The following is a 72,089-nucleotide window of genomic DNA, read 5'->3' as shown; positions in this document are numbered from 1 at the left end:
TGATGAGAGCATCAGATACTCTTACACTATAGTACAACTTGAATGTCTGGTATTCTATGATGCATTAAATGCAGGAAATCATAGAATCTAAGTGTTCGACAACAAAATGCACTTTTGGACTCTGTTGAGGCTGAAACGTCTTTTCGGAGGATAAAAGTTGGAAATTCAACAAAAAGCAGTAAAATGTGATGAGAGCATCAGGAACTCTTACACTATAGTACAACTTGAATGTCTGGTATTCTATGATGCATTAAATGCAGGAAATCATAGAATCTAAGTGTTCGACAACAAAATGCACTTTTGGACTCTGTTGAGGCTGAAACGTCTTTTCGGAGCATAAAAGTTAGAAATGCAACAAAAAGCAGTAAAACACAATGAGAGTATCAGGTACTCTGACACTATAGTACAACTTGAATGTCTGGTATTCTATGATGCATTAAATGCAGGAAATCATAGAATCTAAGTGTTCGGCAACAAAATGCACTTTTGGACTCTGTTGAGGCTGAAACGTCTTTTCGGAGGATAAAAGTTGGAAATTCAACAAAAAGCAGTAAAACGTGATGAGAGCATCAGGAACTCTTACACTATAATACAACTTGAATGTTTGGTATTCTATGATGCATTAAATGCAGGAAATCATAGAATCTAAGTGTTCGACAACAAAATGCACTTTTGGACTCTGTTGATGCTGAAACGTCTTTTCGGGCCATAAAAGTTGGAAATGCAACTTATTGCAGTAAAACGTGATGAGAGCATCAGGTACTCTCATAATAGAATGAAACATGAATGTCTGGTATTCAATGATGCATTAAATGCAGGAAATCATAGAATCTAAGTGTTCGACAACAAAATGCACTTTTGGACTCTGTTGAGGCTGAAACGTCTTTTCGGGGCATAAAAGTTGGAAATTTAACTTAATGCAGTAAAACGTGATGAAAGCATCAGGAACTCTTACACTATAGTACAACTTGAATGTCTGGTATTCTATGATGCATTAAATGCAGGAAATCATAGAATCTAAGTGTTCGGCAACAAAATGCACTTTTGGACTCTGTTGAGGCTGAAACGTCTTTTCGGAGGATAAAAGTTGGAAATTCAACAAAAAGCAGTAAAACACAATGAGAGTATCAGGTACTCTGACACTATAGTACAACTTGGATGTCTGGTATTCTATGATGCATTAAATGCAGGAAATCATAGAATCTAAGTGTTCGGCAACAAAATGCACTTTTGGACTCTGTTGAGGCTGAAACGTCTTTTCGGAGGATAAAAGTTGGAAATTCAACAAAAAGCAGTAAAACGTGATGAGAGCATCAGGAACTCTTACACTATAATACAACTTGAATGTTTGGTATTCTATGATGCATTAAATGCAGGAAATCATAGAATCTAAGTGTTCGACAACAAAATGCACTTTTGGACTCTGTTGATGCTGAAACGTCTTTTCGGGCCATAAAAGTTGGAAATGCAACTTATTGCAGTAAAACGTGATGAGAGCATCAGGTACTCTCATAATAGAATGAAACATGAATGTCTGGTATTCAATGATGCATTAAATGCAGGAAATCATAGAATCTAAGTGTTCGACAACAAAATGCACTTTTGGACTCTGTTGAGGCTGAAACGTCTTTTCGGGGCATAAAAGTTGGAAATTTAACTTAATGCAGTAAAACGTGATGAAAGCATCAGGAACTCTTACACTATAGTACAACTTGAATGTCTGGTATTCTATGATGCATTAAATGCAGGAAATCATAGAATCTAAGTGTTCGGCAACAAAATGCACTTTTGGACTCTGTTGAGGCTGAAACGTCTTTTCGGAGGATAAAAGTTGGAAATTCAACAAAAAGCAGTAAAACACAATGAGAGTATCAGGTACTCTGACACTATAGTACAACTTGGATGTCTGGTATTCTATGATGCATTAAATGCAGGAAATCATAGAATCTAAGTGTTCGGCAACAAAATGCACTTTTGGACTCTGTTGAGGCTGAAACGTCTTTTCGGAGGATAAAAGTTGGAAATTCAACAAAAAGCAGTAAAACGTGATGAGAGCATCAGGAGCTCTTACACTATAATACAACTTGAATGTTTGGTATTCTATGATGCATTAAATGCAGGAAATCATAGAATCTAAGTGTTCGACAACAAAATGCACTTTTGGACTCTGTTGATGCTGAAACGTCTTTTCGGGGCATAAAAGTTGGAAATGCAACTTATTGCAGTAAAACGTGATGAGAGCATCAGGTACTCTCATAATATAATGAAACATGAATGTCTGGTATTCAATGATGCATTAAATGCAGGAAATCATAGAATCTAAGTGTTCGACAACAAAATGCACTTTTGGACTGTGCTGAGGCTAAAACGTCTTTTCGGAGGATAAAAGTTGGAAATTCAACAAAAAGCAGTAAAACGTGATGAGAGCATCAGGTACTCTTAAATTACAATGAAACATGAATGTCTGGTATTCTATGATGCATTAAATGCAGGAAATCATAGAATCTAAGTGTTCGACAACAAAATGCACTTTTGGACTGTGTTGAGGCTGAAACGTCTTTTCGGAGCATAAAAGTTAGAAATGCAACAAAAAGCAGTAAAACACAATGAGAGCATCAGATACTCTTACACTATAGTACAACTTGAATGTCTGGTATTCTATGATGCATTAAATGCAGGAAATCATAGAATCTAAGTGTTCGACAACAAAATGCACTTTTGGACTCTGTTGAGGCTGAAACGTCCTTTCGGAGGATAAAAGTTGGAAATTCAACAAAAAGCAGTAAAACGTGATGAGAGCATCAGGAACTCTTACACTATAGTACAACTTGAATGTCTGGTATTCTATGATGCATTAAATGCAGGAAATCATAGAATCTAAGTGTTCAACAACAAAATGCACTTTTGGACTCTGTTGAGCCTGAAACATCTTTTCGGGGCATAAAAGTTGGAAATGCAACTTAATGCAGTTAAACGTGATGAGAGCATCAGGTACTCTTATAATATAATGAAACATGAATGTCTGGTATTATATGATGCATTAAATGCAGGAAATCATAGAATCTAAGTGTTCGACAACAAAATGCACTTTTGGACTCTGTTGAGGCTGAAACGTCTTTTCGGGGCATAAAAGTTGGAAATGCAACTTAATGCAGTTAAACGTGATGAGAGCATCAGGTACTCTTAAGCTATAGTACAACTTGAATGTCTGGTATTCTATGATGCATTAAATGCAGGAAATCATAGAATCTAAGTGTTCGGCAACAAAATGCACTTTTGGACTCTGTTGAGGCTGACACGTCTTTTCGGGGCATAAAAGTTGGAAATTTAACTTAATGCATTAAAACGTGATGAGAGCATCAGGTACTCTTACACTATAGTACAACTTGAATGTCTGGTATTCTATGATGCATTAAATGCAGGAAATCATAGAATCTAAGTGTTCGACAACAAAATGCACTTTTGGACTCTGTTGAGGCTGAAACGTCTTTTCGGAGGATAAAAGTTGGAAATTCAACAAAAAGCAGTAAAACGTGATGAGAGCATCAGGTACTCTCATAATATAATGAAACATGAATGTCTGGTATTCAATGATGCATTAAATGCAGGAAATCATAGAATCTAAGTGTTCGACAACAAAATGCACTTTTGGACTGTGTTGAGGCTGAAACGTCTTTTCGGAGGATAAAAGTTGGAAATTCAACAAAAAGCAGTAAAACGTGATGAGAGCATCAGGTACTCTTAAATTACAATGAAACATGAATGTCTGGTATTCTATGATGCATTAAATGCAGGAAATCATAGAATCTAAGTGTTCGACAACAAAATGCACTTTTGGACTGTGTTGAGGCTGAAACGTCTTTTCGGAGCATAAAAGCATTAAATGCAACAAAAAGCAGTAAAACACAATGAGAGTATCAGGTACTCTGACACTATAGTACAACTTGAATGTCTGGTATTCTATGATGCATTAAATGCAGGAAATCATAGAATCTAAGTGTTCGGCAACAAAATGCACTTTTGGACTCTGTTGAGGCTGAAACGTCTTTTCGGAGGATAAAAGTTGGAAATTCAACAAAAAGCAGTAAAATGTGATGAGAGCATCAGGAACTCTTACACTATAGTACAACTTGAATGTCTGGTATTCTATGATGCATTAAATGCAGGAAATCATAGAATCTAAGTGTTCGACAACAAAATGCACTTTTGGACTCTGTTGAGGCTGAAACGTCTTTTCGGAGCATAAAAGTTAGAAATTCAACAAAAAGCAGTAAAACGTGATGAGAGCATCAGGTACTCTTAAATTACAATGAAACATGAATGTCTGGTATTCTATGATGCATTAAATGCAGGAAATCATAGAATCTAAGTGTTCGACAACAAAATGCACTTTTGGACTGTGTTGAGGCTGAAACGTCTTTTCGGAGCATAAAAGTTAGAAATGCAACAAAAAGCAGTAAAACACAATGAGAGCATCAGGTACTCTGACACTATAGTACAACTTGAATGTCTGGTATTCTATGATGCATTAAATGCAGGAAATCATAGAATCTAAGTGTTCGACAACAAAATGCACTTTTGGACTCTGTTGAGGCTGAAACGTCTTTTCGGAGCATAAAAGTTAGAAATGCAACAAAAAGCAGTAAAACACAATGAGAGTATCAGGTACTCTGACACTATAGTACAACTTGAATGTCTGGTATTCTATGATGCATTAAATGCAGGAAATCATAGAATCTAAGTGTTCGGCAACAAAATGCACTTTTGGACTCTGTTGAGGCTGAAACGTCTTTTCGGAGGATAAAAGTTGGAAATTCAACAAAAAGCAGTAAAACGTGATGAGAGCATCAGGTACTCTTAAATTACAATGAAACATGAATGTCTGGTATTCTATGATGCATTAAATGCAGGAAATCATAGAATCTAAGTGTTCGGCAACAAAATGCACTTTTGGACTCTGTTGAGGCTGAAACGTCTTTTCGGAGGATAAAAGTTGGAAATTCAACAAAAAGCAGTAAAACGTGATGAGAGCATCAGGAGCTCTTACACTATAATACAACTTGAATGTTTGGTATTCTATGATGCATTAAATGCAGGAAATCATAGAATCTAAGTGTTCGACAACAAAATGCACTTTTGGACTCTGTTGATGCTGAAGCGTCTTTTCGGGGCATAAAAGTTGGAAATGCAACTTATTGCAGTAAAACGTGATGAGAGCATCAGGTACTCTCATAATATAATGAAACATGAATGTCTGGTATTCAATGATGCATTAAATGCAGGAAATCATAGAATCTAAGTGTTCGACAACAAAATGCACTTTTGGACTCTGTTGAGGCTGAAACGTCTTTTCGGAGCATAAAAGTTAGAAATTCAACAAAAAGCAGTAAAACGTGATGAGAGCATCAGGTACTCTTAAATTACAATGAAACATGAATGTCTGGTATTCTATGATGCATTAAATGCAGGAAATCATAGAATCTAAGTGTTCGACAACAAAATGCACTTTTGGACTGTGTTGAGGCTGAAACGTCTTTTCGGAGCATAAAAGTTAGAAATGCAACAAAAAGCAGTAAAACACAATGAGAGCATCAGGTACTCTGACACTATAGTACAACTTGAATGTCTGGTATTCTATGATGCATTAAATGCAGGAAATCATAGAATCTAAGTGTTCGACAACAAAATGCACTTTTGGACTCTGTTGAGGCTGAAACGTCTTTTCGGAGCATAAAAGTTAGAAATGCAACAAAAAGCAGTAAAACACAATGAGAGTATCAGGTACTCTGACACTATAGTACAACTTGAATGTCTGGTATTCTATGATGCATTAAATGCAGGAAATCATAGAATCTAAGTGTTCGGCAACAAAATGCACTTTTGGACTCTGTTGAGGCTGAAACGTCTTTTCGGAGGATAAAAGTTGGAAATTCAACAAAAAGCAGTAAAACGTGATGAGAGCATCAGGTACTCTTAAATTACAATGAAACATGAATGTCTGGTATTCTATGATGCATTAAATGCAGGAAATCATAGAATCTAAGTGTTCGACAACAAAATGCACTTTTGGACTCTGTTGATGCTGAAACGTCTTTTCGGGCCATAAAAGTTGGAAATGCAACTTATTGCAGTAAAACGTGATGAGAGCATCAGGTACTCTCATAATAGAATGAAACATGAATGTCTGGTATTCAATGATGCATTAAATGCAGGAAATCATAGAATCTAAGTGTTCGACAACAAAATGCACTTTTGGACTGTGCTGAGGCTAAAACGTCTTTTCGGAGGATAAAAGTTGGAAATTCAACAAAAAGCAGTAAAACACAATGAGAGCATCAGGTACTCTGACACTATAGTACAACTTGGATGTCTGGTATTCTATGATGCATTAAATGCAGGAAATCATAGAATCTAAGTGTTCGGCAACAAAATGCACTTTTGGACTCTGTTGAGGCTGAAACGTCTTTTCGGAGGATAAAAGTTGGAAATTCAACAAAAAGCAGTAAAACGTGATGAGAGCATCAGGAGCTCTTACACTATAATACAACTTGAATGTTTGGTATTCTATGATGCATTAAATGCAGGAAATCATAGAATCTAAGTGTTCGGCAACAAAATGCACTTTTGGACTCTGTTGAGGCTGAAACGTCTTTTCGGAGGATAAAAGTTGGAAATTCAACAAAAAGCAGTAAAACGTGATGAGAGCATCAGGTACTCTTAAATTACAATGAAACATGAATGTCTGGTATTCTATGATGCATTAAATGCAGGAAATCATAGAATCTAAGTGTTCGACAACAAAATGCACTTTTGGACTCTGTTGATGCTGAAACGTCTTTTCGGGCCATAAAAGTTGGAAATGCAACTTATTGCAGTAAAACGTGATGAGAGCATCAGGTACTCTCATAATAGAATGAAACATGAATGTCTGGTATTCTATGATGCATTAAATGCAGGAAATCATAGAATCTAAGTGTTCGGCAACAAAATGCACTTTTGGACTCTGTTGAGGCTGAAACGTCTTTTCGGAGGATAAAAGTTGGAAATTCAACAAAAAGCAGTAAAACGTGATGAGAGCATCAGGAGCTCTTACACTATAATACAACTTGAATGTTTGGTATTCTATGATGCATTAAATGCAGGAAATCATAGAATCTAAGTGTTCGACAACAAAATGCACTTTTGGACTCTGTTGATGCTGAAACGTCTTTTCGGGGCATAAAAGTTGGAAATGCAACTTATTGCAGTAAAACGTGATGAGAGCATCAGGTACTCTCATAATATAATGAAACATGAATGTCTGGTATTCAATGATGCATTAAATGCAGGAAATCATAGAATCTAAGTGTTCGACAACAAAATGCACTTTTGGACTGTGCTGAGGCTAAAACGTCTTTTCGGAGGATAAAAGTTGGAAATTCAACAAAAAGCAGTAAAACGTGATGAGAGCATCAGGTACTCTTAAATTACAATGAAACATGAATGTCTGGTATTCTATGATGCATTAAATGCAGGAAATCATAGAATCTAAGTGTTCGACAACAAAATGCACTTTTGGACTGTGTTGAGGCTGAAACGTCTTTTCGGAGCATAAAAGTTAGAAATGCAACAAAAAGCAGTAAAACACAATGAGAGCATCAGATACTCTTACACTATAGTACAACTTGAATGTCTGGTATTCTATGATGCATTAAATGCAGGAAATCATAGAATCTAAGTGTTCGACACCAAAATGCACTTTTGGACTCTGTTGAGGCTGAAACGTCCTTTCGGAGGATAAAAGTTGGAAATTCAACAAAAAGCAGTAAAACGTGATGAGAGCATCAGGAACTCTTACACTATAGTACAACTTGAATGTCTGGTATTCTATGATGCATTAAATGCAGGAAATCATAGAATCTAAGTGTTCGACAACAAAATGCACTTTTGGACTCTGTTGAGGCTGAAACGTCTTTTCGGAGCATAAAAGTTAGAAATGCAACAAAGAGCAGTAAAACACAATGAGAGTATCAGGTACTCTGACACTATAGTACAACTTGAATGTCTGGTATTCTATGATGCATTAAATGCAGGAAATCATAGAATCTAAGTGTTCGACAACAAAATGCACTTTTGGACTCTGTGAGGCTGAAACGTCTTTTCGGGGCATAAAAGTTGGAAATTTAACTTAATGCAGTAAAACGTGATGAGAGCATCAGGAACTCTGACACTATAGTACAACTTGAATGTCTGGTATTCTATGATGCATTAAATGCAGGAAATCATAGAATCTAAGTGTTCGGCAACAAAATGCACTTTTGGACTCTGTTGAGGCTGAAACGTCTTTTCGGGGCATAAAAGTTGGAAATTTAACTTAATGCAGTAAAACGTGATGAGAGCATCAGGTACTCTTACACTATAGTACAACTTGAATGTCTGGTATTCTATGATGCATTAAATGCAGGAAATCATAGAATCTAAGTGTTCGACAACAAAATGCACTTTTGGACTCTGTTGAGGCTGAAACGTCTTTTCGGAGGATAAAAGTTGGAAATTCAACAAAAAGCAGTAAAACGTGATGAGAGCATCAGGAACTCTTACACTATAGTACAACTTGAATGTCTGGTATTCTATGATGCATTAAATGCAGGAAATCATAGAATCTAAGTGTTCGACAACAAAATGCACTTTTGGACTCTGTTGAGGCTGAAACGTCTTTTCGGAGCATAAAAGCTAGAAATGCAACTTAATGCAGTTAAACGTGATGAGAGCATCAGGTACTCTTATAATATAATGAAACATGAATGTCTGGTATTATATGATGCATTAAATGCAGGAAATCATAGAATCTAAGTGTTCGACAACAAAATGCACTTTTGGACTCTGTTGATGCTGAAACGTCTTTTCGGGGCATAAAAGTTGGAAATGCAACTTATTGCAGTAAAACGTGATGAGAGCATCAGGTACTCTCATAATATAATGAAACATGAATGTCTGGTATTCAATGATGCATTAAATGCAGGAAATCATAGAATCTAAGTGTTCGACAACAAAATGCACTTTTGGACTGTGCTGAGGCTAAAACGTCTTTTCGGAGGATAAAAGTTGGAAATTCAACAAAAAGCAGTAAAACGTGATGAGAGCATCAGGTACTCTTAAATTACAATGAAACATGAATGTCTGGTATTCTATGATGCATTAAATGCAGGAAATCATAGAATCTAAGTGTTCGACAACAAAATGCACTTTTGGACTGTGTTGAGGCTGAAACGTCTTTTCGGAGCATAAAAGTTAGAAATGCAACAAAAAGCAGTAAAACACAATGAGAGCATCAGATACTCTTACACTATAGTACAACTTGAATGTCTGGTATTCTATGATGCATTAAATGCAGGAAATCATAGAATCTAAGTGTTCGACAACAAAATGCACTTTTGGACTCTGTTGAGGCTGAAACGTCCTTTCGGAGGATAAAAGTTGGAAATTCAACAAAAAGCAGTAAAACGTGATGAGAGCATCAGGAACTCTTACACTATAGTACAACTTGAATGTCTGGTATTCTATGATGCATTAAATGCAGGAAATCATAGAATCTAAGTGTTCAACAACAAAATGCACTTTTGGACTCTGTTGAGGCTGAAACATCTTTTCGGGGCATAAAAGTTGGAAATGCAACTTAATGCAGTTAAACGTGATGAGAGCATCAGGTACTCTTATAATATAATGAAACATGAATGTCTGGTATTATATGATGCATTAAATGCAGGAAATCATAGAATCTAAGTGTTCGACAACAAAATGCACTTTTGGACTCTGTTGAGGCTGAAACGTCTTTTCGGAGCATAAAAGTTAGAAATGCAACAAAGAGCAGTAAAACACAATGAGAGTATCAGGTACTCTGACACTATAGTACAACTTGAATGTCTGGTATTCTATGATGCATTAAATGCAGGAAATCATAGAATCTAAGTGTTCGACAACAAAATGCACTTTTGGACTCTGTGAGGCTGAAACGTCTTTTCGGGGCATAAAAGTTGGAAATTTAACTTAATGCAGTAAAACGTGATGAGAGCATCAGGAACTCTGACACTATAGTACAACTTGAATGTCTGGTATTCTATGATGCATTAAATGCAGGAAATCATAGAATCTAAGTGTTCGGCAACAAAATGCACTTTTGGACTCTGTTGAGGCTGAAACGTCTTTTCGGGGCATAAAAGTTGGAAATTCAACAAAAAGCAGTAAAACGTGATGAGAGCATCAGGTACTCTTGCACTATAGTACAACTTGAATGTTTGGTATTCTATGATGCATTAAATGCAGGAAATCATAGAACCTAAGTTTTCGACAACAAAATGCACTTTTGGACTCTGTTGAGGCTGAAACGTCTTTTCAGGGGTTAAAAGTTGGAAATGCAACTTAATGCAGTAAAACGTGATGAGAGCATCAGGTACTCTTAAGCTAATAGTACAACTTGAATGTCTGGTATTCTATGATGCATTAAATGCAGGAAATCATAGAATCTAAGTGTTCGACAACAAAATGCACTTTTGGACTCTGTTGAGGCTGAAACATCTTTTCGGAGGATAAAAGTTGGAAATTCAACAAAAAGCAGTAAAACATGATGAGAGCATCAGGAAATCTTACAGTATAGTACAACTTGATTGTCTGGTATTCTATGATGCATTAAATGCAGGAAATCATAGAATCTAAGTGTTCGACAACAAAATGCACTTTTGGACTCTGTTGAGGCTGAAACGTCTTTTCGGAGGATAAAAGTTGGAAATTCAACAAAAAGCAGTAAAACGTGATGAGAGCTTAAGGAACTCTTACAGTATAGTACAACTTGAATGTCTGGTATTCTATGATGCATTAAATGCAGGAAATCATAGAATCTAAGTGTTCGACAACAAAATGCACTTTTGGACTCTGTTGAGGCTGTAACGTCTTTTCGGGGCATAAAAGTTAGAAATGCAACAAAAAGCAGTAAAACACAATGAGAGCATCAGGTACTCTGACAGTATAGTACAACTTGAATGTCTGGTATTCAATGATGCATGAAATGCAGGAAATCATAGAATCTAAGTGTTCGACAACAAAATGCACTTTTGGACTCTGTTGAGGCTGAAACGTCTTTTCGGAGGATCAAAGTTGGAAATTCAACAAAAAGCAGTAAAACGTGATGAGAGTATCAGGAACTCTTACAGTACAGTACAACTTGAATGTCTGGTATTCTATGATGCATTAAATGCAGGAAATCATAGAATCTAAGTGTTCGACAACAAAATGCACTTTTGGACTCTGATGAGGCTGAAACGTCTTTTCGGGGCATAAAAGTTGGAAATGCAACTTAATGCAGTTAAACGTGATGAGAGCATCAGGTACTCGTATAATATAATGAAACATGAATGTCTGGTATTATATGATGCATTAAATGCAGGAAATCATAGAATCTAAGTGTTCGACAACAAAATGCACTTTTGGACTCTGTTGAGGCTGAAACGTCTTTTCGGGGCATAAAAGTTGGAAATGCAACTTAATGCAGTTAAACGTGATGAGAGCATCAGGTACTCTTATAATATAATGAAACATGAATGTCTGGTATTATATAGTGCATTAAATGCAGGAAAAAATTGAATATAAGTGTTCAACAACAAAATGCACTTTTGGACTCTGTTGAGGCTGAAACGTCTTTTCGGAGCGTAAAAGTTAGAAATGCAACCTAAAGCAGTAAAACGTGATGAGAGCATCAGGAACTCTTATATTATAATGAAACATGAATGTCTGGTATTCTATGATGCATTAAATGCAGGAAATCATATAATCTAAGTGTTCGACAACAAAATGCACTTTTGGACTCTGTTGAGGCTGAAACGTCTTTTCGGAGCATAAAAGTTGGAAATGCAACCGAAAGCAGTAAAACGTGATGAGAGCATCAGGAACGCTTATGATCAGGACACAGAGATTTTGCGTGCAAAGCTTTCATATCTTGATATCTAATGAGAATTTTTTGACTCGGGCTCGTGATGGTGTACGAATGATCACAACTGTCACTGTTACAACATCTTTTTTTTTGTTTCTTACTGTTGCACAAAACACATCAATACATACATGTCTCCTCCCAGCATTTTTCAACCATTTTCAGTGTGTCAAATTTGTCAGGTTTGTCGTCGAGCTTGACATGATAGATGTCACGGATGTCAACAGCGTCAACACATCTCTGACCGTGCATGAACATTTCTGCAGCTCCTCGAATGCGATCGTAGGTGGCATGGACCCATTATACCCCAGATAGAGACTGATGGCGGGCACAAAACCAGCGTTCCAAACACGTTGCCTCAGTTGTTTGAAGTGCTCCCTAAAAAAACCATCCTCTATAGGCCACAAACAAGGATGCTGCTTCTGACTGCCATGAGCAGTCTGACACCCATTGCAGACCTCCTTGCAGTAACTAGTCATGACCTTGTTCAGGAAATGTAGCACGCTGATGCGAACACCCTTTCGGAATGCTGACAAGAAGACTGCTGTTGTATGGTTGCCACCGTTGGCTACAGGCCCTTGAAGGCCCTCGTCGCTGGCAAACCCGATATCCTCGTCGCTGGCAAACCCGATATCCTCGTCTCTATCCTCGCTAAACGGTGGAGACGCAGATGCGGTTGAGGCTGTGCTCTGCTGAGATGAGGTTGGCGACGGAGGTGCGGTCCCGCACTCCTGAGCCGGTGACGAAGGGGAGCTCTGATGAAATGGGGGCAGAGATGAGGGGCAGCTCTGCCGTGACGGCTGTGCAGTTCCGCCCTCCTGAGCCGGTGACGAGAGACCCGTCTGGCGTCTCTTGGCCACGGGCACTTCCACACCGGCATCACCAGGTCTACGGCCTGCAGACATACCTATCGCACTGCCCGTTGGGGTCTTTTCCAGATAAGCGGGAGACGACATCCAAAGGAACTCGTACAAAACAGCAGCAGCAGTCAGAAGGTCCAGAAGTGAATGAAATAACATGGGTCACGGACCCCTGTATATACAAAAATTTAAACACACCCCAATGTTATGACACACCTCTAAAATACATACAGTTACAACCACTTTCTGAGTACACGGGTCATTTTGACCCACCCACCCCCGGGACGGGAGTGAGGGCTTTGGAGACGTTGGCTCGTACGTGGGTCAATCTGACCCCCATGACAACGGGCTGCATATATACACATACATAGATACATATGACTGTACATACACACGTGTTCGTGGGTCATTTTGACCGCAAGACAACGGGAGGGATATTGACACGTACACATACCTTGCACGCGGGTCATTTTGACGCTGAGGACAAGGGGAGGGTTAATTCATACAGCACTTTTCCAAATGCTCAAAGACGCTTGACAGACAAACAGAACAAAAACAAAAGAAAAAATATAACAGTATAATTACAATACAAACAAAACAAACAATCCCAAAAAAAAAAAAAAGTTGAAAAAAAGAAAAAATGAAAGATGCTCGAAGACGCTTGACAGAGAAAAACAGAACAAAAACACAACCAAATTATAGGAGTATGATTACAATAGAGCAACAAAAAAAAACAATCCACACCATGAGCATGGTCCATGATCCAGATAGCTACGATCCATTAAGCAGAAGGAGGTAGAGAGGACGGGCACCCCAGGGGCAGTGGGAGGAGAATGCAGGGCCATAGCAACTGGCAGGCCTGGTTCCAGGCCGGTTGCATCAGCAGGGCCATGGTTGCATAAGCAGGGCCAGGGGGGAGGACCGGGGTCCTCCCTCTGGTTCCAGGCAGCCACGAATCCATGGAAAAGAAAGTAGAGTTTGTCATGTGCATTGAAGAGACAATCATTTATCCAGAAGGAGAGAAGGAAGAGGTGAAGAGGAGAGGAGGAGCGAAAGAGGAAGAGAAGGAGAGGAGGAGCTCAGTGTATCCTAAGATGTCCCCTAGCAGTCTAGGCCTATAGCAGCATATCTAGGGGCTGGACCAGGGCAAACCTGAGCCAGGGCAAACCTGAGCCTAACTATAAGCCTAAAACAGCCCTAACTATAAGCGCTATCAAAGAGGAAAGTCTTAAGTCTACTTTTAAATGAGGTGACCATGCCTGCCCCCCGGACTGAAAGTGGAAGCTGATTCCACAGAAGAGGAGCTCGATAACTGAAAGCTCTAGCCCCCAACCTACGTTTTAACACTCTTGGAACCACAAGTAACCCTGCATTCAGTGAGCGTAATGCTCTCGTGGGGTAGTATAGCACTATAAGGTCCTTAAGATATGATGGTGCATCACCAGTTAAGGCTTTGTAGGTAAGGAGAAGGATTTTAAATATGATTCTTGATCTTACAGGAAGCCAGTGGAGAGCAGCTAGTACAGGACTCTCTTCCGCGTTCTTGTTAGTACACGAGCTGCAGCATTCTGGATCAATTGGAGAGATCCAAGGGATTTACCGGAGCAGCCTGATAATACGGAGTTACAGTAATCCAGTCTTGAGGTAACAAATGCATGGATCAATGTTTCTGCATCGCTTTGAGACAGGATGTGCCGGATCTTTGAGATGTTACGTCGGTGAAAAAAGGCGGTCCTTGAGATCTGTTTCACGTGGGAGCCAAAGGACAGGTCCTGGTCAAAAGTAACTCAGAGATTCCTTACGGTGGTGGTAGATGCCAGAGCGATGCCATCCAGAGAAACCATGTCATCAGATGCTTGATTTCTGAGGTGTTCTGGGCCGAGTAAAATAACTTCAGTCTTGTCCGAGTTCAGCAGCAGGAAATTGCAGGTCATCCAGGTTTTGATGTCTTTAAGACACGCTTGAAGTTTGGCAACCTGGTGGGTTTCATCTGGCTTGATCGACAGATATAGTTGAGTATCATCGGCATAACAGTGAAAGTTTATGGAGTGTTTTCTGATAATATTACCGAAAGGAAGCATATACAAGGTGAATAAAATTGGTCCAAGCACAGAACCTTGTGGAACTCCATGGCGAACGGCAGTGGTAATTGAGGTCTCATCGTTTACAAATACAAACTGAGATCGATCTGATAAATACGACTTAAACCAGCTTAGTGCTGTACCTTTAATACCAATCAACTGGTCTAGTCTCTGTAATAAGATGTCATGGTCAATGGTGTCAAACGCTGCACTAAGGTCTAACAAGACCAGTTCAGAGACAAGTCCCCTATCTGATGCAACTAGAAGATCTTCTTTCTTAGAAACTGAGGATCAGAGCATGGGACCTTGGGATCAAAGCATAGAACCCTGCTGTCAGAGCAAGATGTATCTCATTCTTTCTTTCTTAGAAACTGAGGATCAGAGCATGGGACGTTGGGATCAAAGCATGGAACCTTGGGATCAAAGCATAGAACCCTGCTGTCAGAGCAAGATGTATCTCATTCGTTCTTTCTTCTTATATGTTCTCAGACTATCCTGCCAAACCAACCGGGACTCCTCCAGACCGTTGGAACGCCATATGCCCTCAAGCTTCCGTGATGCTTGCTTTAATATACGGGTCTGAGGGTTATACCATGGAGCGAGCCTCCTTTGCTTAATGATCCTCTTTTTTAGAGGGGCTACCGAGTCCAGTGTCACTCTCAATGAGCCAATAGCACCATCGACGAGCTGTAGAGTTAGCACAGGAGTCCTCTGTTATATTGAGACATGGTAATGAATCAAATACAGAAGGAATCACTTCCTTTAATCTAGCAACAGCACCAGACGTCAGTTAGACATATGGTGTAAAAACTCTTGCCTAACGCTGTACAATCCGGTAGTATAAACTCAAAAGTTATAAGGCAATGGTCTGATAAAAGAGGGTTCTGAGGAAACACTACTAAATGCTCCACGTCAATGCCATATGTAAGAACAAGGTCGAGGGTGTGGTTAAAACAGTGAGTCGGTTCCTGTACTCTCTGACAGAAGCCAATCGATTCCAACAATGAGCTAAATGCAACACTAAGGCTATCATTGCTGACATCCACATGAATATTAAAATCCCCTACAATAATAACCTTATCAGTCTTAAGGACCAAACTTGACAAAAACTCAGAAGATTCTGAAATAAATTCTGAATACGGCCCTGGTGCTTGGTATACCACAACAAACAGAATCGGCTGTATTGTTTTCCAGGTTGGATGTGAAAGACTTAGAACAAGGCTTTCAAATGAGTTGCAGTTCAATCCAGGTTTAGGACCCATTAACAGACCCGAGTCAAAAATGGCAGCTACTCCACCTCCTCAGCCGGTGCCTCGAGGAATGTGCATATTAACATGACTTGGAGGAGTAGATTCATTTAGGCTGACATATTCCTCATGTCTCAGCCAGGTTTCAGTAAGACACAACACATCAATATCATTATCTGAAATTAATTAATTTACTAATACAGCTTTACAAGACAAAGATCTAATATTTAGGAGTCCACATTTAATTATTCTATCATGTTGCACTTTTGCAATAGTGGTGTTAAACTTTATGAGGTTATTTTCTATAACTCCTCGTTTGGTTACTTTTAATTTAATTCATTTAAGTGACCGTGGTACAGACACAGTCTCTATAGAGTTAAAGGTGGGCAGCTGCCCTAAAGAAAATGCAGGGGATGCAGAGAAGGGTGTAAGACTACAACTCTGCTTCTGCTTCCTGGTCTGTCATGTACGAAGTCGACCAATAAACTTGGTCATATTTGCAGAAAGGAGATCTGACTGGCGAAGTCGGGTGTCATTACCGCCGACGTGTATTACAATCTTACTGTATTTATATTTGTCTTTAGCCAATAGTTTTAAATAGGACTCAACTTCGCCCGCTCTGGCCCCAGAAATACATTTCTCCCGACAACCAAAGTGTGTTTCTCAGTGCCACTGAGTGGCGAGAAGTTAGAAATGGGAAGAGGCTGGCGGTGTCCAGAGGACTGCTTAAATCCCGGCTTCTGCCACGTTATCAGAAGCTAAAGCTAGTTGGTCCGCACCGACTATGGGAGTTGGGCTGGCTAGCGTAGCTAACGTCTGAGCTTCAAATTTCAGTTACACAAAGCGTCACTTTTAAAGAGCAATAGGGATGGCGAGGACACACGCACAGGCTCAGAGGCAGATTGCATTTCACATTTATTTACTTAAACACAGTAAGCCACGTAAAGAACAAAGAGTGGCACATAGGCTCAGAAACAAATATAAATAAAAAAAGGAGGCTCCAGGGGTGCGCGCACCACACTTTGGGAATCCCTGGTGTAGACCCAACACATGAATGAGACTGCAATTGTTTTTGGCTGTTTTGTAACTCTTCCAATTTTGATCTAAAAAATGTAAGGGGCTTCTGACTTGCACTGGCATGCTGGTGTTCAGGTGGCGGCGCAAATAAGAGGCTTCAGACAGCTGTTAGCCAGAACCTCACTGCACAACACGCACTGTGGCTTTGGGCAATCTGCAATGCCAATCCAAGTGAAGCCCAGACCCAGATAATTGTCATCATATTTCCTCTTTTTTTTTCCCAGTCTGATGCTCACTCTCGTCTCCTCTTTCTCCGACTCCCGGTCGATTTCTTCTCCCAGTCTCTCCCCAACGCACCTCTCCGTTTCTCTCGCCTCCGGTTCCTCCCTTTCTCTCTGTCCCTCTCCTCTTTTATTACTGATAGCATCAGATGTCCCACCTGACAGGTTCCCCGATTTCAGCCAGTTTAACATATTTTCATGTATGTTGCTGAATGAATGAAATGACGTTAGGTGCACAAGCTAGGCTAGCTAGTGTGTACGTAAAAGACAGTCTGGCGGTCGGACCGGAAGTGCATTCATTTATTAAATTGTACGTTTTTAATTGTAATTAAATGTAAATCTTACAAAGGGAATTTTTATAATTAAAAAATCCTACTTATTTTTTTTAATTAAGTTTAATATTAATTATTACACCATTAGACCACCATTACATTTTTCCTCTCGTGCACCCCCTAGAGGCAGCTCACACTTTGGGAATCCCTGCTCTAGCGCATATCAAACAGTTTGGTACCATTATGCAGCTAAGACGGCCCAGATTTCAAATTGAAGAATTAAATAGACTACATAAGTAACTTAATTCTGTAAAATAATACTAAATTAAATAATCAATGCAGCTGTTAGGATAGGAGTGGTTTGTTGTTCCCCACTTTCTCAAAAAGATAAAGCAAGAAGACGACACTTCTCTTCTGATCTGCATCACCCTTTCCCCCTTTGGAGCAGCAGTTCTGTCCATCTGCAGGCTTTAGGACGCACTTTGAGCCAAGAAGCAAGAACCTGAAGAAAGGCCTTCCTTTACCTGGGTTCTAATATGCTACAACCATGATCGATAACTTTGAATCCTGCACACCAGATCTCTTCTCTTGCCTTGTGTTCCTGTCTCATCCACTACGGCCGTCCTGTGCCATGCAGCTCCAACCTGCGATGCATCAAGGTTTGTTTCCAGCAACGATTGAGAAAAGAAACTGGCAAAGATGGAGTAATGACCCCTGCAGCTACAAAGGGAGGTGATAAGATGATTAAGCATCCCGCTGAGAGAAAGAGAGAGAGAGAGAGAGAAAAAGAGAGAGAGAGAGAGAGAGAGAGAGAGAGAGAGAGAGATGGAGACAAGGATACCACAGAAAGCTGAATTAACTTCCAAAAAATGAGAGATGGAAGAATGGGATTAAATAAATGTAGGTGAGATAAACCAATATACGATGTCTTTAGATTAAACCTGAGACTGTCGTCACATCAGAGAGCTGATTGGCTCTTAGATTTGACAACAAACACCACGTGTTGTAGAATATTACATTTTTCTGAGTAGTTGTAATACTTAACGCTTGATTGAAGTCTAAAAACATATTTTGTGTGATTGATAATAATAAAGCTAATTTAACACATTAACACGAGCAGCAAAGTGTTTCCAATGAAAAGAAAGGATGCAGCTACACGCATATTTCTACATAAATATATATTTGAATTTGAATATATATGAATAAATCTGAACGTGGTCTGTAACCTACAATTAGCCTAGAGATCCATTACCACCTTTCTGCACTGATATCCACAATCCATTGTCATTGTCCCTATGCTCATATATTATTCAATATATTTATATTGTACATAGTAAATAAATGCTGATGCTTAGTTTCTGTGTTCTATTGTGTTGTATTTGATGTCTTTGTTTGTTTGTATATAATATGTATTATGTATGACGAGAACAAAGCGTAACCGAGTCAAATCTCATATATGTGATTGTGTACACACAGGGTGGTAGTGTTATCCGCGTATTGATGGCAAAACACAACTGTTGAAATATGTGTAACAATAACCCAACATTACCTCACTTCACTTATCATGTGCAATATGTGATATATTGTGTCTGTGAAATCATTTCTCATAAACCTTCTGATAAAGGTGCAGTATTCTAACTGTGCAATATCCCCACACAACTTTCTTAAACCTCTCAACATATTCAATATTCCCATATAATTCTCCCCTTTCCCCTCTTTTCACAATCCAGGAACACTCAGGACTATTTATTACTGTTATTTCACATCTGCCCTCTCCTTTGTGGAGAACTTGTTTTTAAAACTGTATCTGCAAGTGTACATATTACCACCTTTCAGTACATATTACCACCGTATGTATAGTGTTTTTATATTTTATTCTTTCTTATTATAGTGTGTTTTTATTTCCTAAACTGTTGACTCAGAGAGCCCTGCACAATAATTCCAATGTGTCTCAGACTGTTGGTCTATGCACAAATGGCAAATAAAAAACCTTGAACCTTGAACATATAATGACACACATTGTTAGTGCGATAACGTATTTAATTCAGCATCTTTGAAACTAAGAGACAGTTTAGTAGCTTTGTATTCCAACCTCGTTATTAAAGTAATACTGTGAACCAGGTTGGTTATGTTGTTAATAAAGTAATACTGTGAACCAGGTTGTTTATGTCGTTAATGAAGTAATACTATGAACCGGGTTGTTTATGTTGTTTATAAAGTAATACTGTGAACCAGGTTGTTTATATTAATAAAGTAATACTATGAACCGGGTTGTTTATGTTGTTAATGAAGTAATACTATGAACCGGGTTGTTTATATTAATAAAGTAATACTATGAACCAGGTTGTTTCTGTCGTTAATAAAGTAATACTATGAACCGGGTTGTTTATATTAATAAAGTAACACTATGAACCGGGTTGTTTATGTCGTTAATGAAATAATACTATGAACCGGGTTGTTTATGTTAATGAAGTAATACTATGAACCGGGTTGTTTATGTTGTTAATAAAGTAATACTATGAACCGGGTTGTTTATGTTATTAATAAAGTAATACTATGAACCGGGTTGTTTATATTAATAAAGTAATACTATGAACCGGGTTGTTTATATTAATAAAGTAATACTATGAACCAGGTTGTTTATATCGTTAATAAAGTAATACTATGAACCGGGTTGTTTATATTAATAAAGTAATACTATGAACCAGGTTGTTTATGCCGTTAATAAAGTAATACGATGAACCGGGTTGTTTATATTAATAAAGTAATACTGTGAACTAGGTTGTTTATGTCGTTAATAAAGTAATACTGTGAACCAGGTTGTTTATATTATAAAAGTAATACTATGAACCGGGTTGTTTATGTTGTTAATAAAGTAATACTGTGAACCAGGTTGTTTATATTAATAAAGTAATACGATGAACCAGGTTGTTTATGTTGTTAATAAAGTAATACTATGAACCGGGTTGTTTATATTAATAAAGTAATACTATGAACCAAGTTGTTTATATTAATAAAGTAATACTTTGAACCAGGTTGTTTATGTCGTTAATACAGTAATACTATGAACCGGGTTGTTTATGCTGTTAATAAAGTAATGCTATGAACCGGGTTGTTTATGTCGTTAATAAAGTAATACTATGAACCGGGTTGTTTATGTCGTTAATAAAGTAATACTATGAACCAGGTTGTTTATGTCGTTAATAAAGTAATACTATGAACCGGGTTGTTTATATTAATAAAGTAATACTATGAACCGCGTTGTTTATGTCGTTAATAAAGTAATACTATGAACCGGGTTGTTTATATTAATAAAGTAATACTATGAACCAGGTTGTTTATGTTGTTAATAAAGTAATACTATGAACCGGGTTGTTTATATTAATAAAGTAATACTATGAACCAGGTTGTTTATGTCGTTAATACAGTAATACTACGAACCAGGTTGTTTATGTCGTAAATAAAGTAATACTATGAACCAGGTTGTTTATGTCGTTAATACAATAATACTTTGAACCAGGTTGTTTATGTCGTTAACAAAGTAATACTATGAACCAGGTTGTTTATGTCATTAATAAAGTAATACTATGAACCGGGTTGTTTATGTCGTTAATACAGTAATACTATGAACCGGGTTGTTTATATTAATAAAGTAATACTATGAACCGGGTTGTTTATATTAATAAAGTAATACTATAAACCGGGTTGTTTATTTTGTTAATAAAGTAATACTATGAACCGGGTTGTTTATATTAATAAAGTAATACTATGAACCAGGTTGTTTATGTCGTTAATACAGTAATACTATGAACCAGGTTGTTTATGTCGTTAATAAAGTAATACTTTGAACCGGGTTGTTTATATTAATAAAGTAATAACTATGAACCAGGTTGTTTATGTCGTTAATAAAGTAATACTTTGAACCAGGTTGTTTATGTCGTTAATAAAGTAATACTATGAACCAGGTTGTTTATGTCGTTAATACAGTAATACTATGAACCAGGTTGTTTATATTAATAAAGTAATACTATGAACCGGGTTGTTTATTTTGTTAATAAAGTAATACTATGAACCAGGTTGTTTATGTCGTTAATAAAGTAATACTATGAACCGGGTTGTTTATATTAATGAAGTAATACTATGAACCGGGTTGTTTATGTTGTTAATAAAGTAAAACTGTGAACCAGGTTGTTTATATTAATAAAGTAATACTATGAACCGGGTTGTTTATGTTATTAATAAAGTAATACTGTGAACCAGGTTGTTTATATTAATAAAGTAATACTATGAACCGGGTTGTTTATATTAATAAAGTAATACTATGAACCGCGTTGTTTAAATTGTCTGCATGACGCAACACTGTAAGAAGACGGACAAAGTATTTAAGATGCGCGTTTCTGTAGTCCATTTTCAAAACATTGTAGTCCATCTTCAAAACATTGTAGTGTCACAGCTACAGACTGACGTCACTAACATGCGCCTGCTTAGCTTAGTAAGTGAAAGTGGAGTCGGATCCTCTAAACACCGCAGTTGTCTTGTCCTAACTCCTCATTATCGCTCCTTCCCCTCTTTCCTTGACCCCGTGACGTTTTCCACAAAGGTTAAGGAGAAGTGGTTATTAGACGTTGGAGGAAATGTTTTTGACTATTCACAGTGAACAGCTGTCCGGATCTCGAGGAGTATAACCATGTCCGCTGCTCTTTACTCGAGCCTTCTTCTCTGCTTCCTCCAGACCAACGCCGGTGAGTTCTCACTGCCGCCGTCCGTTGGTGTGTAACTTTATTCAGTAAGCGACGTTACTGTGAGATGAGCGTGTTACGCTAACCTGTGGTCGTGATAGCGTTAGCTAAGCTAATGCTCGATGTGAATATAGTTAAACTAGCCAATCTAGCTATCTTAACGCTTAATGCTACCTATGTACAGTGTATTTAGCGTTAGCTAGCTACATTACAAGGACAGATAGAGTTAACGCTAGGTTGGTGGCGTATTAGCCTGTCGAAATCAAGCTAGTTGCCCAATAATATATGCGCAATACTATATATGTGCAACTGCTACACGTTAATACATTTGCAAGCTCAAACAGTGGTTAGGTTTGCTAACATTTAAGCTAGAACCAATTACAATGGCTGCGAACAACACAGTTGACATGGCGACATGCTAAAAACATGGCGGTGCCATTATGGTTCTTCTTTATGGTATGATGTGTTCAGAGAAACAGAAAATGAAATTGTCAGTGTATCATTTATCAGGTTTAAACATGGTCAAAGACGTACCGTATAATAGTTTCGACAATATGAGCAGGAATAGGTGATGTCATGGTTACTACGTCTACAGTCTGGGCTGTATACAGGGGGATGTGTGTAAATAAATAATGTAAATAGAGGGACAGCAAGGGAAAACGGGGCCTAATGGCATAACATGTAATCTGTATAATGACAATCCCATCTCACTGCTCTGTAGTTTACCAGCAATCCTCTGATCTTCACCAGCCACTGTGCTCAACTCGTATTAGTTTCTGCCAAGCTTGTGAGTTTGGTCTTTTTTAATATCAGTAAACGCATTACTGCCATTTCCTAGGATGAGGGAGCCATGATGGACCTTAAGTGTTTCATGTAATTCCTTTTGTTGGTTATTTAATTAAGTCTATTACCAATGCATGCTGATTCATTTTAAAATTGTGTAAGCTGTTCAGTCTATTGCAGCAAGAAAAGAAGATCGTAAAACTAAAAGGCATGTTTTGGATCTTGTGCCATTTCCCCTTTTCAGTATCTTGTAATAGAGCTGAGACTCAACCAAGGATTACTTCTCCTTTTTTTTTTTTTTTTTTTTAAAGTATGGAGCTTGAATATGTCGCCGAGCCCTACCTGTCCCATATAGGGATGGGTATCGTTTGGGTTTTTTCTGATACTGGTGCTAAACCGATACTTTTAAAACGATAACGGTGCCTGAACCGATACTTTTTTATTGCCAAGGCATTTTTTTTCTTCAAATTGAACAATATATTAACTGTTTAAAGTATACTATAAATATAAATAAATAAATAAATAAATACATACAAAATACTTGACTTCAAACTACAGCTTCAAACCTTTTAACTTCAAAAAGAACAGACACAAGCATCAGGTGCCCTGATTTGGACTGGTGCAACAGAACTCAGACACTGATGGATTCTACAAACTGCTGCTTTACTGGACTACACGCCATCATTAATATAAACTGGTAGAGATTTGTTCCAGAAAGCCGAAGATGGACGTTCAAAAGCTCGTGCTCGTGTCTCAAGCGATCTCTGCGCTTTGTGTGTGAGCGCTGGAAGCCCGGCCACTTAAGCCCCGCTCTGCATGCAGGCAGACAGAGCGCCGCAGTGAGTGCACTCTGATCCGCGCTATTTTAATAATCGTTTTTAGCGTGCGGGTACCGCGCTACCTTTTTAGTATCTATATACCGTGCAACTTTACAGAGTAGTGTAAAAAAAAAAAAAAGTATTTCAATCGGCTCAGGCACCGGAAGGAAGCACCGAAATCTGCGTTGCTTTTCGGTCCAGTAGGTACCCAACCCTAGACCCATAAGAGCTGTGCTTGTGGCTTTGAACAGGGGTGGCAGTTGGCTAAAAAGAGCCATTATTATTTTTTCTACTCTCCCATGACTTATCGAATACAAAATGTTGAATTGCTGAAGCCGATCATTGTCTTTGGCAGGTTGAGTTTCTTTTTTCCAGCTTCACATGCTGCTTCCTGTCAGACAGGAAGTCTGTGACCCACTTGCAGGTGGAGTCGGGCACGTGCAGCTATGCCTTCAGACCAAATAACTTATAGCTTTTATGGTTTATTTTTCACAGCAGGATGTTGTGTTTGTCACATGTATGAAATGTAGAGTTGCACTACAGTGCCCTCATCTCGAAACTCTTTATTCCTCCCTCAAATATGTCCTGTTTTTGTTATTCAGGGTCGGCATTGGCTCTATCATGCGGGGGACAGAAACATCTATTTATTTTATTTACAGTTTTTCCCCTTTTGAATCTGCATTTGTTATTGAATTGTTTGAGTTGAACAGACAGTGCAACTTGAACACAGGTGCCTTGAAGAGCCACAATTCTTCAAAGTTATTCTGTCTTTGCTTTGTTCCTCTTTGTTGAGGTCACAGTTTTGTGTGGCTGAGGATGGTTGGCAGCATGGTTCTTCTTTTTGCAAGTATTTTTACAAGTCTCAGACAAAAATAGCCAACAATTGCACTATCGTCTAGTGTTTGAGCCACACTTTATACAAACTACTGTGATTAGCTCTTAAGAAAAATGACTGATAATCTTGTGCTTTTCTTTGTAATATATGATAATAGATTGAGTACGTTTGGGTCAAATAATATTTAGCAGATTGAATAATTATTATTATTTATAGCCAATATGTTTAATGTTCTAAAATATAGTTGTAATAATATTGACCGTGTGTTCTCTCCCCTTGTTTGTTTCAGTCGGAGCAGAGCTGAAACTACCAGAGAACTTGACCATGATCACCATGAACACCAACTACACACTGAGCTGGGATTGGGACCAATCAGCTGCCAACTTCACCACACAATATGTGGCGTAAGTGTCACTCACTAAAAGTGATTTACCTTTGCAGCTCTAGTAGGGCTGAGCGGTATGGCCAAAAATTCATATCACGGTATTTAGTAGGATTCAGGCGGTTTCACGGCATATCACGGTATTTATATGTAATTTGATTGGCATATGCTATTTCAAAATGTGATAAGTGGTGAACAGATGAGTTGACTTTAACTTGTGCAGAATTTCAAATATTTAGACCCGTCTAAGAAGTTAGCATCCCAGGCTAACTCAAACTGTTTCAGATTTCTTAAACTAATTTAGAACTAATCTATTTTGTATCAATATGTTCAGTTACAATAATTATTGCCTTAGTTTGTTTCTCTTTCTCTCAGGAAGTACCAGCTGAACACAAAAAAAAAGATTCCGGTCTGGAGCACTGCGTGTCAGAATACGTCGCGTAGGTCATGTGACCTCACAAAGTTAAAGCTGTTCTTCCTGGGCATCTACGTGCTTCGCGTACGAGCCAATGTGAACGGGCACGTCTCCGCCTGGGTGCAGAAGGTGTTCTGCCCTGATCAAGATGGTAAGAGAGGAGGGGGAGACGAGGGAGCGAGACTGGGATCAGGGAGACGATGTGATCGCAGCTCAGTTTCACTAAATCTACATTTGAACACATCATGATAGTGTTTATTTAAACGCAGGCTAAAGACCTTCCACACCAACTACATATTTTGTGCGTTAGTTGTGAGGTTACTGTTAGCGTGTAAATGTGACTCACAAAAACATATGATATCCAAGAACTGGTAAACATTGAGGCCGATCAGCGGAAAAACGTCTGGTTTTGATCGACTTGCCTATCAATCGTTGCATCGAGGTTGAACCTCATACTGCTCACAGCCCACTGCTAGAGATCAGGTCAAAAGTTCGGTATGTTAATGTTTTTCTTTCTTTCAGTGATGACTCTTGAGTGAGAGAAAAAAGAGCCAATACATGTAAATAAACATTTGTATTAGTTTTGGCCCCAAAAGAAGAAGAATTACTTGAATAAAACTTGTGTTTCATCAAAGTCTCCACAGGGTTACATGCCTGTTTCAGCTATTTCCCCCAAATACCCTTTGTTTTTGAATTGGCGTAAATGACCCAAGCTCATTCTTGAAACACAAGGGTGCATTTGGGCTCTAAATATTTTGGGCCCTCTGCAGATTGAATAGTTTTACACTTTGATTTGTTCATCTAATATTCATTGATCCAATTCCAATACTGCTAACCCTAAACTAACCTATTTCTATTGTGATGTTTTAAAAATAGATGTTAATATTAACATACCTGTTAATATTCCATCTGTTTACAGGCCTTTCTGTGCACTTGAAACAGGAACTTATTCCTTTTTAAATCCTTTTTGATGCTAAGCATCCAATTAATTCATGTTGGATGTTGCACAGCAGCAAGTGAAAGATGGCACCACGCTGCACTACAAACACTAAACACCACTTTTGTCGGACCAGGCAGAATAGTTGGAAGATGCCAACAGTTTTCATTGATTAGAACTATACAAATAGTTAGTTTTATTTTACTAAGATAAGACCTCGACGCCTAGATATTTAGTTCACCAAAACCAAGGACATTTGAAAACGGACAAAGACTAAATGAAAAATTGCTGACAAAATTAACACTTTAATTTTGAGTTTAAATGTTATTAGTCATGATTGAGACTTAGTATTTGTTTAATTTTTTTTTCCCATGTGCCTCATAGGTGATGAATGAACACTTTCAGTAAAAAAATGTCACATTGACTGAATAGCTTGGGTCCAAACCTTCGCCTTCACTCTCCCACTCCACTCAGACATGTTAGACGACGGGTCCGATGACGACCTCAGAAACACTATGTTGTTGTGTTGAGCAGAATATGTTCTGTAAAACATTTATAACCATGGTGGACCTTATCAAACCTCAGACTGGCTGAAACAATACTAGGGAGCTGTTTTTAGGGTTGCAACTAACTATTGTTTTGCTCATCAATGTGTGTAAGTTGTTTTCCTGATAAATCATTTAGTCTATAAAATAGTAAAAGAATGTGCAGCACAACGTCTCACTACCCAGTTGAGGTCTTCAGAGGTCTTGTTATTGATTAGCACATTTGATGTAAATCTTTTTATATTGCTATTAAGATGTTTACAAATGAAAGGCTCCTAATGCTCCTAAAGGCTCCTTTCTCTGCTCCTGCTAGCGGCGTTGGGTCCTCCATCCAAAGTGTCTCTTTCTCCTGCTGGAAGTGACCTGGAAATCGTCATCTCTGATCCTCTGACCAGCACCAATAACTCCATGAAGGAAAACCACCCTGATCTGTACTACCACATCCTCTACTGGGAACGCTCCCTCGACACGCAGGTAGGAAACGCATCGCTCGACTTTATAAGGCCCATCTATACTGTATTGCTTATATACTCCCAATTTTCCTTGTGTGTTTGAGCAGCCTTCTTTTAAATGGCAGATCTTTTTAATATCAATGTATCCTCTCATACAGATAGACCGATCTACACAGACATGTTACAACCTGGAGAAAATACCCACATTTTTCCCACTTCCCATTTTCTCTTCAGTCCCTCAAGACAGCTAGTTAAACCTCTGACTGCAGCAGCCATATACTGGAGTGGTACACTCACAAAAGAGCACCTGCTCTCTGTTTCGGTTCTGCATGTTCAGCAGTGTTGTTTTGTTGATTTTGACTTGTTGCCTGTACATCTAGCAGAGGAGTTTCCTGTCTGGTCTACAAGACAGGTGCATCTTGCATGAGAGTTATTTTATGGTGCCATGATTTCCTGCCAGCTGTTGTTATATATAGCAGCCAGTAAATATGTGTTCAAACTGGTTTGACGAGGAAGACGCAGGTTACTAGAGTACATCCTTAAACAGGTTACTAGAGTACATCCTTAAACAATCTAGAGTTGACGCAGAATCAACGAGTTTGTCTGAAGACTTGGATGAAGGCCACAGCATGTACAAAGGGTTAAAATATCATCCAATATGAACAGCTGGGAGCATAAATATCACACTGTCTGTGCTTCAAAATAGCATGTGCTGCAGAGATAGTACAGTTTATTATTATTTTGTAAATGTTCTCAGTTATAGATATTACACTGCCAGATGGGGTTAACACAGTATGCCTAACTAATAACTAATATTGTCAAATAAATGTAGTGAAGTTAAAAGTACTGTATTTCCTCAGACTTGCCCGTGAAGGTGTGCGTAGTTCAGCGGTTCCTTTAATCAGAGGAGGTTTCATCTCTGGTTTTGATCCTGTTCTGTACTCCGTAGTCTCCAGCACATGAGGAACCTTATTAACTTACATTTTTTAATCATTTCAATATATTAACATTAAACACAAATACAAAATCAGGTTTGTCAAACAACAAAAAAGCACAGAAAAAAAGAAGAAAACAATACATCAGACAAACAGACATGACAAAACAAAAAATAAAATAAGAATACAAGTACCCCGACACCCCTTTATTATCTTTTACCTGTAAATTTGCATATGCTGCCCTGCATTTATACCTGCATTTTCCTGAGCACATACATGACCTACTTGACCACTCCTCTAACTTGTCAAAAAAGCCAATAGATCCCTCCATGCCTGGTCAGTTTGGCTTGAACTGTCCTTCACCCTGGTGATCATACTTTCAAAGGCAGCCATGAGCCTAAGCCATTCTGTGAGCGTGGGCGTATGTGGACTCTTCCAGTTCCGCAGGATCAGCCTCGCTGCCACCATAAAACCTGCTAGCGACAGTCTAAACTCTGCCTTATTAAGGCCTGGTGGCACTACTGATGTGTCCCCCAATAAACAAAATGTATTCTGGCAATGAGGAACCTTGTGTGTGTGATGACTGGTCAAACACATGAGCCAATGTACACATAAAAAAAAAAAAAAAAACTGTTAGATAGATAAAAGATTTAAGAAAACAGGCGTAAAAGGGTCATTAGTGAAGTCCAGTTCAATTTTATTTGAGTTGTAGTTAACTTTTTGGGCTATTTTGTTTGTTTATGTGATTGTGGCGTTTAACAGAGTTGCTAATTTCTTCTTATGTAGCAAACTTGCCGCTTGGCGATCTCCCAGCTCGAGATGTGTGCAAGTACGTCCCTCCAGCATTACTGTGCATCAGTATATACAGACTTTACATTCACTGAGTCCCAACTCAAAAAAGACGCATTCACGTGATCCGAGTGAGCGGAGAAGCATCCTCACAAGAGGCATTTCTGCTCCGTGAGCACGGGACACACAGATACCTGGATGAGGAATAAGGAGAGAGTCCTGTTGACATACTCTCATCTTGCCTTGTCTGCATAGCTCACATGTTTTTAATAGTCTCCCAAATATGCCCTGATCCAGAGATAATGTGCTTCAAAGTGAAAGGCATTAATCTCAGCAAACTGCCATCAATGTAAAATATCCATGCATCCAGACATGTGTGGTCACATTGGACATTGAATAGACATGAATCATTGGTGTTAGGCTGGACCAGGAAAGCCATTGTAGTCGTGTCAATGTTAAGTGCAGGGGTTCAAATGCAGAAGGTTGAAGTTTAATGCATATATGGCTGCAACTAACGATTATTTTAATAATCGATTAATCGGTTGATTATTTTTTCAATTAATCGGATAAAAACGCAAAAAAGCATTCATTTCCAACCCTTTATTCAAAAACAGAAGTGACAGTGCAAATTCACAGTGTACAACATGTTCAGAAAGCACAAACAGGTTGCTCCTTGAACATCCCTGAGCTGTTAATTAAAAAAAAAAAAATTAAAATGGACTAACACTAAAAACATACACATGTATGCTTTACATCTGCCAAAATGTGAGCCCCCTTTTTTTTTTTTTACTGTAATTGATCTCCTTGGAGCAGAGGCTGCTTTATCAATATTTATAATACGGGTAGATCAAATCAAGCATTCTGATTGGTTGAGAGTGAGTCACGAGGTATAGTTTTTTTTTTACTGTAATTGATCTCCTTGGAGCAGAGGCTGCTTTATCAATATTTATAATACGGGTAGATCAAATCAAGCATTCTGATTGGTTGAGAGTGAGTCACGAGGTATAGTTTATTCAGCCATAAAGTACTGTACAGCCTGTTTACATTTAGAGCGTTCCATATCAGTGCTCAGTCAGTTAAAAACAACAGGTAGATTTAAATTGCGACCGTTAGTTGTCATTTCAAGCTTGACAGTTACCAAACATGTTCGTGTAAACTTTCATATTGTAACGTCCGCAGTAACGACCCGCAGACGTTGGTTTCCTTAACTTGCAGGTGTATTGCTTGAGTGTTCACAGTATTGCAACGGGGCTCTTCGCTAACAGTAACGTTAGCTCAAACGGAACAGCTAACAAGCTCACGTAGCATCCCCCACACTAGCATAACGAACGACAACACAACGTCACTTCCTCCCTAAAATGAGATGAGGAATGAAAAGGGTTTGACCACAAAATCGTGATAATTTCTAGTGAGAGATAATTACGTCGGTCATTTCCCGACGCGAGGCAAGTTCTCTAAACATCATGGAGGAGAAAAATGACGGAGAAAAGACGGACAGAAGCAGCGAGAGCACTTCTTTACATCGGTGGCTGCGTGTCATCCTCCACCTGCTTCCAACCGACCTGGTCAGTAACCAGGCAGTCAGTTTTATAGTCCCGTATGTGCCTCCCGTACGTGTATGGCGGTTGCATAGCAACCGCCATACACGTACGGGACTATTTTCTCTGTTGCTGAAATGCGATACACAACGTTTGGTGGCTACAACTATTTTGTGCTGAAAGGGAGCTTACTATTACTATTTATAAAGTCGCAGGTACCCGTATTATAAAAGCAATAAGGTACGAGAGGCAGTACTGTGTCTACAATAATGTAGTTCAAGGGTTTGCCGGCCCTCCGCTGCGCGTCGGGCCTAACAACTCCCTTGAACAGTACATTATTGCACGACACAGTACTGCCTCTCGTACCTTATTGCTTAAGTATGAAACACTGGGACAGAGGGAAGCTGCACTGCTCCTTTCACGTCTATTTGGACCTCAACCTTCAGGCCCAGCTCCACATATCAGCTCTGCATCAACCTGTGCTACATATAGAGTCCTCTTCCTTAAACTATTTCATTCTGGGCCTCTTATTCGTTGCCAACACTTTTGCTAATCGATTTTTATCGATTTTATGGATTTGTTGTTGCAGCCCTAAATGCATACAAGTTTAGTGTTTTAATGTAATACATACCATTTTAAACCCTTTTTTAATAATGGTGTAGAAATGTTCATCCTTCACCAGTATATGAGTCGGTTAATATTAATGAAATATTTAATAGATATTAAGTAATATATGATAATGATGTGGTTGAATGACATCTATGCTTTTATTTCCACCACATCCAGTCATCCCATCACAGATCCAGTAATTGGGTTTGACTGTAGTGTGCTGGTTCATAATGCAAGAAATGAAGCCCTAAAGTTGTTGCCTCTCCCATCAGGCCTTAAGAACTCAGTCACTGAGTAGCAACGCCAACATAGTGGCTTTGCCAGACCTGAAGGCCTGGACTTGGTACTGTGTGAGCGTCCAGTCATGCTATGACTTCTACAACAAGAAGAGCAGCTTCACCTCAACCCTCTGCATGCAGACCGAAGGTAACTGGGAATATTCTACCAAGTGATTGTCTGCAGTAACGAGGGGAAGAGGGTTTCCTGTGTGGCCAGGCATCAGCTGTTATTCCAGACAGCTCAACATGTTGAGGCTCATCACTGCAGAATGCCGATAGGGACTCCATGAGGTCTAATCTGAACTACAGTATGTTTCATCCTAACAAGGATATCTGGTTTGGGCTTGAAATAGCATGTGATGGGTAACAAAGAACACTGCAGAGGAAACTGTAACCGCTCCTATATTAATGTCTCCTTGTTTGTATTTACAGGCGTGAGTGTATGTAGGTGATAACCGATGCAACGATACTCAAATACGATATAATCTATGTATGTGTGTCACTCTGACAGGTGCCACTCCGTGGTGGCAGATCTTCGGGTACTTCCTGGTCTCTCTGGTGATCTGCTTCCTGGCCATGCTGCTCTCACTCTGCAGCTCCTTTTGGTGCTATAAGACTGTTAAGGCCACGCTGTTCCCGGTGGTCCATCTGCCGACGCCCTTCCAGGTAGCTTCAGTCATTGCAGTGTTGGCTGTGTGCCGATAGCAGGCGACCTTTCTGATATTTAAAGAGAGGGTTTTGTTATTATTGTATAAATGACGATGATGGTGAAAGAACATATATATATATATATATATATATATATATATATATATATATATATATATATATATATATATATCCGCTGACTATCCACACTTAGAAGTGAGCAAATGTTTTGTATTTCAGTGTTAGCATTTTTTGAATTTATCTTGCTAAAGTTGATATATTCTCCTGTGCATCTCTCTTCTTTGCTCCTCCCTCCAGTATTTTTGTGACTCAACTGGATCTGACTTTCCTCGCCTCCTCACCCCGGATTCAGACTCAGAGCTGTTGTGCGATAAGGTCACTGTGTGTCCGGTGTCCCCGGTCCTGGAAATCCACATCCCTCTCCCTGAGGCGCCCCCTTCAGGCCTGGAGCCTGACGGCAGGTCGGTTACTCTCCAACGTGTTACATTCATGTTTACAAAGCAGAAGTGCATTTATTAATGAATAAGTGACTGAATTAATGTCCCTTCTCCAGTGGCAGACACAGTCGTCAGGACAGCGGTGGCAGTGGGGACTCGGGCGTGTACTCCACGGGAGGCAGCTCCAGCCTGCGGCAGCCCGACAGCAGCTGCTCCTCCATGGGGGCCCAAGTCTCTCAGGGGCCCTTTGACCTGGAGCAGCTGAAGATGAAGGACATGGCTTCAGGGCTCAAGACTCAACTTGTGAGCGCAGACGAGGGTGTTGTAGATATGTGTGTCTGACGGCACAAGACACTTTGAGTAGAGCGTGAAGCGAGGAGGATGTGAAGAAAGACAGAGGTTTGTGGTCAAATGTGCAGTGTGCCTTTTCTCCGGCCGTTACTGGGGAAACGAGGAGAGAAAAGCATCCAAAGTGTGGAAAAAGGACTAATAAACACAAGATGATGTGTGACAAACACAGAAACAACCAAACTGCTCTGCTGGGATGTTGCCCCATGTTTCCAATGAAGACACTATTGATATATTTGTCTTTACAGACGAGCCTCATGTGACCTACTTTTTTGCCACCAACCAGGAACTACTGTCCTGTGCTGATTGTGATGTGTTGTACGTTTCTTTCACTGTGAGGTTAAGACCAGCCACTGTCTTAACCTTTATGCTAGGAGAGGTCGACAGGTGTGAGGGGATTGGCGTGTACAGTCTGCATCAATTGTGTTTTTTATCTCTTTTACGGTCCTATTAGTGTAATGAGTTCACATCAATAGCTTAAAGCTGCTAATTAGGTAGCATTAAATAAACCTAAGCCGATCATGATGAATAGAGTAAGCGCTCTACAGACACTTTTTTTTAAATGTCCAGGTTACACTGGTTGTGCCTAGTTGAGTCTATTAACTGGTGGGGAAATGTCCTCAGTGACATCTCTGCTGTTTGTATATCCTTGTTGATATAAATCAGAATACAGGTTAGAGTTACAATTCAACAGAAGCGCTGGCAGCGCTGGTCATTGCCAGTTGAGGATTAGACCAACTGACATTGTGATATTAAATTAAACATTTTGAGAAATGTCTCTATCAGAAGAACTAGAGAAATATTTTTTTAAACGGCTTATTTGACCCAAACAAGGATCGCTGTTGATGTGAAAAAACAAACAGCTAGGCCTGTTTAAATACTTATATTTACAATAAGTGTTGTGTTTTATTGTGTAAACGGAAGAGGAATAGGAATTTATTTATGTTCTTTGCATTGTCTATTTGTCATCGAATTAGCATTTAATTCTAATCTGATTTTTAATCCCCTATAAACTGTACTGGTTATATGAAGGCAGAGGTTTTAGTTGTTTATGTGTGTATGTTGTGGGTCATTCTGAGAAGTTTATTGATTTGAACACGAGCATTGAAATACGTTATTATTGAGCCATTTACGATTCTTATAGAATCTTGGTACCATATATGTTTTTTTTATATTCATGACATTTAATTAGTGTCAAATATATTTTCTTCATATTAGAGTTATATTATTTCCACCTCTGTCCGGCTGCCATGTTTGATTCTTGGTTTTGAGGGAGAAACTTGGTCGCAACAGAAGTTGCATCTCTACACATTGATTGTTTAGAGTTTCCCATCATGCTCACGTCTAAGTTTTCACTCACACATTTATCCATCAGCAAACATGGAGCGGGTCGTGCTTTAACCAGAATGTTGGCGGTTCGATCCCCGTCTCCTACTGTCTGTATGCTGAAGTGTTCTTGAGCGAGACACTGAACCCAGTGCTCCTGGTGGTTAAATGCAGACATCACATTTCCTGTATGTACCTCTATGTACTGTATATTACCATTGCTTAATTGTATTTAGTTTTTTAAGCTAGGCAAACATATTTAGTGAATAGGTACAGCACAGAGAGGGTTGTCTGTTCTGTGTACTTGTACAGTTTGTTAAACTGTACACGTACACGCAGATGAAAGTATCATCTGCTTTTATCAACAATTGGCCTTTTTCTTGAATCTGTAATGCGAGGAGGATGTGCGGGGACATTCTGAGACGGCAAGTGTGGAAATCAAAGCTCTTTGCAGGTAGACAAAAACAAAACAAATACGATTTTAAGGCATGGCGTTATGACATTTTCAAACTTCAATAAAATGGGAGCTGGTATCTGAGCTGGTAAACTGCGCTCAACTTTGATTTGATTTCCTGAAGCTTGATCCCGTTTCACTTTGACTCCAATGTCCAATCATTGCCTCAACATCTTGCCCATCACTGTCTGTTGTAACTTAAAATGTAATGGAAGCATAATGTTAAGCCTTACTGTTGACCTGAGTGATGACGTCAGTGTACTTGTCTGGTCTCTCATCAACTGTTGTATCTACATCACCCATGTTAATGGACAATCATGAGTAAATCATCCCAATACTAAACCTTGGTGTTAATATGAGCATCTTTCCTGCATGTGAACACACACGTACACACACACACACACACGTACACACGTTTTGGAAAAAACCCTTGAGATGTACCATGTCATTTTCAAGGGTTTTCACAACAATAAGCACAATTGGACATAACCTTTAACAAAAAGACAAAAGATCATTCATAGATAGAAAAGTATTAATGTCAGTGATAGTATTAGTTATGGAACATACTTATAATACAATTAGGGGTGGTACTATAGACATATACAACTGATACTATTATAAGACGTTGTTTAAACAAGTGCAAAGATGATTTGCATAAAGTATTTTAAGTAGTGATAGCGAGATGAAGCTTCCTGAATCATTGAAGCTTTCCATCCAAATGGTTCGCTCATGGGCCACCGAGTGGACAAAACATGTAAAACAGGCAGAGTGACGCACGGCAAACCCACGATCCATTTTCTGAATCAGTCACGTGTACCACGTGACTGATTCAGAAAATGGCTCCCGAGGCTTTGAACGTCACCACATACGTCATCGACACAAGCCTCGATACGCGCTTCACCAAGATCTACCTGGATTACTCGACACACCGCCATCACTATTATAGATATATAACAACTGATACTATTACAAGAATACATGTTTCAACAAGTGCAAAGATGATTTGGATCAAATATTGTAAGTATTTGATCCATATCCTCGTGTTGAAAGGAGTCAGCTGATGTGTTTCAGGCCTCATCAGGATTCCTCCTGGACCCTCAGAGGCTAATCTGTTATTTGTGCTTTTGGGATATACAAAATTAACTGCATTGATTTGAAAGATGGATTTTAACTATGTTGTAAAAACCAAGCTTTCATATTTTAGACATCAATTTGAACGCACAATTGTGTGAAAAAGATAATACTTATTATCTTGCAACACAAGAATATATCATCACTAACATTTATTTTTTCAATTCTCATAACACTTTCAGCAAATAATGCAGCATTTAGACATATGTATGTCGTTTTCTGTTCCTACCACTTAGCGATTAAGTTGGGTCTTTATGTCAACAAGACAGGATGATATATAGGCAATATAAACAATATATGTATATTAACCACTGAGTTTAGATTGTATAATTACCACCAACTCAGCAGTTCTACAGAGGTTCTTTGTATTTTTCTAGCTTATTGTTTAGATTTGACACGAGACTGGCTTGCTTCATGTCCATCATCAGCAGCTGATATGAGGGAACAAGCTCAGAGAACCCTGTAAACGCTCTGCTCAGCAAGACACGTCAGAGACCTAGGCCCTATTTCTCGTAGCTGGCTTACTGAGTTAGCGGGCTAATTGTCAGGATAAGATGACGTAGGTCAGGCTTTCTCGGTTTCTCGAAGCAAGCTTAGATAAATCACCATAGCAACACATCCAAAAATTTAAACCTGCTCCCGGGCAGGTTTACTAAACTTCACTGGATAAGCTGGACACTCCCACGGACAAAAAAGGCAGCTCCCTTCCTCATTGATGAAGGAGCGATATTAGTTATATTAGTTTTATAGGGAGAGAGTTCTTTCAGATCACCAGGATCCATCCTTTACATTATCATGACTTCCTGTACGCGGCGCTATAGATTTTGCCGGCAAGAAATAATTTATTTACGAGAGCTTCTCGAGCCGCGGACATTGATCACCACAGGTGCAGCTGATCGCCCGAATTCAGACACAGACTATCAGCCGCTGCATGCCGCTGTTCTTAAGTTTATTTAGCTCTTCAGAAACGTATGGATGTGTTGAAAGCACTCATAAATATATGACAGTGTTATTTGTACACCATACAAATCATTATTGTAGAACATGATTAAGGTGATCGTGATGAGAATACAAAGAATCACACATCATTTATTTCCACTGCTTCAATTGATTGAATTTCTGATTATGAATAAAACATACATACTGATCCGCCCATACACATGTTCAAACTCATTTACACATATATAGTACATGATTCATACGTGCATACAGTACATATATCCTCATAAGTATATATTTATTCGTAAATATAATCTGATTGATTTGGGTGATGAACCACTTCAAATTAGCCGATACATTTTCTCAACACTGACGCATTTAACTTGTCTGATATATTTGCGACGCTTATGTCTCGCAGCGGGCGCGCTGTTAAAGTTGCGTTCACGGTAACAATGTTGCAAAAACGTTGGAATATTCGCAACGCGTTTGCTGTGAATGACTACGGTATTGACTTCCTCATATGACTTCATGACTTCATATTAGAGAAATAAAAAGAGGTTCCTCTGAGTTTATTTGCCATTGTACTGTTAGAACATCGTGATGTCAGTGCTCCATTATTATCCCTTCAGAAGAGGAGCGGGCGCGCGCATTTATCCAGATGACTGACGTCTGGCTAGAATTAACGAGACCGATTCAGCGCGGATCAGCCGTCAAGAAACCCAGATAGCCTGATGTCAATCATCTCGCTAATTTAAGCTGGAGATTAGGACATTTGCTTGACTTTGTTTAGCCAGGTACGAGAAATAGGGCCCAGGTGTAGTGGTAATGCCACTGACCTCTGATCTTTTTCCACCCAATGATATGAGTTCGAATCCCGTTAATTAAACGTATATCTTTTTTCTCTTCTTTTTTCGTGTGAGTTAATTTACGTGACAGATATTTGCACAAAACAGACCCCACAGTAATTATGTGTTATTTGTAACAACTTTATTTCAAAGGAAAGGCAATTTGCTAACTTCCTGTTTCAACACATAAACAACAAGCGACGCTTTCACTCGCGTGGATTATTTCCCTGAAAAGACTCAACAACGTCTAGTCCGGTATGTTTTGACTAGAGACTTTAGACGAGAAGGTTAGACATTGAACTGCAGAATTAAACAATGCGGCATTCACGAGGACAGCTACGTGTTCTCTTGCTATTCTCAACATCTGCTGTAACGACGACAACAGTAGACGCTTTCGGCCGAATGTCGCCAGTTAACAGGGCGATTTGAGCATGTTTTTGCCTCGAAATCTGGGGTTTAACAGATGGTTTGGTAGAAAATTGTACACAATATTTGTTGATGTAATCACGTGATATGTTGCAGCAAAGTGCTGTCCCATTCATATTTACACCATCAAGCCTTCACAGCTAATGTTGGCATATATATATATATATATATATATATATATATATATATATATATATATATATATATATATCCATCCATTATCAGCCGCTTATCCGGGGTCGGGTCGCGGTGGCAGCAGGTTCAGCAGGCCGACCCAGGATTCCCTCTCACCTGCAACACTTTCCAGCTCATTCTGGGGGATCCCGAGGCGTTCCAAGGCCAGCCGGGATCTCAATAACACATCTCACATCTCACTAATGTACCTCAATAACACATCTCACTACCGGTAATGTATGTATATTGCGACGTCTTACGGCAGTAGTAGCCACACTTTCAAAATTTCTCGCGAAATGTTCTAGTTATTATTAATAACACATTTTTCATACTGGTATTATATGGTAACGTCTCCTTTAAGGGGCGTTCCCGGAAGTCTGCTCTGAGGACGCTTCCCAGAAGTTTCGTCAATCCCAGATTTTAAGGAAGTGTTAAAGTTGTCCAGCAGACATGGCTGCTTTGAAGACCACTGTGTTCGGGGACTCGTCTCACTCTGTGAATTAACGCGACCGCGATGCTCTTCGGTGTCCTGTGTACTCTCATCGCCGTCCATGGTAACGGTAACGTCAATGAGTTAACGTAAACAGTGGCTTTAACGTACTTCTCCGTTCTAGTTGTTAGGCAACGTCTGTGTGCGCATGCGCTAACTCAAGCTAACACCCTCTCGGGTCCATGTTGAGAGACAGCGGCCCAAGCCCCCAAAACATAGTGTTCAATAGTGTATTTATTTTATACTTTTTATTCACTGATTTGAACGTCTTCTAAGTCATTTTAAATGATATATTTACTAATTTTGTCAAAACGAAATGTTTGATGAATGTAAACAATATATTATATGTATATTTCTTTTATGTTCCATCTCTAATCCGTAATGTTTTAATGTAAATGTATTTTATCACGTGCCTCTTTGTTGACCTTATTTTTTTTACTTCTCCATTCTTCCATTGGGCACTGCGTGTTTAACATCAGGTTGCTATGAACTGTGGGTAATTCCCTTAGACTAAGAGTGCCGTCTCCTCAAAGTTAAGTCTTATAATTGTGGTATAACAGAAGGACACAATTTAGAGCTTTCTTTGACAGAAAAAAAAATGCAGAAAATGGGCAGATTGACCCAATCAACAATGGCAGGAAATATAAATATAGTCGTGTAGTGTCAAACATCATCTCCTCATCGCTGCTGTGTCCTGTCCTGTCCCGTCTGTCACAGTCCTGTCTGAGGCGCCGCCAGCACCGCCCCAGAGCGCCCAGTGGCTGCTGACATGGCCTCCCGCCGCCGAGGAGCGAGAGGTCAAGTACACCGTGGAGTCCAGCAGGTGAGGCCTGACGGCTGAGGCCGCTTCAGGAGAGGAGTCTGAACGGCTCTGCAGGTCCTGTCTTGTCTGGACACGTCAGGCCATTCTTGAATTATCCAATCCTTCTGTCGCAGTTTAATTGTATATATAAAAAGCTCTTGATTTATTAATCTAAATGTGGGTAACTGAAATCACACTGTGCAAATCAAAACAGCCCATTATCCAAATATTAGGGCTGGGCAAAGTTGAAAAAAATTAACTGATTAATCGCATGATTCTTCTGCGATTATTCACATTATTTTATTTTAAAGTAATGTTATCAGAACAATATAACACTCTGGAGCAACAGCAAGTTAACAACAGTATATGAATCCAAAATATATGCTCGGGAAGAAAAAAACTATGTATTTCTTTTTTTCTATGCTTCTATATGACTGGTCATTCAATTACATATTGTATTTATTTTCAGATCTTATAGACTATTTTATTCTAAAACAGCTTAATATCATGCTGAAGAAGAAACGGCATTAAGCCCCTCCTAATGCAAAAAAAAAAAAAGTTAACGCATGATCTAATAATTAACGCCGCTAATAGTTTGTTGCGTTAACGCGTTTTTAACGTGCCCAGACTAAATATATATATTTATATATATATATATTGGCTTCACAAACAGTATTTTAAAATCGCACTAAGTTACATTTTCATGTTTGAATGTGTTACAACATATGTGTTAGTCAGTGTTTTTCAACCTTTTTTGAGCCACGGCACATTTTCTACAATAAAAAAATCCCGCGGCACACCAACAACCAAAAAAGTTACAAAATGTAGGATAATACCGCATAATAGTAGGTAATTATTATTAATGTCACATTGTAGCATCATACAGCATATATGTAGGTAATTATTACGCTACCTTCTGGCATGAAAGAGTATTTCATTACTAGGCCAGCCACTATATTGCAGCTCAGACGCTCAACAATGGAAAATTATTTGCAGCAACTACATAATATTTTTTTGGATCGATTAAGTGAAATTGGACATTTTCCCACGGCACACCTGACGATCTCTAACGGTTGGAAATCACTGTGTTGCATGAAGGTGATTGACATCATGATTCTGGACTGATAGTGAATCTCCTGTTCCTTGTCCTCAGCTTTGCAAGCGGTGAAAACGGTGTGTGGACTGAAGTACCAGCATGTGTCCATATATCTGTGAATTCCTGTAATGTTATTTCCACCAAAGCGAAGGCCGAGTTCGGCTGTGTTATGCTACGTGTGCAAGCGGAGCGACGTGGGCTGACCTCAACACCGGTGGAAGCCTGTAGCAGACATGGTAAGAACCCATGGAGCAGGGCAGTGTGCAGCGGTGGAGCTGGTAACAGAAGCTCCAAATGCATGCTGGGATTGATGCTGTGGTAAATGTAGCACGAAGCTAAAACATACATCAGGACTGTCGTATATAATCCCACCATGTTGTGAGTGGTCTGGCTGATTTCAGAAATGAATGGTTGTGGTCCCAGTCCTCTACAGTGTATCCTGTAGTGTTTGTGTGACATCACCCAGAGCAGGAGTACCACTTTGAACATGACCCAGTCCTGAATGAGTTAATGAACTGGTGTAAGCACCACACCAGTATCTGAACACATGTAATACCAAAGAGCTGACTTGATTTCCCTCAACCCTAACCTGACCCACTAATGGTTTGTTACACATAAACATCTGTGAAGCTCCATTGGAAACTGTTTATAAAAGGGATTGAATGAACCATCTGTCAATCAAACTCCTACTGAAGACAGTCAGGAGAAGAGAGAACACATCTTTTCTACAGAAGTGTCGTTCTTTACTCTTTATTCAATGAAGAAGTACTCTCCAGTTTTATAACTGATGTGAGGAGTCAACAGCTTAACAAACCCAACGTTCATAACTTCATTACAATCCATGCGCTATATGGATTTGTCGTTTATGAGGTCTGGAATAGGAGATCTCACACCTACAGTATTAACCAATGACAGATGGTGTATCTGATCTGATTATGTCACTCGTGTCTGCTCTGCTCGTCCAGGTGACTCTTGTACTCCACACGTCAGTCTGACTGCAGCGCCGGGTTTCCTGACTGTAAATCTGAGCAGGAACCACAGTCTGGCTCTGGAATATGCAGACCACACCAAACACCGGGTTTATTATGGCAAGGAGGGAGAACCCTGGCAGGTGAGAGGAACCATGTCCGTTAGTAAGACACATAGGCTGCTGCTTCCTGTTGCATGTTGACTGTTTACACAAAGCTGGCGCCTAGTGTAAAAGCTGCTCTCTTGCACACAAAACAAAAGGCTAAACATCTTCTTCTTCCTGTCATTTTGGTCAGCTAACAACACAACTGTTGATCACAGCCAGCATGTGAGTCTTAGCGGGTTGAACCTCCGTTCAGCCCCTCCTGCTCTCCACGATCACCACATGTAAACTCACACAGTCATGTACCTGTTTACCAGGTAGCAATACGTAATAGTTGTGCCGGCGTCTGACCACCTCTGTCTTTAGAGGATCCGACTCCACTTTCACTTACTAAGCTACGTAGTTATGACGCGAAGGAAGGCGCATATTAGGGAAACTACAATGTTCAGGAGATGGACTACAAAAAAGCGCATCTTAAATACTTCGACTGTGTTGCGTCATGCAGGCGAGTTACAACCCGGTTCAAAGTATTACTTTATTAATGAGGCTGGAATAGAGATTAAAGAAGGAATATGAGCGTGAAACCAAGGTATATTTCAGAGAGTACAAAGCTACTAAACCGTCTCTTCAGTTTCAAACATGCTGAATTAAATACATTCTCACACTAACAATGTGTGTCATATATGTGTGTCTCATATCCCTTATGTTGTTATGGTTTATATGCAGATTATAATCGGATCATAAGAACATGCAGACACAGGTTTATGAAACACAACTCAGTGTGACTATTAGTGTTGATAGTGTTTTATTGTAATGTGACAAAATAGTTTATTCAAAAGATGATAATCAAAAAGACTGAAGAGCTTATCCAATAAAAGAGTGAGGGCTGAAGCTGCACTACAACACCAGAGAGAGAATTTAAAGTGTGATGACTTTACAGCAGTTTGATCACTCTGCTGCACACTTATGTGAGACGGCTTATAGAGCTCTGTCCAGAGATAAAGGAGTTCCTCCATGTTGTTAAACATGCAGAATACAACCAACTAAATGACCACCAGTGGCTACTAGACGTGGCATTTTTAACCGATCTGTTGAATGAGCTTAATTTAGAGCTGCAAGGGAAAGGCAACACCGTGGTTGATATCAGCTCAGTTAAGGCTTTCAAACGGAATATACAACATCTGTCCTCAAAGCTGCTGCGCCATGATTTGGAGAACTTCCAAAACCTGGCGTCAGAGCTGGAGATGCAACGGAAGACGTGTGCGCAACTTGAAAGAGCAGTTTGACACGTGTCTGTCAGAGTTTATTTATGTGAGTCAGCATTTTCCCACATGAAAAATATTAAGGCCAAACAGCGTTCCACCATGACTGATGACCATTTGGAAGTCTGCCTGAGGCTGAGCAGCAGCTACTGTCCGGACTATGCAACCCTGCTGGTTCCAATCAGTGACGTCATCAGAGTAAAATGTAATGACCCATTACCTGTGATTATTAATGTTTGAACATTGGAAGCTTTCACCTTTTTGATATTGCAAAAAAAACAAAAAAACTTTATTCTCACTTATTTATTCTCTCAAGTCAGCTAATGTCTGACCTGATGTGTTTGATGTCCTCAGTTCAAATTTGGGAAATGACTCCCTTTTCATAATATATATTTGATATATTTTCTCTGTCCATTCGGTTGCTCTGATTTCAGCCACTTCCTTGTGACGGACGTTTCTGCTTGTTGCGTGAAACGTTTGCACCACTTCCTATCATTCATTGTATATTTCGGAGATAATCTAAACATGTTGTGTGTTTGGATATTGATAGGAGTATTCTTATCATTCCTGTCCCTCCTGTTTCTAAAGCTAGAGGTTCTGGTTGAAATAGTGTTAAACTTGAAGGTATCTATAAAAATCCTTCTGTCACAGACCGTGTAGTTTCCACAAGAATTCCGAGCTCTAGATTATTCCCTTGTAAACAAATGTATAATAATTAGCGAGTCCTTTTGTAATCCATTAAAACATGTTTGATCAGATCTCTTTGGAACACACTTCGTACCTTAACAGTTTATTTGAATCTAAACTAAATCTAATCCACATCTTACTGTCTGCTGCCACTTCAATTATATAATGATGAGGGTTTAACTTTACGGTTTTCAATAATCACAATACTGTCTGTTACTGTATGAAAACAGTATTTGTTCAGTGCATATGTAATATGTGTTGTTTTTATTCCAACAGAAGTATGAGGATGCTGTGTCCTCAGTGATCATCCCTGACCTGCAGGCGGGACAGAGCTACTGTGCAGCGGTGCAGTACCTTTACTATCGTACTCCCGTGGGACTGCCCACCTGCACTCAGTGTGCGCTCATTCCCGCGTCCAGTAAGACCGTGCTTGTAGTCGTTGCTGTTTGTTTTGTGTTGTCCTCCTAACAGCTGATGCTTTCAGTTGTACAGTTTCATGGTTAAGACACCCGTCACAGTAAACATTCATTACCTGGTTGCATGGTAATAAAACTGCAAGCAAAGACCAAGTCTGCCATGATGCCGTCATTATGTTCCTGTAAACAAACACAACTAGCAACTCGTTGTGTTAGTTTACATGAACATAAGGAAATGGATGATTCGACTTGACTTGGGGTAGGTGGTGTTTAGCAGTGGACTCTTTAATACTTTTATATCAGAGTGTCCTTGACACACCAGGAAGAAAGAGTTTAAACAATCTCTGCAGATGCTGTTGGGATGTATTTATCACCCAAGGGCATTGGTTTGCATAGGGTCCATAGGGACTAGTCACAACCAAAGTTTGGGAAAGACACAATTGTCCCGCCAATACGGAAAAAATATCGTGCACAATATATTTGAAAACGTATTTGTATTACTATCTAGTGGGATCTATGTTCGTCGCCCAGAAGAGAGAAAAAAACATTTCCACGTTTTCCAATGCGCCTTCGAGCCTCGAGACAAGATGCTGTCATTTAATTGGCTGAAGTGGCGAGTCAGGAACACCACGCGATTCTTGACATGCAGGTTGAGGAAGCGGGGTAGGCAACCCGCGGCTCCGGAGCCGTAAACTCCACACTCCACACGCTGCTGGTTCTGTGGCAGCTCTGAGACACTGAGGCGTCCGCTAGTAAAAACGGATCCGTCCTCCTCCGTTTGCGGTGCTCTAAAAGTCCGACGTAGTGAGGACACTCACAAATATTGATAGAACTTTGGCTCTGCATAGTTTTGTCTAGTCTCATAGTCAACACATGACAGTATTTTTGTATTCCTGGGCATGAATTCATACAGAAGAGAAAACAATCCTTCTCAACATGGCTAAATGTATATTTGCAATTTATTTGTGAAGCAAAGATGATTTGGAGTGTGTGTGTGTGTGTGTGTGTGTGTGTGTGTGTGTGTGTGTGTGTGTGTGTGTGTGTGTGTGTGTGTGTGTGTGTGTGTGTGTGTGTGTGTGTGTGTGTGCGTGCGCGCCCCCAGAAACAGTCTCTAAACACTCAGAGATAACAGTAGCTGTGGTGCTCGTGGTCGTCCTGCTCGTTCTGATGCCCGTGGTCGCGTACTTCCTCATCTTCCGGCGTAGGCTGATCAAGCAGTGGCTGCGTCCTCCATACCACTTCCCAGAAGACGTGAGCGCCGCCGCCGATAAACACCTTCACCACACAGCCCTTACCGAGCCACCTCACCAGACACACCACGCCTCAGCTGTTCAGTTCATTCCCTTCCAAAAAGCAAGCTCAACGTAGCTGAAGCTCAGTTACTATGGCAACTCCGTCGGGCTAATGTCATGCTAATGTCATGCTAATATCAAGCTAATGTCGGGCTAATGTCAAGCTAATGTCATGCTAATTGGGCTAGTGTCAGGCTAATGTCAGAGTTGTTGCTTGACAGGAAAGCAAAGATTTTAACTCAGACTTTCTGGAGGGATGTCATATTATTTGACCTTATTAACCACTATCAATTAATTCAAGTTTATAGAAAAAAGCTAAAATGCTAAAAAAAAATAAGCTAAAATGATACAATGATAAGTGTGGACCTACACAAACGTTATGCTTCTGCTACGTAATTCCTCTAAATTACCCCAATAGATAATAAAGTTAAAGTTAAATATATTGACCACAAACAGTATCCAAATCCTCCATATTTCCTGAGGAAACCATGTTTTAAAAATGTTTAATATAACGATGTTAAAAAAGTATAGGTTTAATATCAGTTTCTCTTTTTGAAGGTATTCCAATGAACATAACCTTTTTAGGACCTCTGATTAGTCATCTGACTCCACAACTGCACTGACTGGCTGACAGATACAATCAAATCAATCAGTGTTCATCATCATCTAAAGTGGGCTCTTCTCTTGGTCTGCTTAAGAATAGTGTGAACACTTCAATATGTTGACAACTTGAGCCTGACTCAAATTAGTCTGATAGCGCAAACTTGAATTGATTTCTGCGATTGATTTTCCTCGGATCATTCAGTCAGATTTTAGACTATAAGCCCCTCTTTTAACAACTTTCTAAGAATAGCGTTGCCTGTTTTTCTCTCTCCTCTCTAGTTCCTTCTTGAGCCATTTCCTAAGAATCACCTTCCCATCTCCATCTCCAGCCACACAGAGGAGACCTGCCTTGTCATTTCTTCCATTTCCCCAGAGGAGCTCAGAGAATGAAAGCTCCTGCGCTGCACCGCCTCTCTGTGGCCTTCGCACTCCGCTGTGGGATCAGACCTGAGGATCGACCTGCTGAGACTCCTACACATTTATACCTGGTCTGTTTCCCCCTGAAGCCAGGCGTTCCACTGAGATGGATTCAGGATTTTCAGGGATGAGAGAGAGAAAGGAGCTACTCTCCCTCATCCCTGGACTTAAGATCCACACTGTTTAATATAGGAATTTACACTGAGGTCCAAAGTCAGGAAAGATTTTCAGATTCACAGACATTTGAGCAAAATACCTAGATTTGTATTTCTGCAGCTTTTTAAATGAGCATCATCTGTGAAATACTTCTAGATTGCAACAGAATGTGTGCAACTGTAGAAACAAAAGGAGCACTTTGCCTCGTCGACCTATAGACAGCCAGTCAACACATCAGCCTGCAGACAGCAATCAGGATCAGTGCCACACGTTTGGATTTATATTGTCATGAAACAAACGATACAATCCAACTAACCCTTAAATAAAGCAAAGCTCCATCAGAATTAGCTATTTGTTAATTCTGCATATTTCTTTACACGTCTTTAAACTTTTGAGCACGCGGTTCAGAGGGAAGACGGAGACATGGACCCGATCACAGCCCAATAATGGTACACAACATTAAGGATTGAACATACAAACACATGGAATCAGAGGAATGCAAGCAGAGATTATATATAATGTTGTGACACAAATTTGAAAATAGATTATTTGAAATGACGTCTCATCTTGTGAGGAAAGAGCCTGGGAGACGTTCAAATCAGGGGGGCGGAAGTATATAATAAATGCACACAATATTTTTGTATGTAGTCATGGTCCTGTGATATGTTGCAGCAAAGTGCCGCCCCATTCATATTTACACCTGAGGGTTCAGGGGTGACATTGGGACATGGTCTTTCATCTGTGTAGCATCCTGTGAGCTCACTACTGGGAACGGGGAATTAATTTTCAGTCAGTCCTGAAACGTTATGACAACACAATGGACATAAGAAGCATTGGCACAGTTTCATATTTCTTAAAGTCACTAACTAAGTTAAGCGTTAATGTCTATTATACATCACAAGTGAAGCTAAAATTAGATACAAAGACGTCAAATATTGACCGAGCTACTGACTACCGTAGGAATAACAGAAATTCCTAAAACAATGATAGGACCAGGGAGGACGGCTCCTGGTGAATTCCTTTCATGTGGACGAATGTTCACGAGCACAAGGAGTCCGGTTGGTAAGAGGAGGGCTCTTCTTGTTAAGAGATCCAGTGCAGAGGACATCTGAGTGCCAACAGACAGAAACAGACACCACTGAACATGGTGGGTCCTTACTGCTTGCAAGAATCAGAAGGAATCATTTCGTTCTATTAAAAAGACACTTTTTCCCAAAATAAAATTTATTTGGACATGTTCTGTATGAAACTCAAATTACACATTAACTGAACAGATGATTACGATGGAAAAACTAGAATGAGCAACTATTAAAACATTGAATTTGAACAAAGAGGCAAAAAGCAACACTGAACTCAAGATACAAATAAAAATCTCTCCAAACGAGGATGTGTTTCAAGTCAGTCTATCCACTAGTTCACAGCTGGGATGTTAAAAGAAGTCTGCGGCCGAGGGTCTGCGTTTAGGAGTACTTGTTGAAGTACTCGTTAGAGTACTTTTGCTGGTCTTCCCGATGGCCTTAGGGGTCTTCCTGATGGCCTTAGGGGTCTTCCTGGTGGTAAGTGGAGTGGGTGGAGACTTCAGGACCCCAAACTTAGGTTTCTGTTTGGGGTCAAAGGGCACTCGTAACGATCCGTCTGGACTCACCAGCAGGCTACGATCCGTCTTACGAAACTCTGCAACATGGAACATCGTTACAAAGGCTGTTAGCACAACAGCTGGTGAGATATGACTCAACAAGTTGCTCCACATCTTAATGTAACGGCGGAGCTCATTCATGTTTTATATAATACCCCTGGAACAAATCCCAATGTAACCCATGTATGACATTGTGAATCGTACTTAACCTTTATTACGTTTGTCATATTACATACATGACATCTGGTCTCTGCAGTTAACCCATCTGTAGCAATTTAGGAGCAGTGTGCTGCTTTGAAGCCAACTGGGTTAACAGCAGCTGGTTGGATTCCTCTACCAGGAACCACACACACAAACTGCTGGAACCACATGCATGCACACAAACAGCTGTGCCACTGCAAACTATTTTAACCAGACTTATTTTTTTTTAATTTTTTTTTTTATTTTCTTTAGGCTATAGTGAGTTTTATACACTGGAGATGAGTCTGTTTCTACTTGGTGCACAGACAGATTAATCTCATCCAAAGAGCTATTTTCCCTAATTCTGCTAAATGAACTGGAGACTTTCATCCGGTCATTCTGCAGTCTGCTCTAAATAAGTGTTACGTTTTGACTGGTGATCCCATGTTTTATTTTTCCATAGAGAAACAGCTTTAGTATTAATTATGAATATGAAATGGCATCCCATGTCTTACCAGCTGTCTTGTTATTCTTGAGACCGAAGGTCACCTTCTTGGATTCTGATTTGGGAGTTTGACACTTCTGTGAAATACAAACATAGAAAAGACAGTTACATAAAGAATAATGTTTTCATTTATTCTAGAAGAGACCCATATTTGGGGGTTTAAAAAAAAACATGAGTTATTCTGATATTTATAGGTATTACATCAGCTGTGGACTGTTGTTCCTCACTAACATGAAACACATTCATCATTATCGTACCTCAGGAGATTTTACACTTCAATTACACCAATTAACTCAGGTTTGGATAAAGCTCTTGATTAAGGAGCACATTTCCATTACAATACCTCAAAAATGACCCCAGGAAAACCTGACGACAGCATTATCTGTCATCAGAAACCGTTTATTGCCAGGAATGTTTGCACAAACGAGGAATTTAGTTAGGTGGAAGGTGCATACATTAGACAAGACAAACAACAATCAGCGACAGCAACAGTGCAGTGATGTCTTAATCAGATACGGATAAAGTGATCAGACAACAGATAACATTAATATAAGTGTATGTTAAAGTGACGTGTGTGTTTAAGTTTAAAGTTAAGTGTATGTGGCATGAGTGTTTAAATATGAATTGTGCAGTGACCGGTAAGAGGAAAGAAAGGAATAAAAATAAATGGTAAAGAAAGAATGGTCCGAGAATAGTCCTGTGATGGTAGAGTAGAGTCAGTCAGTGGGGAACCCGGGCTCTGTTGATGAGCCCGACTGCCAACGGGAAGAAACTGTTAGTGTGGCGTGAGGTCTTAGTCCTGATGGACCTCAACCTCCTGCCAGAGGGGAGGGACACGAACAGGTTGTGTCCAGGGTGAGAGGGGTCAGCTGCGATCTTTCTTGCCCTCTTCAGTGTCCTGGAAGTGGACAAGACCTAGAGGGATGGCAAATTGCAGCCAGTCACCCTCACCGCAGAGCAGATGATGCGCTGCAGCCAATCACCCTCACCGCAGAGCGGATGATGCGCTGCAGCCTGGCCTTGTCCTTGGCAGTGGCTGGAGCATGCCAGACGGTGATGGAGGAGCAGAGGATGGACTCAACGATGGCAGTGTAGAACTGCACCATCATTTTCTTTGGCAGGTTGAATATCCTCAGCTGCCTCAGGAAGAACATCCTCTGCTGGGCCTTCTTTGTGATGGAGCTGATGTTCAGCTCCCACTTGAGGTCCTGGGAAATGATGGCGCCCAGGAAGCGGAAGGACTCCACAGCGTCGACGGGGGAGTCACACAGGATGAGAGGGGCGGGTGGGGCTGCATTCTTTCTGAAGTCCACAACCATCTCCACTGTCTTTAGAGCGTTGAGCTCCAGGTTGTTCTGGCTGCACCAGGTCACCAGGTGGTCAGTTTCCCACCTGTAGGCAGACTCGTCCCCACCAGAGATGAGTCTAATGAGGGTGGTGTCATCCGCAAACTTCAGGAGCTTGACGGACTGGTGACTGGAGGTGCAGCTGTTGGTGTACAGGGAGAAGCGCAGCGGGGAAAGAACGCAGCCTTGGGGGGAACCGGTGCTGATGGTCCGAGAGCCTGAGACGCTCCCCAGCTTCACGTGCTGCTTCCCGTCAGTCAGGAAGTCTGTGATCCACCTGCAGGTGGAGTCGGGCAAGTGTAGCTGGGAGAGCTTGTCCTGCAGCAGAGGCGGGATGATGGTGTTGAAGGCAGTGCTGAAGTCCACGAACCGGATCCTGGCGTAGGTTCCTGGGGAGTCCAGATGCTGGAGGGCCATGTTGACAGCATTGTCTACAGACCTGTTGGCCCTGTAGGCGAACTGCAGAGGGTCCAGAAGTGGGTCAGTCAGGGTTTTGAGGTGGGACAGGACCTGTAGTCATTGAGTCCTGTGATCCTGGGTTTCTTGGGGACGGAGGGTGGAGGGGGAGACTGAGGGGGGAGACTGAGTCCAGGCCCGCTGCTTTGCGGGGGTTTTGTTTTTTAAACAGTCTGTTGACGTCCCTCTCCAGAATAGTGAGGGTCGTCACTGGGGAGGGCGGTGGTAGAGAGGCGTGAGCCCCTGATGGACTGGGGGAGGGTGGGCTGATGGTTTGTGGCTGGCTGATGGGCCTGTGGGGGATGGTGTCAGGACTGCTCCATTGTCTATCATTGCGACAGTAGAACTTGTTCAGCTCGTCTGCCAGGCGGAGGTCGTTCATGGCGTGGGGGGTTTTCGGCTTGTAGCTGGTAATCTGCCTGAGCCCTCTCCATACAGAAGCAGAGTCACTTGCTGATAGCTGTTGTTGCAGTTTCTCAGAGTACAGTCGTTTAGCATCTCTCACCGCCTTGCTAAACCTATATTTTGACTCTGTATACAAGTCCTTGTCCCCACTCCTGAATGCCTGGTCCTTTTGCAGCCGTAGCTTCCTGAGTTCCGCTGTGAACCAGGGTTGTCACATGTTTAGCTATTCCCCTGCCTCCTTTAATGATAGCGGTACATGTAATAAGTGTAGTTTATTTGCTAGGTTTGAGGCAGGTGTCCGTGGGTTAGATGCACGGCTCCGCAGCATCGAAGTTAAGACTTTAGTTACATAAACTAGCCCAATCCCCATAGTCGGTGTGGACCAATTAGCTTTAGCTTCTGCTACAACAGTCCCTTGTGGGGGCATCGATGGAACGAGTGGCCGTAGATGTGATGAGTCCGCTGCCCCAGTCGGACGGAGAGAAAGGCTTCATCCTCAAAGCCATCGACTATTTCACGAAGTAGCCCGAGGCGTACGCGATTCCGGATCAAGAGGCAGAGACAGTCGTGGAGGCGCTGGTGGGAGGAAAGTTCAGTCGGTTTGGAATACCAGAGAACATCCACAGCGACCAGGGCAGGAACTTTGAGTCCTGAGTGTTTGCCAGCATGTGCGAGCGCTTGGGCATGCATAAGACGCGCACCTCCCCTTTGTGTCCTCAGAGTGACGGGTTGGTGGAACGGTTCCACCTCATCATGGACCAGCAGCTGGCCATTCTTATGTTGCAACATCAGCGCGACTGGGACAAACATTTGCCCCGAATACTCATGGCGTGTCGCTCTGCAGTGCAGGAGTCTTCGGCCTGTACGCCTGCCCTCCTCATGCTGGAGAGGGAGCATGCACCTCAGACTGAAAGTGGAAGCTGGTTCCACAGAAGAGGAGCCCGATAACTGAAAGCTCTAGCCCCCAACCTACTTTTTTATAACTCTGGGAACCACAAGTAACCCTGCATTCAGTGAGTGGAGCGCTCTAGTGGGGTAATCTGGCACTATAAAGGTCCTTAAAATATGATGGTGCATCACCAGCTTTGTAGGTAAGGAGAAGGATTTTTAATATGGTTCTTGATCTTACAAGAAGCCAGTGGAGAGCAGCTAGTACAGGAGTAATGTGATCTCTCATCCGCGTCCTCGTTAGTACACGAGCTGCAGCATTCTGGATCAGTTGGAGAGATCCAAGGGATTTACCGGAGCAGCCTGATAATATGGAGTTACAGTAATCCAGTCTTGAGGTAACAAATGTGTGAATCAATGTTTCTGCATCGCGTTGAGACAGTATGTGCCGGATCTTTGAGATGTTTCTGTAGGTAAAAAAAGGCGGTCCTTGAGATCTGTTTCACGTGAGAGCCAAAGGACAGGTCCTGGTCAAAAATAATTCCGAGATTCCTTACGGTGGTGGTAGATGCCAGAGCGATGCCATCCAGAGAAACCATATCATCAGATGCTTGATTTCTGAGGTGTTCTGGTCCGAGTAAAATAACTTCAGTCTTGTCCGAGTTCAGCAGCAGGAAGTTGCAGGTCATCCAGGTTTTGATGTCTTAAAGACACGCTTGAAGTTTGGCGACCTGGTGGGTTTCATCTGGCTTGATCGACAGATATAGTTGAGTATCATCGGCATAACAGTGAAAGTTTATGGAGTGTTTTCTGATAATACTGCCTAAAGGAAGCATATATAAAAAGGTGAATAAAATTGGTCCAAGCACAGAACCCTGTGGAACTCCATGTCGAACGGCAGTGGTAACCGAGGCCTCATCGTTTACAAATACAAACTGAGATCGATCTGATAAATACGACTTAAACCAGCTTAGTGCTGTACCTTTAATACCAATCAATTGGTCTAGTCTCTGTAATAAGATGTCATGGTCAATGGTGTCAAATGCTGCACTAAGGTCTAACAAGACTAGTACAGAGACAAGTCCCCTATCTGATGCAACTAGAAGGTCATTAGTAATTGTCACTAGTGCTGTCTCTGTGCTATGACGCTTTCTAAATCCTGACTGAAACTTCTCAAATAAACTATTGTTATGTAAAAAGTCACACAACTGGTTTGCGACTACCTTCTCCAGTATCTTGGAGAGGAAGGGAAGGTTAGAGATAGGTCTGTAGTTAGCCAACACATCTGGATCCAGTGGGCTTCTTAAGAAGAGGTTTAATTACAGCTACTTTAAAAGACTGTGGTACATGACCAGTTAGTAAAGAGGCACTAACTAAAGGTAAAACTTCCTTAAACAGCTTAGTCGGAACAGGGTCCAGGAGACAAGTAGACGATTTAGAAGAAGAAACCATTGAAGACAGTTGGTCGAGGTTGAAGGTAAAAAAATCCATCCAGACACACAGCAGGGCCCACAGCCTCCTCCATGGCCATCCCACTTGAGGATGGACCGGCAGTAGTCGAGGGCAGGAGATTATTGATCCTGTCTCTAATAGCCAGAATCTTACCATTGAAGAAGTTCATGAAGTCATTACTACTGAGGTCTATAGGAATACACGGATCCACCGAGCAATGACGCTCAGCCAGCCTGGCCACAGTGCTAAAGAGAAACCTAGGGTTGCTCTTGTTTTTCTCTATTAGTGATGAGTAGTAGGCTCCTCAAGGCATTACGGAGGGCCTTCTTATATATGTTCTCAGACTATCCCGCCAAACCAATCGGGACTCCTCCAGACCGTTGGAACGCCATATGCCCTCAAGCTTCCGTGATGCTTGCTTTAATATACGGGTCTGAGGGTTGTACCATGGAGCGAGCCTCCTTTGCTTAATGATCCTCTTTTTTAGAGGGGCTATCGAGTCCAGTGTCACTCTCAATGAGCCAGTAGCACCATCGACAAGCTGATCAATCTGGGAGGGAGTAAAGTTAGCACAGGAGTGCTCTGTTATATTGAGACATGGTAATGAATCAAATACAGAAGGAATCACTTCCTTAAATCTAGCAACAGCACCGTCAGTTAGACATCTGGTGTAAAAACTCTTGCCTAACGCTGTACAATCCGGTAGTATAAACTCAAAAGTTATAAGGCAATGGTCTGACAAAAGAGGGTTCTGTGGAAACACTACTAAATGCTCCACGTCAATGCCATATGTAAGAACAAGGTCGAGGGTGTGGTTAAAACAGTGAGTCGGTTCCTGTACTCTCTGACAGAAGCCAATCGAATCCAACAATGAGCTAAATGCAACACTAAGGCTATCATTGCTGACATCCACATGAATATTAAAATCCCCTACAATAATAACCTTATCAGTCTTAAGGACCAAACTTGACAAAAACTCAGAAGATTCTGAAATAAATTCTGAATACATACCTGGTGCTCGATATACCACAACAAACAGAATCGGCTGTACTGTTTTCCAGGTTGGATGTGAAAGACTAAGAACAAGGCTTTCAAATGAGTTGCAGTTCAATCCAGGTTTAGGACCCATTAACAGACCTGAGTCAAAAATGGCAGCTACTCCACCTCCTCGGCCGGTGCCTCGAGGAATGTGCATATTAACATGACTTGGAGGAGTAGATTCATTTAGGCTGACATATTCCTCATGTCTCAGCCAGGTTTCAGTAAGACACAACACATCAATATCCTTATCTGATATTAATTCATTTACGAATACAGCTTTAGAAGACAAAGATCTAATATTTAGGAGTCCACACTTAACTCTCCTATCATGTTGCACTTTTGCAATAGTGGTGTTAACCTTTATGAGGTTATTTTCTATAACTCCTCGTTTGGTTACTTTTAATTTAATTAATTTAAGGGGCCGTGGGACAGACAGTCTCTATAGAGTTAAAGGTGGGCATCTGCCCTAAAGAAAATGCAGGGAATGCAGAGAAGGGTGTAAGACTACAACTCTGCTTCTGCTTTCTGGTCTGTCATGTACGAGGTCGACCAATAAACTTGGTCATATTTGCAGAAAGGAGATCCGCTCCATCCGGAGTGGGATGGATGCCGTCACCCCTAATCAGACCTGGGTTTCCCCGGAAAGACCGCCAGTTATCTACGAAGCCCACATTGTTTGCTGGACACCACCGTGACAACCAACGGTGGAAAGTTGACATGCGGCTATACATCTCAGTCACCGTGTTTGGGAGCGGGCCAGAGAAAACGACGGAGTCCAACATTGTTTTGGCGTAAGCACACACCGACTCCACGTTGATTTTAGTGACCTTCGACTGGCGAAGTCGGGAGTCATTACCACCGACGTGTATTACAATCTTACTGTATTTACGTTTGTTTTTAGCCGCTCTGGCCCCAGAAATACATTTGACTGTGGTCCCTGGTTTTGCGATCTTCACGTTTCTAACAATTGAGCTCCCAACAACCAAAGTGTGTTTCTCAGTGCCGCTGAGTGGCAAGAGGCTAGAAACGGGAAGAGGCTGGCGGTGGAACGGCGTGATAAGCCCCACTGATTGTGGTGTAGCAGTGGTCCAGAATGCTCTTCTCTCTAGTAGGGCATTTAATTAGGGCTGCAACTAACGATTATTTTAATAATCGATTAATCGGTTGATTATTTTTTCGATTAATCGATGAATCGGATAAAAAAATGTTTTTATCAAAAAAGCATTCATTTCCAACCCTTTATTCAAAAACAGAAGTGACGGTGCAAAACATCTTCAGAAAGTGCACAAACTGGTTGCTCCTTGAACATCCCTGAGCTGTTAATTAAAACAACAAAATGGACTAACACTAAAAACATACACATCTATGCTTTACATCTGCCAAATGTGAGCCCTTTTTACTGTAATTGATCCCTCCAGAGGCTGCATTTACATACCCTGCTTGATCAATATGTATGAAATACTGGGAGAGAGGGAAGCTGTACTGCTTTATATAGAGCGTCCTCTTCCTTAAACTCTTTCATTCTGGGTCTCTTATGACCACGACGTCACGTTGTTGGCAAAGCCCAACTACGTGATTTGCTTCATTCTACTTTGAGTAAAAAAACAAACAAAAAAAAAAAAAAACCCTGCAGCCAGATCCGCTGGTGTGCCGGTTTAACGTTAGCGAGTGACAGTGTGAACTGAACCAGACCGAGGGGTGACGGCATGTTTCATCACGTTACGTTTTTTTACAAGTAAGACTGAACTGTAACGGAACATAACATAACTTTAACGACAATACACAACCCAAACACGTTAGCTAACGCGATAGCAAACTGACTAGCTTCCATTAAAAACAAGTTTGAGGAACATGAAGACGCTGATTGGCCAAGACTCGACTTGTCAAAGATGTTCTATTTTTGAGAACATCACGACCTCAGCTTTTCTCGTGTCTCACTCCAATCTCATAAACGCTGGCCGGCCAGTTGCTCTGCTCCGCTCTTTTTTTTCTTCTTCTCAACGACTTATTATTATTACGCCCGGCGTAATAATCGCGCGACACAACGAAGCGATAATGAAATTCGTTGCCAACACTTTTGATAGTCGATTCGTTGTTGCAGCCCTAGAATGAATGTCAAAGTCCTTTGATGCAACGGTTAACTTCTTTTTTTCCCTGAAGCCCAATACTCGTTCCGTTCCATTCCATTCTTCAAACTCTGTAGTGCTGAAGGCAGGGAAAGGGCATGCGCCTCCACGCGACAGCAGTGTACCTCTAACATAGTTTGATGCACTCCATCCACAAAGGCAGACAGGCTCTAATGAGTTGACAACTTTAACGACAGTTGCCAGTGTGTGACTACGGTCTTCTGAAAGTTGTTCACTGGCTAATGCTGAGCCTTGTAGCAAGCAGTGGAAAAAGGTACACTTTTTCCTTTATTTAAATGAATAAGGTAAATCCCTTGTTTTTGCCCGTCAGAGTCCCACAGTGTTGATGAGGATAGAGTCCACAGTCCTGAACCACCTTGGCTGGTGTTGTCTAGATTAGTAGACATGAGAAAGCCTTGCCTCCAGTCATCACCATGAAGTTATTGCACATTGATGTCTTCGTCTGACACGGTTGTCATCCAGCTGAACGGGAACTCTAAGTGCCTCATGAAGCTGGTTTTCACAGTCCACAGCCATTATATCAATTTGGCCTCTGACAGTGTTTTTACTGTAGACCACACTGCCGCTCTACGGTTTTCAGGCAGTTGGGTTTGATTAGCTGCTCGCCCACGAGTGTGCGGCTTTTTAGCCGTAGCAATTAATAGCAAACACTCAAATGTTGGCTCATCACTACAGATGACACATTCTGGCAGAGAGCTGTCTCAATAAATCCAAAGGTAGGGTCTCTCTTGGGGTAACGTGGAAGGAAGTGGAGATGCGTCCAGTCTAAAGTTGTTACCCATTGCTTCGCTCCATCAGTGACCTCAGTTATGTTGACACAATAATGGGATTTCAGTACGAGTGCCTTGAAAAATATAATCATTTGATGCTGCAAGTAAAAATAAACATAAGCTCTGCACTTGCCATATTTAATGAGCAAATAACATAACCTGCAAATTACAAAAGGTCACACTACATCACCTCTCAGCTGATACTGGACCACTTAAAGGGTCGGTTCCCAAAAAGGAAAAGCGTTGCCTTTTCTCACTTACCCGTAGTAATATCGAAGCATGCAGATAACTTTGATCTTATGTGTCCAGGTTACACCTCAAAGTGTGTTGTAGTTTGTGTGACCGTCTCTTTGATGCCTAGTTCTGACGTTCATTACCTTTCCCTTCTTGCTGGACAGCGGGGTGCTGGGGCTACGCTTGGTTTTGCAGAAGAGGGGCGTTGGGACTGTGGCGTTGCTGTGGAAGGTGAGGAAGTCAGACTCTGACCCCAAGGAAGTCTTTGCCTTCTTTTGTGACTTTTTAGTGCAAAGAGGAGTGGATGCCTGTCCAATATCCTGAAACGGAAAATAAATTTACAAGTTAGTCATGTTTGTGTAATCAGATTGTTCTGAATCCTTAACCTCATTAAACACTCACTGCGTCTGGTTTGGACTTCTTGGTAGCGGTGCGCTCTTCTGCGACTCCATTGCTCAGCGCAGCTTCCGGCGCCGCCTCCAGCTCGTCGACCTCGTACTCAAACGTCACAGGGATCTTCCTCTTCTTTTTCGGTTTCCCGGAGGAAGAGACCACTTCAGTTTCACTCGATGGGAGTTCTGCATCAACGCTGCAAACCACCTGCAACTGGCTTTTAACCTCCGCGTCCACTTGGGCTGCTGCCATCTTCTTTTTCTTATTCCTCGCTGGTGTCGTCACAGCGATCTTAGCGTCCACTGCCTGACTGGTTTCCATTGCCGCTGCGTCCTCTTCCACTGAAGTCTTACATTCTTTTGGGGTTTTCCTCTTCTTCAGTGGCAATACAGCGCTTTCATCAAGTGACGCATCCGCCTGCTTGCCTTTTTTCTTTTTCTTCTTGGTAAGCGGCGCCATGGTGGCACCTTGTGATTCTTCCTCAATAACAGATCCGACTTCAGCATTGGCGTGTCTTCCCTCTTCCTCCAATTGTGCCTCAACCTTTGGTCCGTCATCAGCCTTGAGTTTCTTCTTCTTCTTGCATGGGGCTATAGAATCAGTTTGCTCCTCCAGTATGGTGGCCGGGGCATCTTCCTCTGTTTCCTGTGTTGTTTCCGTATTTTTTTCTGCAGACTCCTCAACATTATCTGGAATGATCTCTGCTTCGGCATTGACCTGCAGTTTGGCCTTAATCTTCTCCGTTTGTAGCTTCACCTTCAGGCCCTTCTTTTTCTTCTTCCCTGAGAGCGGCGTGTCGGAGGACATCTCCAGCTCTGTTCCAGCAGGAGTCTGCTGCTCCTCTGCTGCCACAGCCGCCTCAGCTTGAAGATCAGACAGCAGAGTCTCCGACTGGCCCTCTGGAGTGTTTCCCTCTGTCGCTTTCTCAGATGCGGGGGAGCTTTGCATCTCTGCTTCCTTTTCCAACATTCCTTCCGCCTCTTTTATTGTACATTGAGCCACAGTCTGTTCCTGTCCAGATCCTTCTGCACCTCCATCCTGCACTGCTTTCTTCTTCTTCCTTTTCTTCTTCTTAGTTGCAGTTAGGTCAGCTTGTTCATTGTCATTTTTCCCTGAATCCTTGCTTTGCTTGTCGGGTGTGGATGCCTCCCTTTTCCCTCCTGAAGTAGCAGAGACACAGATCAGACATAATATATAAAAACAGACTCAGAGACAAGACGTAGGACATTTAACAGTTAAAGGCAGCGCTATGTTCAGTCTTATCGAAGGACGAGGTATGGTTGTTATTTAACCTGTGACGATAATTAGATTTGGTCAGTGCAACAAGCAGCCCTCAACACTCTGGGGTCTGGGTTCATTTTCTTGATTTTACATCATTTTTAAAGTCACTTGCATATGATACATACATACAAAAATTACAGAAGAATCTCAGCCATCTATATAATGAGGCACCATTGTCCCAAGGCACAAGTGTAAAGAGAAAATATGACTAAAGCTGAAAAATGTAATCTTGATTTTGGAAATTGTTCATATTTGTTGTGAAAACATAACTTTACTCATGTGGTATAGCGGTTTTGGTGATGGAAATTGGTTTACCAAAGGTCTTAGGTTCACAAAAGCAGTGGAATATGAATAAAATGGTAGACACATGTCAAAAACCAAATTTATTATTATATGGTGGGGGGGATGATGAGCTGTGGCTGGCTTTGAGGCCTGCTATGGTGATGTGTTGGCAGGCAGACGGACAGGGAGACTGCTGCAGCGATGCTGCATGTTGTCCTCTGGACCCTTACAGCTCTGAATCCACTCTGTAAAATACATTAATACAAGTCAGTACGAGTTCACTGAAATAAAGTTAACGGTGATAGAGACAACAGTTGATTACCAACCGTTCATAGCTGTAGTCAGCTATCTCCGTTAGCTTGCGCCGTGTTAGCAGCACCTAACGCGACATTAAACACTACTGTAGTAACGATTAACGGAGATCCAACACTACTGGTCGTACTAAGTTCACTGTAAGAAAGCTAACGGTGATCGGTACAACAGTTGAGTATGCACCGTTCAGTCGTAGACACGTAAGGAAACATCCAAAACGGGGCTATCTAGTGACGCGCTAACGCCAAGCTATTGTCAACAAACACACGTTAGTTACGGTCTTACAAACACATAATGGAGGTCCAACACTACTGGTCGTACTAAGTTCACTGTAAGAAAGTTAACGGTGATAGAGGCAACAATTGATTACTCACCGTTCAGTCTCACAGAAACGCTGTAGCCAGCTATCTGGCCCGTTAGCTCCGGGTAGCTCCTTGTTAGCGAATCCTTCAGGCACTGGAGCTACCGTCTGTCCCCTCCAATATATTTGCTCAGGACTCTTTGCTTGGCATCTTCTGACTCACATTGAAGCTTTGCACACGTCGTAAGACACGTCCATGTTTAGATGCTCAAACGCGGAAGTGGAAACCATATCCGCCAGATTTTAAACCATATCTCTGTGACGTATTATTGTGATGATAGAATTTTATTAAAAACGTAAACACCTGCCCGGCCGCGTCGACGCGGGCCCCACCCCCAAAGGGTTAAGTGGTGATGAATGACCCAGTAGTGTTTTCATTGACTGCCCGACATTAAATGGCCTCCGAGACATAAGACGTCTTACTCAATGCTGCAAGTGACGCAAACCACATGCATGTTTACTTATGCATCCTCTGAACATCCCGGATGCTTTGAGTCTGTAGTTAGTGCTTTTTAAGTTTCACTACGTGAAACGGCTTCTGACGAAATCACAAATGATTATAATTGAGCTCATTGGATCCTCAAGATATAAACCCAATGTATGCTTTGTGAAGACTGGTAGGGGACACCAGTATGGGGACATATTCACCAACACACCGTTTTAGAATAGGACAGAGCACTTCCTAGTTATCCTTGGTTACGGTTCAGGTATAAAACCCTACTATTGGGCCACCGAAAAGTTGACTCTTGTATAAACGGTTTGTAGGATTTGCAGCATGATGTTTACTAGTCATCATCACCACAGATCATGTTCTCTTCCACAAAAGGAAACTTTAAGTTGCAGTATGACTTTCATTACCTGCTTCTACCCAACGCATCCGCTGCTTTCAAGTCAACAGAACATGCCGTTAGCAGGAAGTTGATTGCTCACTACCACGATGCAAAAACACGGCGATTGCCCTGAAAGCCTCAACACTTCAACTTTGGGGGATTTCTAGGAAAAATATTTTTAAAAGTATTTGTCACCGTCACTAAAGAAGGATTTTTAAATGTCCAGCAGTAGTCAACTACAAAACATTTATTCACAAATATGAATTAAGATTTATTTACTTTGTTTATCTTGTCCGTTATCGGGGATCAATACATTCTGGGCAGGCGGTAAAAGTGCTAACATGGGATACCTTTACTCTTCTTGGCTCTTGGCACCCCTTCATCGTCATCCTCCATGTGAGCTCCTCCTCTCTTTATCTTCTTCCTGCTGCCGAACATTTCATCATCCTCGTCTGTGGAGACCTCCTCTGGGTATTCGTCCTGAGGAAAGACGCCTGAGAGGAGACGGGAGGTCAAGGATCAAGAACAATTCTGTTTTCATAAATATCAAACAGAGTGAAGAATTAGGTGTGACCATCAACTCTTACCTTCATTCAGATCACGCAGTCTGCCATTCAACCAGGTGAGAGAAGAAGAAAACAGTGATTAGTTTGGATTGAGGTAGAGATGGTGCAGATTAGAGATTTTAATGGGGTGTGTGTGTGAAGTACTAGTTTTATCATGATGATTGTCTGGCGAACAGCAGAGCAATTCAGTCACTTTTTTTAATCTCTTCAGGAGATTTGATCATGTGATTTCGTTAGCTCCAGAAACACTATCTCCACAAAACAATCCATTTAGGTTCCATCGTTCAGTCACCGAACCGGTGGAGTCTGGTACACAGCTAAAGGTCGGCAGGGCGCTGCTGGGAGGATGGCATCTCCAGACTCTTATGTGTGCAGCAGTTCCTTAAACCCTGAGGCAATTCCAGCAAGTTTTCTTAAAGCTGAAATGGTAGTCAATGGATTGGTGAAACTGTCCCAGACCATGGTGCCAACGTTATGTCTGAAGGGTTTGCTGTAAAGCATCAAAGATCTGGTGCCGATAATCCAGTGGTGCTAAAGCCCTTAAATCTTAGTGGTACTAATGATTATCCGTCTAAAATTAAAATTTTCAATCTGGAGACTGTGCCGGCTTTCCTTCCCATCGCTGGTCTAGTACTGCACGTTTTTATGTGGTTGTGGGGAACTAGAAGTGTAGTGTTGCAGCATGTACTCACACTTTGATGATCTTGTAGAGTCTCTGTCTGTTCCTGCTGGGTGTGCTGTTCCTGCTGGCCAACTCAAACAGCTTGTCTGCCAGGGCGGCGTAGTTAAACTGCAAAACACACAAACACCTCATCACAAATCAAAACGAATTCATTACCATTTCAAAAGTCCATCAACTATGTAACACTCATTTGTCCAAATAATTTCATAGAAAGAACGTTTGTAATGATAAACTTTGATGGATTCATACAAGACAGAAAACCAGTGCTTGAGAATGAAATCCTTCCAGTAATCAACAATTTCCTTAAATTGTTTTGCACATTTAATAAAAAGAACACTTTGCATACTACAAACCATTTTCAAAAACATAAAAATTACATTCATTTTCTTCCCTCAGCTAACTTGAACACACCAAAATCTGCTGTTACTGCAGAGTACATTCATCCATCACACGGGGTTTCTGCTGTTCAAGATTAAAAGCGGACTGTTTAAGACACGTAAAGTCTTTAGAAATCACGAGTTGGGTAATTGCCAGTATGTTTATGTTGTCGAACTAAAAGCTATAACATCTCAAGCTTGTTTTGACCACAGATCATATTTCAGGCATCCAACTTAAACCCATTGGAGTTTGACTGACATGAAGACGATAACACAAATGGCATGCATCAAAAGTAAAATGGTGAAACGTGTGACTAGGACACATGCATCCAAACTGAATACAAATAGATAGAAAGTCCTCACCTGTAGGACCGGTCCGACATCCTCATCACATGACCCGTCTGAGTCTTCCCCCTGAAGAAGTTCAGCATCATCACCATCATTACCCTCGTCTTCATTTGACACATTGCCTGAAACAAAAACAGCACAAATAGTCCAGTCAATCTCAACCACCTCACGGTTCTGCTAGTCTGTTAGAGTTTAGACCAGTGTGTTAAACACTCGACAGTGTGGACAGTAATTTGTCAGTGAATATATAAATAAATGCTACAACTCATTAGCCCACACGTTAGCAACAGCTCATTGAGGTGAGGGGTGCCCACCAGTAACCCCTACACACTCATCCTGTGCACTTTGGGGCAAAAACATGCAGAGCAAATGTAATATACAAATGAGTGAATTCAGGAAAGATTTTATTATTTGTACTCCATCTATTAAATTGAGAGCAAAGGTCAGAAAATGGTGCACAATATTATTCATAGCGCAAATGATTTATGTTTTCATTAAAAAAAAATTACATCCAAATCGATTAATGCTCTTTTCTGGGAAGGTACCGTTGATCTGTTTCCGTTTCTTGTCGACCGGTTTGCTCGTCTTCTCCTTCAGTTCGTCGTCCTCTTCAGACGCCTGTCCCGAGTCTGAGTCCTCGGCTGCTTCCAACTCTTTCATCAGATCTTCAATAGCGAAGGGCGCCTGGTCAATGATAGTGCCGAGGATGCTGTTGCAGATGCCCCCGAAAAGAGAGCGACTGGTGACAGAATGAGGATGAAGTGGTTAGCACCAGACTTAAGAAAAACACGTCAACATGGACTTTAAAAGACAAAAGAAATGGTAAATGGCCCTGTACTTGTAGAGCGCTTTTCTAATCTTCCGACCACTCAAAGCGCTTTAACACTACTCGGCTCATTCACACATGATGGGAGGGGCTAAGGGTCCACCTGCCCATCAGGAGGGGCTCTCTCACACACACACACACACACACACACACACACACACACACACACACACACACACACACACACACACACACACACACACACACACACACACACACACACACACCTGTCACGAAAACTTGAATGGTCCCAGTCAGATGTCAGAGAAGAATACTCCAATACTACTAATAAGAATACTCTATATTAGGCTTGTGTTTATTAATAACATCAATTGTATACGAGCGATAGGTTTTAAATAACTTACTATAAGAACAGATGTGAAAATGTTTTACCTCTAGAACATGCATTCTACTGAGCCCCACTAAGTAATGAGTTAATTATAAATCCTTCATTATAAACCTGTTTATCATCTTTTTCCCATGAGTCATCAGTATAACAGTTTACTCCAAACTTCTGAACGGTAGTGTACATTCATCTGTTTTTCTCTATCACAGCTAAGCCACTTTGAAATTTGACAGCAGAAAATCTACAAAAACTCCACCAGCATCAAATACTGATGTATGAAAACCTATTTGCAATCAAATGAAAACATTGACACAAAAGCTCTTGTGTAGATAGCTTTAGAATAAGTGGAGAAAGTGAGCCGGTGGACTTACTCCTTGGTTTTAGCCGCTGTCTTGATGAACGGCTCGATGAATATCAGGTTCTGATCAGCAGTGAGCTGAGAAGAGAAAGACGCATAAGGATTATTCATAACAAAGAGATGGAACCATTTTTATAATTTGAAATGAAAATTAGTTCATATTATATGATAAAAATATCATACTAAACATATTGCAAAAGTCGAAGTCTTTAAACAATTACAGAGGAAGCGTCAGACACTGAGAACACAGCCATGCTAGAGGCTCTGATCATAACACGATAACACAAGGGTTACGGTTCCTTAGCAATTTAAATTAATTAAATCGGAACTGTGGATGAGGAGAAAGCAAAGTTTTAATTTAGAAAAAACCCAATTCTCATTTTTGAGAGACAGGGAAAAAAAAGGGCCAAGAAGGTCTTGAAAGCCGTGGCCGTACCTCTGCTGAACCCACAGCGGCCAGCTCGGTCATGTAAAGGTCCAGGATGTGGTACCGCAGCCCGCTGGGAGCCCCGCTGCCGCTGTGCAGGAGGTTTGCTGTCAGCAACTCCAGAAACCTGGAAACCGCACTGAGGAGACATGGAACATTGTTAGTGACTTAAAGGACGTGACGTGACGCTGACCAAAAGTTTTCGCGATAAAGTGCGAGTACATTACCTGCTCTCCCAGTTTTTCCTCTTCAGCATCTCGAAGGTTTGTCTGAACATGAGGCGAACCAGCTGTTTACACAAGAGGGGATTTGTATTCAGTATCGGCAAGAACTCAAATGTACTTGGTCTGAAAAACTAGTGCCATCGGTGAAACCCTCCTAGGTACTGAAACCAGTGTTGAATAATAACCTGTCTCACTGTGTGGCAGTGACTGGGATCATTCTCTTTTGTGTAAGGCATCATCAGACTCGACAATTTTTTAACCAAAACACGTAATGGCAGAGTGAAACATCTCACGGCAACAGATACTTTACATATCTGAAACTGATTCAGCTTCTCTTCACACTGACCTGGAAGAACTTGTCCATGCGCAGCCTGTCGATACCAGTCCACTCTCTTTTCAAGGTCTGCAGGAAGCTCTCCAGGTACAACAGCTCTGCATGAAACAGCACATCATCTCCATCATGAAAGTACACCACTGGGTGGCACCAGCTATGCTTAAGTTCAAGTCGAAAACTTGAACTTAATGTCAAACTAAAGTCAGAGATTGCGGGTTACTATGCATGTTAAAGTTGCACCAGCTGAAGTAGTTCCACAAGTTGAAAGAAACAACTTGTACACAAACTACATGCTAGGTGTCTGGCACTGTGTCTTAGAGAGAGAGAGAGAGAGAGAGAGAGAGAGATATAGATCTTGATCAACAGGCTGCAAAACTTCTTTAATGTCTCATATCAAATCGTATGAGATTATGAAATCAGACGGGGAAACTTACGTCCGCCAATATCCTGGAAGCTGTGGATCAGGGTAGAGATTTGGTTGGACAGCTCCTCCTAAAGAAGAAAAGTGAAGACCGCATGAACAGAAATATCAAATCAGGGAGAAGTGAACAGACGAATGTCCAGAATCAGAAGTTTATCCGTTGTATTAACGTCTATGTGTAGTCAACAACTCACTGTCAACTCAAAGAAAGCTCAATTGAACAAAAACAATATTTATCATTAGTTTCCTAATTTAACTGGATGAATTATAAATAATGCATAATCTAATGACAAATAACATGTTCTTATTTCAAGTAAAAGGACGGTTGGATTTTAAAATGGGGGGAAAACATTAGAGAAAGCTTGTAAAAAAAAAAAAAAAATGTGAATCTTAAAATTAAATAAATGAACTGAATTGTCCTGCAGCATTGAAGTCACCCAAAAAGCCGTGGTGTTATATTCTTGCCATCTTCTAATAAGAAACATTTGTGTTTAGGGACTATAACTCTGGTTATTGACATCACTTGTTCAGCTCCATTCTCCTGTTAACATCATTGTTGGACAGTGAACTACTGCATTAGGATTCTCTGGGATTTATTTCCTGTTCCTTCAGTTTGGATGAGAGTCGGTACATTTCCTCAAAATATCAGTGCTGTGTCTTATAGTGGAGCTTCACGGTCTTTGAACATATGAGACTTACTGGTTTTAAACTACCGTTGAAAAGACTGTATATATGTATGCGTGCGTGTTAGGGGGGGGGAATTGATTCAGCATAGTATCGCGATATTTTGCATGGCGATCTTGTATCGATACACGGAAGCCAAGTATCGATCTTTTATTTAAATCAATTATAAACTTTTTGGTCCTATAACAATGAAATGAATTGCTTTTTCAGTCTACTACATGGTGCCGTGTTATTTTCTGGTGAGGTCAGCGTGATGGTAGGAAGTCAAAACAAACAGAGACATCGGAGAAAGAAATTAGAAATGTCGTCCGCATTTAAATCAAACGTCTGGACTTTCTGTCAGTCGTAACACCGCTGCAGCACGAAACTACATATTATATTATGAACCCAGACACGAGGGCGTTTGATGTTCAGACAATTTGGGGATTTCCAGAAGTATAAAGCAGAAATAGTGGTTATTTTTGGGATGGCGGAAATGACAGAGATAAGCCCCACCCCCTCTTGGGCATGTAATGATGAAGTGACTATGTAGACTGTAATGCTAGCAGTTCAGTTTGTCAGTTAAAACATGTATGACTGTTGGTCAGTTTGTCCCATGTTGCTGCAATATAAATGATTGAAGTGAGATGAACAGACTAAAAACTTTTTTTGCAGTTAAAAAAAGTAATATATCGCAATACGCAATGTATCGCGATAATATCGTATCGGGACTTGCGTATCCTATCGTGGAACCTCTGGTGATTTCCACCCCTACTAGCAATGCTGGGGATTGAACCACCAATCCTCTGATTGAAGGATGACCCTGCTCTAACATTGAGTCCTTCGCCCACAATGAACTAATTGCAAATAGGCTAAAATGCACTGTGTGTACTCACAGCAGTTCCCTAGATCTGAGTCTGTAAGCCACACACACACAGTACCTGCAGCAGTGGCTTGTCCTGCATCCACAGGCAGTAGAACAGACCCTTCCACAGCTTGAGCAGCTCCTCGCCTCTGAAGCCACCTAAACAAGACGACAAGACTATGAGACATGATAACAGTACACTAACATACAATTACTGCTGACTGCAGAGTCATCAGTCATCATTTACAGACATGTTATGGACGAGAAAACTCATCAACAATGCAGGTTGACAGTGGACATAATATTATATTTCAACAAGTACAGTAACAAAGTTGCTGGCTACCTTACACGTTAAATGATGGTCAACAGTTACATTAGCTAGCTAACTTAATTGCACACCGTTTGGCTCTGACCTGCAGCTACACGTGTGCACTAACGCTAAGTGTATGCTAACTACACAGACGTGCGCCAGACTGAGACAACTCCCTTTAACGCTGTTATAGGTTCAACAGCCTCTGTTAGCAACACGTGTTTCCTTCACGTGCTACCCATTTTCAAGCAAAGTTAATAGCTTTTGAGCTGTTGCTAGCTAGCTCTGTCAGAGCTAACTAGTACTAGCTGGCTCGCGCGGACAGGTGCCGTACCTGCCGCCACGTGAGACCGGACATTGATGTATTTTCTCAGCTTCTTCACGGCCTTGGTCCGGATGGGCTTCTCGTTGGAAGCTAATCTCTGCGCGAGCTGGACCTCTGGCTCTTGAATCGACGCCATGTTACCACCGATTCACGTGGGGACTCTTCCCTCCTCTTCCCACGTTTCCCCGATGTGTCGCGCAGTGATGACGTTTCAGTGTCAGCGTATTCTCCTTCTTCTTCTTCTTCTTCTTCTTCTTCTTCTTCTTCTTCTTCTTCTTCGTTTCCGGTTTGATGGCGGGTGGCAGTCAGCATGAAGGTCACTACCGCCACCTACTATGTGCGTTATCTACCCCATTTTATAACTAACACACTGACTTGAATAAGTCAATTAAATAGTTGTGGCTGCCTCTGACTGCTGTTCAGTGGTGTATAAAGTTCCCCAAAAGTCGTACTTGAGTAAAAGTAAAGATACCTTACTGGAAAATTACTCCAGTAAAAGTAAAAGTCACCGATTAAAATGCTACTTGAGTAAAAGTCTTAAAGTATCTGATATTTTCTGTACTTAAGTATCAAAAGTATTTTTCTGATATAAAATGTACTTAAGTATTGAAAGTAAAAGTACAAGTACATGCTTTTAATAAAAAAGAAAGGGCCAGCATTTTGAGAATTATGAAGTTTATTCTTTTAAGTGCTGTGGCCACCATGACCAAGGACAAGGAGTTGTGTTGAAAATAACTGAGTTGGCTGTGATCCATCCAAATATATTATGTTAAAAATAATATATTGTACCTAAGTATACTCTTGCATCTACTATGAACTTAACATCATAAATCCCCACAAAGCAATATGTCACTATGAAGGAGTTGTAACAGTGTGGTTATAAGTATGCTCATTCTGCCCAGTACCGGTCCGTGGGGCCCTTGGTACCGGGGCCGTGGGGCCCTTGGTACCGGGCCGTGGGTGCCCTTGGTACCGGGCCGCACAGAAAGAATGAATGAAAGATTAACATTAAATAAAAAAAAAATCAAGGCCGGAAAGATGTTTTATTGTGAAAAAGGACCGGATACATCCGTCTGTGGTAACCTCGGACGGAACCTCTTGACACCTCACCAAGACAGAGTATCCTGATATCGCCAAAAAAGCACGAAAACATACGTCCATTTCAACATCGTGTCTTTGTGCAGTGGCTTATAAATTAAGCATTAAACTGGACATAAAGGTTTAGTTAGGAGTAGACTGGATATAACGAACACACGTCGGGTGTCGTTGTCTCCCTTCTCCCCGAGGTCGGACCCGATCCGTGAACATATTGTCTTCACGTGACCGGTCCGTGACGCATAAAGGTTTGGGATCGCTGGGCTAGAGGATGTAGAGGGAAAATGCTGAATATTGTGATTCGCAAAACCCGCTTGAGTGTAGTCTGTGTTCCACCACAGTCCCGGATGTGTTTTTTTTTTCTTCTAAAGATAGATTTGATTTTGTAGCGAGTAACGAAGGTAAATGTATAAGTAGTAAAAGTACCGGTTTTCTTTGCAAAATGTAGTGAAGTAAAAGTAAACAGAAATATAAATAGTAAAGTAGAGTACAAATATCCAAAAAAGTACAGGAACAAAGTATTTCTACTTCGTTACTATACTACGGAAGCGCATTGCATTCACTGGATAAAAAAAGGACCCCTTTTCTCGTAATTACGACATCCTGATCTCGTAATTACGAGATCTTTTCTCGTAATTACGACATCCTGATCTCGTATTTACGAGAAAAGAAAAAGAAAAAGGAAACGTCTGTAAATCCTCTCTCAGTGGCAATTATGGCGCTATCGCAGTTAATCTGCTATTATTACCTTCTTGGTTTGAGACACTGGGAAATACTGATGTTTCTAAAAAATGAGGATGGTATTAAATTGAGTATGTCAACACTGCGCAGGCATCTCAAGGTACTAGGATTGTTCAGGCGGAAAGCCCAGTCTGACGTGCTGGATGTCGCTCTGTTTCTGCAGGAGCAGCAACACGGGATGCTTCATGGATACAAATTCATGCATTTGAAATGCATCCAATCTGGTTTGGTAGTGACTGTAACGGACCCCCGAGAGTTTAAAGTATTGTAATAGTTTGTTCCTTTTTTTTTGTCCTTTATTTTAGTCCGTTTTGTTACTGCAGTCGGTGCATTTCCGGTTGCGCTCTTATTTTGAAGGTACAAAAAACGAAAGTTGTTAGTAAGAAACGGGCAGAAAGGAAAAGTTGCCATAACAACGGAAAACAGTGATAACAAGGTTACGGATGTATTAGTTTAGCACCTGGCTGATATGGGCACAAGGTTTGCACCTGTTCAAGTTCATTTTTTGAGAAAATATTGTTTTAGATGGTTACGTTTTTTGTCTGTATCAGAGCTTAAGCTAACCAACTGCTATTTCCGTTTTTCTTCATAGTTCTTACGGTGACTTCAATAAACCTTTACGAACCATCACTTAAAGACTCCAGACTATAATTCTGCCGGGGATGCTACAGTGACTCAAAGAACTGTGCGGCACCTGTTAAAAATCCTAGATCTTCAAGAAGTAGCTAAGGCAACGGAACCGTCTAAGAAGACGCCTGTACACATACATGCATACAGACGCCTGTACACATACATGCATACAGACGCCTGTACACATACATGCATACAGACGCCTGTACACATACATGCCATACAGTGGCCAGTATGGCACCTTTCGTAATCAGGTCAGGATCTCGTAATTACGAAATCAGGATGTCGTAATTACGAGATCAGGATGTCGTAATTACGAGATCAGGATGTCGTAATTACGAGATCAGGATGTCGTAATTACGAGAAAAGATCTCGTAATTACGAGAAAAGATCTCGTTATTACGCGATCAGAATGTCGTAATTACGAGAAAAGGGGTCTATTTTTTTTATCCAGTGAATGCAATGCGCTTCCGTACTATACACCACTGCTGCTGTTTATACAAAAATCCACTGTCCTCAAAAGTCGCAGAACTAGGTAACACTTCAAAATCCACTGTAAAACATTAAAATAACTTAGTCCACATGTCCTTCCTTCCTGCTGCAGCCAGGCTGCATAATAAGATGAGCTGTCAGTAGACCACACACACTTCATACACTTTAATCACTTTTGGCCACTTTAACTATGCTCATCAGCTGGTGCAATATTTACTCCGTCTGTATATGTAATACTGCTACCATATTCTTATTACTGTTTTTGTTTTTATTACTGTTTGTTTATTTATATTACTTGATTTGTTTTGCTTACTGTGTCTCTGTGCGCACTGCTGCTGTAATCCTGCAATTTCCCCACTGCGGGATTAATAAAGGATTATCTTATTTTATGTAAAAAATAAATCCTTGAATACCTGATATCTGGAAATAAAACAACAAATTAAATCAGTCATTATTTTAAAGTAAATGTTCTAAATGTAAAAATAAATAAACAAATAGATGGATTTGCATGTAGAGAAACTAGCCTACAAAGAGTCCTTCACTGGGCTTAGTAGCTGCAATAAAACGTATCTAGTACTCACCCTTTATATGAGCGCGGCCCCATTCAAGAAGAATACATGAACTCTTTCGCATTCCCACGTTCAGTTTATCCATTTCTGTAATGTGATTAGGCTTTAAGCTGAGATACCTCTCCTTGCCGTGGCTGTCAATACATGACATGCTATA

General features: G+C 40.8%; 3 protein-coding genes across 4 annotated transcripts; 2 read left to right on the top strand and 1 right to left on the bottom strand.

Moving 5' to 3' along the window:
* The first annotated feature begins 22,347 nt into the window (after nucleotides 1-22,347).
* LOC306747887 (interferon alpha/beta receptor 1b-like) lies at nucleotides 22,348-35,333 on the top strand. Its single transcript, XM_079230987.1, has 8 exons — nucleotides 22,348-22,459; nucleotides 25,182-25,296; nucleotides 25,650-25,840; nucleotides 27,485-27,645; nucleotides 31,767-31,920; nucleotides 32,284-32,438; nucleotides 32,739-32,902; nucleotides 32,995-35,333. The coding sequence occupies exons 1-8, from the start codon at nucleotides 22,405-22,407 to the stop codon at nucleotides 33,218-33,220; spliced, it is 1,221 nt and encodes a 406-aa protein (XP_079087113.1). The 5' UTR covers nucleotides 22,348-22,404; the 3' UTR covers nucleotides 33,221-35,333.
* Nucleotides 35,334-38,944: 3,611 nt separating this feature from the next.
* LOC306747431 (uncharacterized protein) lies at nucleotides 38,945-47,461 on the top strand. 2 transcript variants are annotated; one of them, XM_079230491.1, is made up of 7 exons: nucleotides 38,945-39,081; nucleotides 39,729-39,834; nucleotides 40,967-41,145; nucleotides 41,875-42,020; nucleotides 44,207-44,348; nucleotides 45,449-45,597; nucleotides 46,521-47,461. In XM_079230491.1, the coding sequence occupies exons 1-7, from the start codon at nucleotides 39,036-39,038 to the stop codon at nucleotides 46,629-46,631; spliced, it is 879 nt and encodes a 292-aa protein (XP_079086617.1). In that variant the 5' UTR covers nucleotides 38,945-39,035; the 3' UTR covers nucleotides 46,632-47,461. The 2 variants fall into 2 exon arrangements, with proteins under 2 accessions (XP_079086617.1, XP_079086618.1); XM_079230492.1 differs by having other exon boundaries at nucleotides 38,946-39,075.
* A 150-nt stretch (nucleotides 47,462-47,611) lies between these two features.
* rrp1 (ribosomal RNA processing 1) lies at nucleotides 47,612-68,559 on the bottom strand. The gene is made up of 16 exons (XM_079230490.1): nucleotides 68,415-68,559; nucleotides 67,847-67,929; nucleotides 66,256-66,313; nucleotides 65,834-65,919; nucleotides 65,491-65,552; nucleotides 65,273-65,402; nucleotides 64,850-64,914; nucleotides 63,852-64,045; nucleotides 63,322-63,428; nucleotides 62,592-62,689; nucleotides 61,921-61,940; nucleotides 61,684-61,827; nucleotides 58,277-59,427; nucleotides 58,018-58,194; nucleotides 49,146-49,212; nucleotides 47,612-48,488 (listed from the first exon to the last, which is right to left on the bottom strand). Exons 1-16 carry the CDS (start codon nucleotides 68,539-68,541, stop codon nucleotides 48,244-48,246), a joined length of 2,814 nt encoding a protein of 937 aa, XP_079086616.1. The 5' UTR covers nucleotides 68,542-68,559; the 3' UTR covers nucleotides 47,612-48,243.
* Nucleotides 68,560-72,089: the final 3,530 nt, after the last annotated feature.

This window comes from Taurulus bubalis, assembly GCF_910589615.1.
Source record: "Taurulus bubalis genome assembly, chromosome: 15".
In the NCBI taxonomy this organism is placed as follows: domain Eukaryota; kingdom Metazoa; phylum Chordata; class Actinopteri; order Perciformes; family Cottidae; genus Taurulus; species Taurulus bubalis.
The sequence above is the reverse complement of the archived record's forward strand: the minus strand, read 5'-3'. Positions and strand labels throughout refer to the sequence as shown.

Coding starts and splice junctions, on each gene's coding strand:
- LOC306747887 (XM_079230987.1), top strand. CDS start 22,405: ATGTCCGCTGCTCTTTACTCGAGCCTTCTTCTCTGCTTCCTCCAGACC. Junction 25,297..25,649: donor TTCACCACACAATATGTGGC/GTAAGTGTCACT, acceptor TCTTTCTCTCAG/GAAGTACCAGCTGAACACAA. Junction 25,841..27,484: donor GTTCTGCCCTGATCAAGATG/GTAAGAGAGGAG, acceptor TGCTCCTGCTAG/CGGCGTTGGGTCCTCCATCC.
- LOC306747431 (XM_079230491.1), top strand. CDS start 39,036: ATGCTCTTCGGTGTCCTGTGTACTCTCATCGCCGTCCATGGTAACG. Junction 39,835..40,966: donor TACACCGTGGAGTCCAGCAG/GTGAGGCCTGAC, acceptor CCTTGTCCTCAG/CTTTGCAAGCGGTGAAAACG. Junction 41,146..41,874: donor GGAAGCCTGTAGCAGACATG/GTAAGAACCCAT, acceptor CTGCTCGTCCAG/GTGACTCTTGTACTCCACAC.
- rrp1 (XM_079230490.1), bottom strand. CDS start 68,541: ATGGCGTCGATTCAAGAGCCAGAGGTCCAGCTCGCGCAGAGATTAGCT. Junction 67,930..68,414: donor CCGGTCTCACGTGGCGGCAG/GTACGGCACCTG, acceptor CGTCTTGTTTAG/GTGGCTTCAGAGGCGAGGAG. Junction 63,429..63,851: donor GAAACGGAAACAGATCAACG/GTACCTTCCCAG, acceptor TTTTTGTTTCAG/GCAATGTGTCAAATGAAGAC.